The sequence below is a fragment of the Lygodium microphyllum genome, chromosome 21 (genome assembly GCF_053477565.2).
Source record: "Lygodium microphyllum isolate KBCC chromosome 21, Lygodium_microphyllum_v1.1.10, whole genome shotgun sequence".
Taxonomy (NCBI): domain Eukaryota; kingdom Viridiplantae; phylum Streptophyta; class Polypodiopsida; order Schizaeales; family Lygodiaceae; genus Lygodium; species Lygodium microphyllum.
The window spans coordinates 20275522-20347610 of NC_141155.1; the positions used below are offsets into that span (position 1 = coordinate 20275522).

Below are 72089 nucleotides of genomic sequence, written 5' to 3' on the forward strand. Positions count from 1 at the left end.
GTTAAAAGACATCATGGTAAACAGTATGGATTACTAATGCCTTTGTCTATTCCATCTAAACCTTGGGAACATATTTCTATGGATTTCATTACTGGTTTACCCAATACTAAATCTAACCATGACATGATTTGGACAGTTGTAGATAGATTTAGTAAGCAAGCTTATTTCATTCCATGTAAGAAAACTTTAACAGCATCACAGGCAGTACAGTTATTTTTGAAAACTGTTTTTACTAACCATGGATTGCCAAAAGTGATTATTTCAGATCGTGACTCTAGATTTTGTAACAATTTTTGGATTATCCTGTTTGCTAATCTAGGCACAAAGATTGATTTCTCATCTGCATTTCATCCAGAAACAAATGAACAAACAGAAGCCACAAATAGCACCATTCTAGATCTTTTACGTGCATATACTATTTCTAAACCTCAGACATGGGATACTCATTTACATTTATTACAGTTTGCATATAACAATATACCGCACACATCTACAAAGAAAGCACCGTTTGAAGTCATTTATGGATATAGATTATCTACACATGTTGCATCTTTGTCTAATAGAATTCAGAGTGCTGATGATATTGCTAGTATGCATAACAGTATTTTTTATGAGGTTGAGCATATGATTGCTAAAGCCCAACAATCATATACCAAACAAGCCAACAAGAAAAGACAAGCCATGAATTTCAAAGTTGATGATTATGTTTGGCTGAGAATAGAAAAACGTAGACTGCAAAGTGTAGATAGACATCCAGTTGTCAAATTAGCTCCTAGATTCTATGGACCATTTAGAATCATTCATAAAATTAATGATAATGCATTCAAGTTAGAATTACCATCTCATTGGAAAATTCACAATACATTTCACATTAGTTTATTGAGACCATTTAGAGACCAATTACCTATCCACCCTGTTTATGAAAACCCACCTTTATTAGAGGAAGAGACTGAAATACTTGAACCAGAAGTCATCATAAACACTGACTATATGACCACTAGAACTGGCCGAAGGTATTCTACATATCTAGAAAAATTTAAGAACCATCCTGTAGAGGAAGCACAATGGATGCACACTAGAGACTTAAATGCTTTCCCCACTCTGTTAGCTCCACATTGAGCTAATAGCAATTGAGGTCAATTGCTATCCCACCCCGGGGGTATAATGCCAGGAGGCATATTCCACGGTGGATTCCATGAGGTTTTACGGTGGATTCCGTAAACTTAGATGATCGGGGCTCATACACAAAGAGGATTCTTTATGCGAGAAGTTGATGGGGACGCCTGTCCTTTTCGGGTGTTTCATTAATTTAGTGTGTACATGGGTGATTCCATAGCGGGTGATTCCGCAAAATGCATATTAAATTAATAAACATTTATGAGTTTAGAGTGCGCACTCATAATAAATTAAGGTTAGGATTTATTTCCAACCAGTTGATTTATTTATGTAGTTGAAGACTGCTAGGTATTCACTTTTGTCGGTTTAATTGTATTATTTTACTAACGATTGTGAATGCTTCAGTTGATGTGTAGAGATAGCAGCAGTGGCGGAGGAAAGCATTGGAGTCTAGCGAGTATTCAACCTATGGATTATATTTTGATAGGCGTCATGCCTATATTTTGTTATATCTATTGAGACATCAATTATTTATTATTGTTTTGTATGCGCCTATGCGCACGGATATGTTATTTATATTTGGACATTGAGATTGAGCGTGCCAGACTCCATGGGCACCGTCCATTAGCTTTATTTCCTATTTTTGTAAAAGGCAAACTCAAAAGCTAAAAGCTTGTCATATTTTTGTAAATTTGGCTATTATTGAGCATGAAGATGAAAATATTCATAAAATACATGCTTTGTGAAGCGCTCACACAAGGCATGGGGGGAGATTGAACCCAATTGGTCTCTTGCTCTTGTCGTTCATGCTTTTTACATTGTTTTTTGTGCAAAAAGGTAGAGTTCGTTGTTCTTGGGGACCTTCCGGGATTCACTACATGAGCATACTGCGACTAATCTACGCACCATTATGAGCTTTGGAACTACCAAAAAATGTCAAATCTCAAATATTTTGGCCAAAAAAGAGAGAAAATCCATGAAATTATCTCTACGATCTCCAAAGTAGAGAAAAGAATACTGTATTTTTGCATGCGTGGCAAACTCTCATTGGCTCTTTCCTTAATCCAATGATTAACAAGTTTCATTTTTGAAGTGTTTTGCCCTGATGAAGTATGTTGCAGATGGTTCCTTGGACAAGCATAAAGCTCAGCTTGTTGCCAAGGGTTTTGCACAAAGAGCAAGTTTGGACTATTTTGAGACTTTTGCACCTATGGCTCATATGTCTACTATTCTGGCTATTTTGGCTCTTGCAACCCACCACCACTCACATGTTTATCAGATGGACATCAAGTCTACCTTCTTGAATGGCATCCTCGAGGAGATCTATGTCTCATAACCTCCAGGTTTTCTTGTGCAAGGCAAGGAGAACCATGTCTACAGATTGTGGAAATCCCTCAATGGCCTAAAGCACAATCCTAGAGCTTGGTACCGGAGGATTGATCTCTTCTTTGTGTAGAGTAGTTTCCATCACTCCATCATGACCCCAACTTGTAGTACAAGGATAAAGATGTCACATGTGTTTGGGTTATCTTGTATGTGGATGATCTCATCATTACATGAAGCAATACTCAAGAGGTTGATCGTACTTGAGACATTTTGAGTCAAGAGTTTGACATGATAGATCTTTGGATCCTACACTTCTTTCTTGGTTTGGAGATCTATCAAATGGCACATGACATTTCATTTCCCATCATAGGTACATCTCTGAGCTACTTTCAAAGTTTGGAATGGCCAAGTGTTAGCCTATTTCTTGCCCCGTGGACTCTTAAGTCCAAGCTTGTGGCAGCAGGACATCCCCTTCCATATGCTACCTGTTACAAGTTCCTTGTTGGCTCTCTTATCTAGCTCATTCACACTCGGCCAAATATTTCTTTTTATGGTGGCTTCATTGTCTTCTTTTATGTAGACTCCTACTACACATGATTATTAGAGGGCGGCCTTACATGTTCTTCGGTATTAACAAGGGAGTCAAACCTATGGGATCATCTATGGAGAGAGGGTTACTCTTTCTAGATGGAGTGACTCTAATTGGGTAGGTGATGTGAATGCAAGACGGTCCACTACAAGTTATGCCTTCTCCCTTGGATCAAGAGCTATCTCTTGGACCAACAAGTAGCCTACTATTGCTCTTTCTTCTACAGAGGTAGAGTATCATCCTTATATTTGACCGCTAAAGAGATAGTGCTCCTAAGATCTGAGAGGGGGTGTTAGCCTACCTATTTTAGTCATGTCAGTATGTCATCCCCTAGTTGTGAGCTCTTGTCAAAGTCTGACGAAGACATGGGAGCTTTGGAATTCTAGAATGCATTTCTTCTATCTTAGGCACATTTATTGTGCATATCCATGGTCTGTCAGTTGGTTGACACATCCTGCCACTGTCTTTTTGATCCATGAGTATCTAGAAGGAATTTTCATCACTTTCACATTTTTACTATGCAGTTGGACTGCATTTATTGCAGGCGTACCTTCATCTACTGCAAGCGACCAGATTTAGGACATACTCCTATATGCAATCGACCAGGTTTTTAGTGGAGGTGGCTATATATAACACACCTCCCATGCTTGGAAAATCACTCCCTTTTGTAGATTCAACACACTCCATCTCTCAAAGACTCTAATGTATTGGTGCTTCCATCATCTCAACCTAATTTGGTGCCCTCGTTCATGCCTTGGGCTACGTGCAAGGATTGATTAGCCTCATCATTGCATTTAACATTCATCTTCAATCAATGCAATATTTCTTTCTTCATCTTCTACTTTCTCTCTCTCTCTCTCTATGTTCATGTTCCTTCTTCCGTTGCGCACTCACACATAAATGGCTAGTTACAAATGCTCAACACTTTAAACAAGTGTTTTTCAACTCTCATTGAGGGAGCCATCAATGTTTTGAAGGATGATGTATGCAAACACACTATGGACCCATGGGAGAAATTTCTCATCACTATGCAACAATGTGCCCGCCATCAAGGCATCTTGCTCTATGAAGCAAAATGAAAGTAGATGCAATGGGCCAACACCACATTGAGTGCATGGCCAATGGGGCTAGAGCTAGGAAGTGAGTTCTTTAACAAAAAACACAATCTATTAAACAAGCCACCTTGGTGAAAGAATTTGAAAAACTAAGCCTATAATTTAATAAACATTTAATTGTGGATATGCACTACTCATCTACAAACTTCACTAGGAGCTTGGCCAAACAAATGCTTAAATGCAATCAAAATCCAAATAGTGCTACAAGAGGAAAAGTGCATGGACCATTAATGTTCGATGCACTAGAACAGGGGCACTTCTGACAACAAGAGTGCCAATCTAATTCTTCAATCAATCAATAAGGTGATCTCACAAGTAGACGATACATTCACCAACAATTTTTCTACATGTGAGCTAGAAGAGGACCTTAACAACTTGGGAATATGAGAAACTCATAGTATGATGACATAACAATTGAGACGATGATGCACATTTGGCCTAAAATCAAATACAACTTCATGGACTTTATGAATGAGTATTAGTCACAAGGAATATTGCCAAGCTACTAGAAAAGAAGCATAATTGCTTTAATTCCCAAGCAACAGCAATGTACCTAACTTGAGCACTAGAGGCCAATTTCCTTGATGAGAATTGCATGCAAGCTTTTTGCAAAAGCAATAATGAGGATAAGTCCATTATTGCAAAGATTCATCAACTCTAACCAATATGGCTTTATCAAAGCCTGGTACAGCAATGTACCTAACTTGAGCACTAGAGGCCAATTTCCTTGATGAGAATTGCATGCAAACTTTTTGCAAAAGCAATAACAAGGAGGATAAGTCCATTATTGCAAAGATTCATCAACTCTAATCAATATGGCTTTATCAAAGCCTGGTACAGAGATTTCCATCAATGTAATTATCATTTTTGAATGGGCTGCAAGCTCAAAGCAAAGCATGTTTTTTCTCCAAATCGACATTGAAAACGCATTTGATAAAATGAGTCAAGACTTCATTTACGAAACAATCCTAAGCTTGGGATTTGGTTGTAAGATTGCAAGCTTGCCCCCGTTTTTTGTTGGATGCTGTCACAGAAATTCATGCTATGTGATCTACATTGCTCAAAAGATTCTGAGAACAGCAAGCTCCTTGGTTTGAGATATGCTATTTGAGATCCTGTTCAGTGGCATTGGTAACACAGCGTGGAGTACATTCAAACATGACCATTTTAACACTAAGCAAGCTTTATAATGAAAGCAAACGGGCTAACTTCTAGCTTGATTAATTCTTGGAAGATAACCTTGTACAAGCAAAATTTTTAAGCAAGAATACAAAATTTCATAAATCCATCTGTGCAGTCTGGAGCTCAATAATTAGGCCACCATTGGCCACAACTCTCGGAAAATGTGGTTCTATTCTGGCTAAAAGAGGGATATTGGGATATTTAATGTGAAACACTGGCTCAACTCAGACAATCAAATCCTCTATACCAATCAAGGCTCAACAAGATGGGAGCTCTCCAATGCTTACAGATCACCTCGAATTTCATTGCTCATGCCTTGGGTATAGTTCTTGCACGTAATTTGTTGAGCAGGGATATGATCTCACCTCAGTTGGTAATCCAGAGTGTCAAGTTGGGCAAAAAGCTAAATACCAGGGATATCAAAACATTGATCCATCCATCTTTGGTGGAATCAAGGAAGATGGAAACCATTTGGGGTATCTCTGAATGTACATGCAAAAATTTTATCCAGACTAATTGAACACTTCTTCACCCACTCAGAGATAAGAGTGTTCCTTTGAAGGGTTTTGGTGGGAATTATTTTGTATTCAAGTAAACTTATGAGCAAAGGCTTCACAGATAGTTTGGCCAAATCTGCTTCCCAAGTTCAGCTTCAAGGTTCACAATCATGATAGTCTTTTAGTCTGTGGGCTTGGGTTCTATAGGGCTAGCAACAGGGTCAAAAAACTTGGCTTTCGTACCCTCAGATTCTTAGTATTACATGAGCTTTGGGAGTCCAGGAACTCTCACGTCTTCAATGGCTCTTATTCCAGCCTGTCAGACGCAATGGTATTGGAAAGTTGCCTATATGACTGAGAAGATCAAGGATGAAGACTTCTCTAGTTTGCTTCAACTTTTGAACAAGAGGTCATTTTGAATTCAAATCAGTTTTTTTTTAATTACATATTTCATACATTTTCAGGGGTAAACATAGTTTCTACTGATACCTTACAATAATCACCAAAATGCAAATGGAACTTCACGGAGGCCCAATACGGAGATGAGAATAGAAACGCCATGCACAAAGAGTGAGGTTACAGCACATAACTTAACGTCGTCATCTAAATGAAATGAGAGAAGGAGCAAGGACCATATTGATAAACTTTGTGCTTGAAATATATTACTTGGCATCATGAGTTTTGAACTATCATGAACATGCTCCAAAAGGTGCAGATGATAACCCCAGCAGAAGACACTACTGTTTCGTTTTGGCCCATGTCTTCAGAGCAAGAACCTCAGGAGTTTGGGAAACCATGATTCAATTGCAGGGCCCATTTCCTGCTGTTTCAGATGTCCCAACCATTTTTATGGGTCTGAACGTGAAATGGCACATCTACATTTTCTGGAGGCACACAAGATGGCCATTATGAAATACTGCTGCAGATAAAAATGCTCAGCACATTTTGCATATGGAAGCCAATCAACAGGACACTTATCTTCTCAAAAGCTTTCAAGATTTACAGGTGTCAATGACTTTGCATGCAAGTCACAATTGATGCACAAAACATGCTCTGTAGAATTCCATGCAGAGCCAGATAATGCATTAAATTAGAGCTTTCAGAACCCAGTACATCTCATTGACCAAGAGGTGCTTATTCAAAATAAATATCACTGAAGTACCAGCTTGCTTAATTCTTTTGCGAGCAGAAATGTGAAAACCTTTTACTGTCTTTCACGGCCATAATCCATAACAATTTCAACCTGCAATATAAAAGAAGACACAATAGCAGAACTAATCAGAACCCAAAATAGCAGAAATTTGGAGGACTGTTCATGAAGAATAGAAATTTGGGGCTTGAAGTAATACAAACCATGAAATAAAAAAACAGCACATTACAATTCTCGTAACACAAAAGCAAAATGTCTACTCTAAAGATAAAGACTTCTGCAAGCTTTACCCTTCTTTCCAACAAAGATGAGGAATGCTGCCTTGTAAATCTACATAAATGGACTACATTTAGCTGTAGGATGCTGATGTTGACTAGAACTGAGGACCCATCCTTAAAACTGAATATACTGTCTGATGTCCATTGGCTTGCTCAGACTGATCAACAGAGTTGAATTGGAGCCACATACAACGTCACTTATCAATGTACTTGATTTTAATAGTCTAAACTTGTCCGGTGAACCTTAAACTAGCTTGCTAGATTTGTTCGGACCAGCTGCACCTTAAATTTCAGATACTATATATTGTCAATAATACCTCCTCAAAAGTGCATTCGAGTGAATATTAGCAGAGTATCTTACAAGTTGCAAGATTCGCATGATACAAACTTACATGTCAAGAATAATGCTAAACATTCGAAGGTGTGATTAGTTTGAACACACAAAAAGAGAGGTCAAACTGTAGCCTCATAACAAAATGTGATTGCATATATACTATCATAGCAGCAAGAATAACTTTAGCTCCACAACCATCCAATTATGGACACTGCACAGAGAGAGTTAATATATTTGAACAGAAATTGTACCTCAGGCAATGGTGGATTCCTTGCCCATTTCGAACCTCCAGGAGCCCAAGGTACTGTTCCAAATTCCAAGATGAGTCTCTCTCTCTCTCTCTCTCTCTCTCTCTCTCTCTCTCTCTCTCTCTCTCTCTGTGAAGATAATTGAATTAAGTAGTAAATATTTACATCAGACCATCAGGTCAGCAATCTCTCTGTATCTCTTACTTTCTGTTACATCAGACCATCAGGTCATCCGAGAAAAACTCTCTCTCTCTCTCTCTCTCTCTCTCTCTCTCTCTCTCTCTATTTATTTGCTTGTTTGTTTGTTTGTGTGTTTCTTGTTTGTTTGTTCGTTTGTTTGTCTGTCTATTTTTGGACAAGCTGTGAAAAGGAAGTTGTAAGTTAAGAGAAAACACACAAACACACATAGACTTCAGAATAAGGGGAAGGGCTGAAAGACATTTATCTCTGTCCAAAAAATACATGATGCTAGGTCCATTTGGCAAGGTGAAGTGCCAACAATAGAAGGCCTGGACTAGGACATGAAGTAAACTAAGGACATTGTGTAGTAATAGACACTGACTGGGCTGGAATACTAAGCATACAAGTTGTGACTCAAAATATTTTGAAAGATACAAGCACAAGTTAATTGCATTGCAAAGCGCGATAAGTATACTTATGTAAGGATCAGGATGCTCCAATTTTGCAAGTCGCTGTTCTCCTTCTACAATCAGTCTGTCAATCTTTTCAATATCAGCCTGCTCATAGAAAGGGAGGGGCAGTGAGAGGAGAGGAAAACAAGGTTAGGATCTCAGCTGAAGATTAAGCCCCAGTATTTAAAAACACATGGAGCAAACTCTGATTATTAGGAGCACCTATATCAGTTTTACGTTCCAAATATATCACCTCATTTTTGTGAGCTTCAAACTCTTCTCGTCTCTTGTCTGCCTGTACAATTTTCAAACAAATCATCTATGAGCAACCAGGTAATGCAACAGAGCAGGTATGCAGAAATACCAGGCTTCAGCAGCAAGATTTTAACTAAGCAACTTGTTGACATTGATACATGCTGCAGAGCACTGTTATCTGTAGCTGAAATTACCAAACCAGTAAACCAAGAGATAAATTATCACAAATTTTAAAAACAACACGAGCAATGTAAATCAGGAAATCAGCTTGTTACTCTAGTAGAAATGATAGAAACAGGTTCAATGGAAACGTTCTAAACAGCCCACAAAGAAATGCAAATTGGAAATTTAGCTTTGTTCTACTTATGAAACAGTTAAAACAAAAATTGGCTCTGGCTCAAGTTTATTGCATGAATGAAATATTTTCCAGTGCGAGCATGAAACACAGGATTTCGTGCAACTGCAATAGCACTCTTAACTATCAGAAAGAATGGGTGTAGGACCCTCCAATGGTAAATGTAGATCAGCCAACAATCTGCGCAACCATACACATTCCACTGTTGCCGTTAAGGCTGCCATGTACTCAACCTCACAAGAGGAGGTAGCCACTGTAGGCTGTTTCTTGCTTAGCCATGAAATGCATGAACGGCCTAGAAAGAAACACTGTCCACTAGTAAACTACCTAGTGTCTGCATCACCAGTCCAATCTGAATCACTGTAAGCCTGCAAGTGCAAGTCTTCCCCCCTAGGAAATAATAATGCATGTGGCTGAGTACCTTGCAAATATCTAAAGATCTGCTTAATAGCTTGCCAATGTATGATCCATAGGCTATGCATATACCTGCTCACCTAAGATACTGTATACTAAATGTCAAGGCGTGTGTTGCAAAGATCAATAAGATAGCCAATAGCCTAGCTGTAAATTGCAACATCAAGCATCTCTTCACCATCATGCATAAACAAGTTTAAGCCTGGCTCCATAGGAGTGCGCACAGGTTTGCAATCTTGCATACTAAACCTATGTAACAGCTTATCCACATATTGTGACTGTGACATGATGATACCATGCTGATTTTGGGTGAATTGAATCCCCAAATAATAGTGTAGGCAGCCCATATTTGACATAGCAAATGCATGTTTTAATCCAGTCTTAAAATCTGTAATTTTTTCTTCTGTAGGTCCAATGAGCAACATGTCATTTACATAAAGAATGATATTCAGCAAGTCCCCCCCCCCCCCCTCATTCCTAATGTATAGAGTGGGAGCAATTGGACTATTTTTTAACCCTTTGCTAGCCGAATAAGCATCAATTTTGGAGTACCATGCACGAGGAGCCTGTTTGAGACCATAAAGAGCTTTATGCTGCTTGCATACCATGTGCACTTACAAACCTTGGAGGTTGTGACACATAAACATCCTCATGCAAATCCCCATTCAAGAATGTTGTTTTAATGTCCAACTGATGTACTTTCCAGCCATCATTTGCAGCCATAGCAATCACACATCTCACCGTACTCATACGGGATGTAGGAGCAAAAGTTTCTTCATAATCTATGCCCTTCTTCTGTGCATAGCCTTTTGCTACCAACCGTGCTTTGTACCTCTCAATTGTACCATTAGCCTTGCGTTTGAGTTTAAAAACCCATTTTGTGCCAATGGTCTTCTTGCTAGGTGGTAAATCCACAAGATCCCATGTAGAGTTAGTGGCAATAGAGCCTAACTCATCCTGCATGGTCTACATCCAATGTACATCTTGCTGAGCTTTGTCCAAGGAAATAGGCTCCTCATCATCCAATAGTGAGCTCATAAACACATGTTCATTACAATCATCTACTTCCGTAAAATCAATCAAATGTGCCCCCCTGCATCATTTGCTGCATTTCTGGCAGCCCTTCTAGTGCATTGAGGTATAGGAGCATCCATTTTACTCTCCTGGAGAGTCTGTAACAACCATCTTGGGACTGTTTTGGCTGCATTTACAGCAGCCCTTTCATGCTGTACTGCTTCTTCCACTACATGTGGCAAACCATCATCAATACCCTGTTGTTCGAGAGCATATGGTTCAGCAACAGCTTGATGTGTTAAGTCTGTCTTGCCATTTACAGCAGGCACAGACTCCAAAGTAAGAGACAAAAGATCCTAAAAGACATCACCAATGTCATGGGTGGCTGGCATTTGAAATTGATCATGTGAAAATGCAGCATTTTCAACAAACGGAGCATCCCTATTGACAAAGACTTTCTTTGTGCGTGGGTCATACAAGCGATAGCCCTTGCTCTCCAAACGGTAGCCAATAACTATGCATTTTACAGCCTTTTCATCAAGCTTCCCACGAAACTCTTTCAGAAGATGTGCATAGGCCATGCAACCAAACACCCGAAAGTAGTCTACTTTGGGTTTCTTGCCATGCCAAGCTTCGAACGGTGTGATAGTCTTTAGTGCCTTAGTGGGTGCATGATTCAACACATGATTTGCACACTGAAGGCCTTCTAGCCAAAATTTATGGGGTAGCCCCTTGCTTTTTAGCATACAACGAGTCATCTCCATAAGAGTCCGATTCTTCCTTTCAGCAACCATTTTGTTGAGGAGTCATTCTAACAATGGCTTGATGCGTAATGCCATGATCAAGCAAATATGTCTCAAAAGCACAAGACATGTACTCCCCCCCTCTATTTGTGCGAACTGTCTGCACTTTGAAGTCAGTTTCACCTTCAACTTTGCAACAAGATGTTTGAAATCCATGAACACATCAGATTTTGCCTTCAGCCCATACACCCATGTATACCGAGAGTAGTGATCAATAAATGTATCAAAGTACAGATGACCTCCAAGTGTACGTGTCCTCATGGAACCACAAACATAATAGTGAATAAGCTACATTTTTCGGACAGCACGCATTGCACCATCCTTTTTTAAGGTAAACCTATGCATCTTGCCCAAAATACATCCCTCATATGCATGAGGAGGTGGAGTCTCCACTGGAGGCAATGCATCTACCATATGGCACCTCTGAAGGGTCATCAAACTCCCAAAGCTCATGTGTCCATAGCGGGCATGCCATAGCTCCGCATTTTGCATAGCGGTCGAAAGAGTAGTGACTACTGAAGCATCATGAGACTGTCTATCATATGTATCCAACAAAAATAGACCCTTATGCAAGGTGCCGGACAGCCTAAGTGCACAATCCATCTCTCTGTCTCTAACAATGCATTTGTCATCCTCAAAGATGACCTGAAACTCATGCTTATTAAAAGCAGAGATAGACAACAAGTTCTTTGTAATGCCAGGTACAAACAAGACATCTAGAAGCATGAAATCACAACGATCTACAGCAGTAATATTGACTGTCCCAATGCCACATACATCATACTATTGTTGTTCGCACATGTAACATGATTCCCAGCAGGGGCTGAATGCAAAGAGATAAACAAACACTTCCTGGAAGTGATGTGCTTTGATGCCCCACTGTCAAAATACGGTGTTTGCTGCATTTCAACAGCATTAAATGCCGAATCAGCCATTGAAGAATCATAACTACATGTGAGAAATGCATAGTCCTCCTCTACAAAGTTGCTTGAAGTATCATCATCAGTAGATTTGTTGGCTGATGTTTCTTGGACAGCCAAACCGGAGTTCTTTTTCTTCTCTTTGGCCAATCTCTTTTTGCATTCATCGATATAGTGACCCAGGCTTCTTGCAATAATGGCATTTCCCCTTCTTTTTAGTCTTTTCTATGTATTGGACAACCTTATTTGATGGCTGTCTAGCATCACCCTTTTGCTGATTTTTTACATTTTGCTCGACTTTCCCTTTGCCTTTAAACTTGGAAAGCATAACCACATCACCTGAACGCAATGTCACATTCTTCGGAGTCTGTTCCACTTGCAACAAGAGACCTTCCAACTCCACAAATGTAAGGGCCTGCTGCCCCCCCCCAAGACAATATCAAAGAGATGTGAAAACCAAGATATGACTTTGGAAGAGAGTTCAGTGTGATGTTTACCAATTTAGCATCCTGAATGACCTCATCAACATTGAGTAGCTACTCACGCAAATCCTTTATGTGAGTAAGGTGCTCTATCATGCTATCACCTTCATCCATGGTCACATTGGCCAACTCTCTACGGAGATAGGATATCTTGGTCTCATTGTGTGCTGCAAACATACGCTCAAGTACATCCCATGTTGATTTTGAGGTCTTACAAGACCGAATACGCAGAATAATTGTCATTTTCATTGACAAGGCAATCAAAGAAAGTGCATGTGCATCTTTTGAGTCCCATTTCCTCTGATCCTCCCCGGTAGGAGAGAGAGGAGGGGCAGCAGCAATAGCAACACCAGCAACCTGTCCTCAAGCATTACGCTAAGGTGTCTGAGATGCAAGACCTCCTAGTCACTGCAAATCACCTGTAAGATAGTCCCACAAGTCCTTTACCACAAGAAGGTTGCGGACCATAAAACTCCACAGTGGGTAGTTTGAGTCATCAAGTTTGTCCTCCCGAGTGAGGACACAAAGGATGTTGCTCTAATCATTATTCCCCTGGCGTGCCATGCTGTCAATGATAGACAAAAATCTACAGCCAAATACTTTAATGCTGAAGAATAGAGTATACTCCTCAGAGTACCAAAATCCCCCACGAGATTAAGAAACAAACACCAAACTGACACAAATACCGAAGCGTGCACAATGCCACCCAAATCAACACTCAGCCAATAAATTACAGCACTATACTGTTGTACCACACCCACCTCAAAATGTGTGACCACAAAAGTACAAAATATAGCAACTTGATGCTGATTCTTATCAAAATTTATTGAATTTTTCCAAAATTCTCTGTCCAATCTGACTGTATCAGCAATTAAATGCTACTATACTGCTTGTTGCTTGCCTTGGAGTGCGTGTTGAGCAAAAACCCCAAATTTCTTTCTAAAATTTCAAAGAAATTTGAAGAAATTTGTACCTTATAGCTGGAATTTCTGCATAAATGTTACCTCGAGATACGTATCAACAGTGAACAGTAGCTGAAATCTGCCTCGTGATGCGTGTCGGATCCAAAAAAACTGAAAAGCTCCAAATTTTATTGACCCAATGTGAAAGAAATTGTGCTACAACTCCTCCACTTCAGCAACAACTCACAGTAGCTGAAAACTCTTCCTCGAGCTGAGAACCAAACTGGCGACAGTAGGACCTTGGGCGGGATGGCAGCAATTGACGGTGTCTGAACAGAATCCACACGTATGAGCTGCTCTGATACCAAATGTTGAAAAATGGCAGCCAACTACGGAGAGAGAGAGAAAGAGAGAGAGAGAGAGAGGAGAGACAATGATAGCAAGAGAGTGAGCTGAAGCAAAAAGAGTAGAAGAGTATACTTGCCAGAATGAAAGATAGAGTGAAAGTACAACTTATGTTTAGGTCAACTTGACCTAAACAGCCTTCCACCAACTAACTAGAGTTAGGTTTATTTTGAGCCTAATGTCACTACTTTAAGTTTCTAAGACACTAGGTGTACACACCTTACATTGACACTTTAATAAGTGTCCACACCACACAAATTACATTGGGCACTGCCCATATAATCGGCAAATTCTAACAAGCAAATAGATGCACAGGATAAAATAGGACAGCAAGAAGAACATGCTGAAAACAGATTACAGCAGCAAGAAAATGCTGAAAATCAGCCACCTAGTCATGGTGTGCACATTCCTCAGGATATAGGCCCACTACCTAATAATACAGATCATTGGGTAAGAAGGTCTACACGTGTCAAAAAGCAACCACAAAGGTTTCAGCCATCTTTGAATTACATTTTGCTGACTAATGAGGGTGAGCCTCTGACATTTAAAGAGGCACAATCGTGTGAAAACAAGAGAAAGTGGGAGCTTGCTATGCAAGAAGAGATGAAGTCTCTATATGCAAATAACACATGGGAGCTTGTACCTTTGCCCAAGGATAGGAAAGCTATTCCTAATAAATGGGTTTACAAAGTGTGATGTATTGATGGGAAGCCCAAGTACAAGGCACGGCTGGTTGCTAAGGGCTATACACAGAAGGAAGGCATAGACTTCCAAGAGGTCTTTTCACTAGTGGTGAAGATGACTATGCTCCGCATTTTGTTTGCTCTCATTGCATCCTTGGATTTAGAGTTGGATTAGATGGATGTAAAGACTACTTTTCTTCATGGTGACTTGGATGAAGAGTTATACATGAAACAGTGTGAAGAATTTATTATTCCAAGAAAAGAGCATTTGGTTTGTAAGCTAAAATGCAGCTTATATGGGCTGAAACAAGCCCCTAGACAATGGTACGAAAATCTTGATACCTTTATGCTCAGTCATGGATTTAAACGCACTCAAGCAGATCACTGCTTATACACTAAAAAGGTTGATGATGAAAGCCTTATTGTGCTGGTTTTATATGTGGATGACTTGTTTGTTGGACAACATAAGAGTACTTTGAATGCTCTTAAAAGACAGCTGAACACATCTTGGGCATGCGCATTAAAAGAGACAAAAAACAGCGTTTGTTGTTTCTCTCATAGGACAAGTACATCAACAAAGTACTTGACAGGTTTAATATGGCTGATGCTAAGCCTCTTGGTGTGCCTTTACCACCACATACAAAGCTTAGCAAAGCTAATTGCCCTAAGGATGATGCAGCTACTAGTGCCATGAAGAGTATACCTTATATATCAACTTGTGGATCTTTGATGTATGCCATGGTTGCAATTGCTCATGCAGTAGAAGTTGTTAGTAGATTCATGTCTAACCCTCGCAAGCCATATTGGAAAGCAATGAAATGTATCATGGCAGGAGATCTTGATACTAGAAAATCTACCAGGGGGTATGTTTTTACTTTGGCTAGTGGAGCTATCTCTTGGTGTTCAAGATTGCAGAAAATTGTGGCACAGAAAATTGTGGCACTGAGTACTACAGAGGCTTAATATATTTCAGCCACAGAAGCTTCTAAGGAAGCTATTTGGCTTGGCCGTTTCGTCAAGGATTTTGGTCTTTCTTCACGTACTCCAGTACTTGGTTGTGATAGCCAGAGTGCAGTATGTTTGGCTAAGAATGCCATGTTCCATGCACGTACCAAACACATAGATGTTCAGTATCACTTTATTCGACAGGTCCTGGATGATGGTCTTGTCACACTAAGGTCAAAACCCAAGATAACCTTACAGATATTCTCACTGAGTGTCTTGCAAAGGCTCAAGATGAGCATTGCATTCGTTTAGTGGGAGTCGGTTAGCTTAAAGGTACCACTACAGGCCTTTAAGTGGGAGGTTGTTGGGTGTAAAGTCCCTTTGTCTCCGTGTAAATAGTCTTACGGGTGTAAACACACCCTTATTGCATCTTGTACCCTAACATATAAATACATTCTTTTATTCTTTGTGTATCATCACGAATTGGTACACCTATCTCTGCGTTCACTCCCTCTAACTCTCAGCTCTGCTTTGCAACTCATGCCTTGATCTTGCACTCCATTGCGCACTCTCCCCTTCAATTCTAACAATGGGCCTAATGCATAATGCCACAATCCAACAAATATGTCTCAAATGCACAAGGCATTTCCATGAGAGTACAAGTCTTCCTTTCAACAACTCCATCTTGCTAAGGAGTCACTCTAACAATGGGCTTGATGTGTAATGCCACAATCCAACAAATATGTCTAAAATGCATGAGGCATGTACTCCCCCCCCTCTATCTATGCGAAGTATTTGCACTTTTAAACCAATTTCAACCTATTTAAAACGCATGAATACATCAAATTTAGCCTTCACCCCATACACCCAAGCATACCTTGAGTAGTCATCAATAAATGTAGCAAAGCAAAGATGACCCCCAAGTGCACGTGTCCTCTTTGGACCACAAACATCAGAGTAAATAAGCTGCATTTTTTAGACAGCACGCACTACACTATCCTTTTTGAAGGTAAACATGTGCATGTTTTCCAAAATACATCCCTCACATGCATGAGGAGGTGGAGTCTCCACTAGAGACAATGCATCTACCATATGAAACCACTAAAGGGTCATCAAACTCTCAAAGCTCATATGTTCATAACGGGCATGCCAAAGCTCCGCAATCTACATAGTGGATGCAAGACTAATGACTTCCGAAGCATCATGATACTATCTATCATAAAAGTCTAACAAGAATAACCCCTTGTACAGGGTGTCGGACAGCCTAAGCACATGGTCCATCTCTCTATCTCTAACAATACATTTGTCACCCTCAAAGAAGACCTAAAATCCATGCTTATTAAAGGCAGAAATAGACAACAAGCTCTTTGTAATGCAAAGCACAAACAATACATCGAGAAGCATGAAGTCAGAACCATATGCAACGGTAATAGTGACTATCCCAATGCCACATACCATCATAACTGTTGCTATTTCCACATATGACATGCTTCCCAACAAGGGCTGAATGCAAAGAAGTAAACAAGCACTTCCAAGAAGTGATGTGCTTTCATGCACCACTATCAAAATACCATGTTTGCCGCATTTCAACAACATTAAATACTGAATCAGCCATAGAAAAATCATAACTACATGTGAGAAATCCATAATCCTCCTCTACCAAGTTGACTGAAGTATCACTATCTACTAATTTGATGGCCGATGTCTCTTAGACAACGAAACCAAAGTCTTTCTTCTCCTCCTTGACCAATCTCTTTCAACACTTACCACTCATCAATATAGTGACCGGGCTTCTTATAATAATGGCATTTTTGCTTCTTTTTAGACTTATTAGAATCTTGGGCAACCTTGTTTGATGGCTGTCTAACATCACCCTTTTGCTTATTTTTTGCATTTTGCCTAGCTTTACCTTGCCTTTAAAAGTAGAAAGCATAGCCACATCACCTGAACGCAATGCAACATTCTTCTAAGTCTGCTCCTTTTGCAACAAGAGACCTTCCAACTCCACAAATGTAAGAGGTTGTTGCCCCCACCCCCCCAAAATGACAATGTCAAAGAGGTGTAGAAACTAAGATATGACTCTGGAAGAGAATTTAGTGTGATGTTCACCAACTCAGCATCCTAAATAATCTTATCAACATTGAACAGTTGCTTCTGTCATGCTATCACCCTCATCCATGTTACATTTGCCAACTCTTTGCGAAGATAGGAGATCCTGACCTCAATACAAGCAGCAAAAATATGCTCAAGTATGTCCCATGCTGATTTTGAGGTCTTGCAAGACTGAATGTATGGAATTATGGCTCTTTTTATTGACAATGCTATCAAAGAAAGTACTTGAGCATCCTTTGAATTCCATCGTCTCTAATCCTTAGTGGGAGAGGAAGGAGGGGGAGGAGGGGGAAGCACCAACCCACCAACCTGTCCTCGAGCGTGACGCTCAGATGTCTAAGGTGCAAGACCTCATGGTCGCTACAAGTAACATGTAGCATAGTCCCACAATTCCTTCACAACGAGAAGGTTACGCATCATAGAACTGCTTTATACTGTTGTAATACACCTACCTCATAATGCATGCCCACAAAAGTACAAATCCCAGCAAATTAATGCCGATTCTCACCAAAATATCTGAATTGCCTGAAAATTTCTTGGTCAATCTAATTGTAACAGCAATTAAATACTTCTATACCACTGATTTCCTACCTTGGAGTGTGCGCCATGGCAAAAGCCCCAAATTTCTTCCTTAAATTTCAAACAAAGTGAAGAAATTTTACCTTACAACTCAATTTTTTTCAGAATGTTACCTCTATTGCGCTAAGAAATGCACTTAGCCACTTAAACTGCCGCAAAACATGCTTATTTTAGGCTTATTTTAGCCAAAACCCTAAAACGGGGAGCGGATCGAGAAAGTTAAGTGGGAGAGGATCTAGAAACCTAATTTTCTATAAATTGGCAGCCAACCCTCCACTCTTTTTCAATCTCGTTTTTGCAGGTTTCACGTGTTACCAGCTTGCTGCCCACACCCCGGTCACTGAGGACATCTCAGCCCTTGCTGTCCATCACTGTTCCCTACAGTCTAACGCCTGTTTCCAGCCCTCCACGCGCTGATTGCTGCTGTTTCTGTTTGGTGACTAACTATTGTTCATCTGCATTGCTGTCGTACAGCCTGCCACGCCAACAAACTGCTGCGTTTGTAGGCTCCAGCTGCCGCTCCGATAGCTTTCTCTTTCCTGTCTGCAATCGCTGCAATCTCTCTCTCCTACAAGCTGTCCTGCCTGCGTTTTCAGTCTTTCTCTCTCCTATAGGCTCCGTTTTCAGTCTTTCTCTCTCCTGCAAGGTGTCCTGCCTGCGTTTTCAGTCTTTCTCTCTCCGGCATGCTCCGTTTTTAGTATTTCTCTCTCCTGCAGGCTGTCTTGCCTGCGTTTTTAGTCTCTCTACTGCAGGCTCCGTTTTTTGTCTTTCTCTCTCCTCACTACTGTCTACATCAGATCCAACTTCTCACTACTGCGTTTGCTAGTGTTCGACATCTGGAGGCTGCCTTGCTGCGATTCGAAATCTGTTCAAAGTACAACACACTCTCCTGCTCATTACCCCTGCCTTGATCCTTGAGATACATGAGTTCGAGGTTCAGGTTTTCATTCACTACATAGTGTGTTTGCTGCATGAGCATCGTATTATTAGTGTCATCATCATCTCATTTATTAACTGTGTTCATTGTCTCTAAGTTACCCTAACCCTAACCCTAACTGTGTTCTTTTATCAGTCTGTGTTTTGTCGTACAATTTCTCTTTATGCTTCTGTGTTAGGGTATTTTCTTTATAACCTCAAGATATGTGCCAACAGGGAGCGGTAGCTGAAATCTACTTTGGGATACATGTCAGAGCTTCTTCGCCAAAAAGCCCCAAATTTGTTGCACAAATCTAGTAGAAATTGTGCAATGTCAACTTTCTCGGTGTCGATTCGTGCACAAGAGACCAATTTGGTCAAAAGCCCCAAATGTTGGGTATCTTGGGATGCATACACAGAACTTAGGATCTTCGAGTTAAACCTGACGGCAAGTAGCAAGGTGGCTACACAGGCAACAGGAACTCGAGCAGTGCAAGCAGCGATGATGGCAGCAAAGGAGGCAGTGAAGACTATAGACAACAAACTGCCACAAAAACGCCACTGCACAGGCGGCACTGCCATAGAGTAGGAAGATACCACTAGTGGTACTGCACAATGGCAGCAAGGGTTCTAGGAGGAGCAACTTGGCGGTGGAAGAAACGCACTGGTGGCAAGGACCACAAGGCAGAGGTGGCAATAGGTCACTAGAGTGGCAGCCACAAAGCGTTGACGCCTTAGATTGCAACTAGCGGGAACTACTAACAAGCAGTGGCAAGCAGAGGGCCAATGCGTGCAAGGGCCAGGCAGTAGTGGTTGCGTGACAATAAGGAGGGCGTCGCATGTGAGACAGCAGCTCTGGCCTGGTGAAGAGCAGTGCAACTATCGAGTGGTCTGTCAGATACTAGCGGCGCAGGCTAGTGTAGAAAAACCTACAGGCAAATAAGAGGAGTAGTTGGGCAGGTGAACTTAGAGATGTGCTAAATACAATATGGCAGACAGCAGCCAGGCAACAAGCAGAGCTGAGTTCAAACTAAGTGCTCAACTGGCAACTCTTTCATGTGGAACAACTGCCCGATGGCGAACTATGTACTATTGGACAATTGTGGCAATTGTTCTCCTCCTCATACAAACTAATGAAGCTGGTGGTAGGACCTCAAGCAAAGTGGCATTGACAACAGTGGTTGTTTGAAACCCGCACGGGGGCTACTCTAATACCAACCATAAGAAAGCAAAACCAGCAATAGAGAGAAACGAGACAATGACAGTGAGTGAGCTACAACAAGAGAGTAGAGTGTACTTGCTTAAGTGAAAAGATAGAATGAAAGTACAACCTAGTTTAGGTCATGAGTTGACCTAACCAACCTTCCACCAACAACTAGAGTTAGGCTAATTTACTCTAGCTCCTAGTGTCACTACTTTAATGTCTAGAGACACTAGGTACACATGCTACATTGACACTTGAATAAGTGTCCACACCACACAAAATACATAGGCACTGCCCAGAATTACCAAATTCTAACATAATCAGACTTTGTCCATAAAATAATTGTCTAGCAACCTTCTTTGTAATAGGTTTGACCTATTAAAATATTTGCACAATCAAATGGCACCAAAGAAGTAACCGATAATCTTTAGTAATGCCAATTGTCACAATTCTATTGTACTCATCATATTCCTCTTGAACAGTAACCCATGAGATGTTTACTCTACTAACACTTAAAACATCCAAAAAAAGTAATTAAAAGAGGATTACCAAAAATAAGACGCTCTATGTTGGGAATAAAGGCCCCGTGCCTTTTAATGTGCTCGGGTGTGAACACACCCTTAGCACTTGTACTTACATATATATATATATATATATATATATATATATATCTATCTAAAAACCTAAAGAGGTACACTCGTCATTGTACCCACAAATCGTACACACTCTCTACTCTGCTCTCTCTCACTCTTTGTCAATCCGTGCGTAACGAACACCGATTGTCTCGACCTTCATGCCTCCCAATCACTACAAACTGGTATTAGAGCTACAACCGAGGCATTTGTACTTCTCGAAGTTCGCGCAAGTCAATAGGTCCAGTTTCTGTTAGGCAACAGTTCCAAGGTGCAGGCGCAAGTTAAAAACGTCATCTCTAGACAGACGACATGTCGTCTCGTGACCTGGCAAGCAGGCATGAACCAGGCGACACCAAGCGACAACTTTCAAGCACGTGACAGGTCAGCGACTGACTAGCGGCAGCTTCCGACAACAGGCAGCCGGCAAGGGACAGCTCCTGTGGCATCAGGCGGCACTTTTTCTGCAAGGCGATAGGTCACGACATTTGTGTCTGGTCAACAAGAGCAAATTCGTCATTTTTCTTTGCAAAATTTTTAATTTTTTTCAAAGGTTCCCTACAAACAAGCCCTTTGCCCACTGACGACGTTTATGCTCGTAGGTACAATCAGGATTTTGGGTAGAGTTAGGCCCAAAAATTTGGGGCTTTTTCCAAATTTGGGGATCTTAACGCAAAACTGGACAATCTGACTCAAAAATTGCAAAGTCAGTTAACATTTGCCTGGGAATTTTGGGGCTTTTCACATTTTAGTGAAATTCTTTCAATTTCACTGAAATTGGTACACACAAGACTTGGAAAATTTGGGGATTTATCCAGATTTGGTGCGAGCAAGATAGAACAGTGATATTTGTCTCAAAAATTGCAAGAATTTGTGACATTTCCCGACATTTGGAGCTTTTTAAGTACATGCAAAATTGGGCTGAAATTTACCCAATTTCTCGACATTGATACACATTGGACCCAATGCAACTTGGGGCTTTTGCAGTTTGGGTAAAATTTGTGCACCTTTTGGTCATTTTATGTACATGCACGCTCAATTCCATGCAATTTGGACATCCATGCAAATTTGCTGAAATTGCTCTATTTTGGCAAAATTGGCATGTTCTATGCATGAAAGAGAAAATGCAAATGTGTAGTTGACGCTTAGAGCATAAAAATTTTGGGGCTTTTGATCGTGCGTGTCAAATTTAATGCCCACGGGTACATGTACAACAGAAATTGCAGCTAAAATTAAGGGATTTCTCAAGTAATGTGGTGTATATGCCCTTGGAACAGCTGTAATCAGTTGTGGAATGCTGTAGCACATGGTTTGGTGCTTCTGAAAATTTGATTACAGATCTGAAATCTCTGCTTCTACATGGTCATTTATTGCTGGTCGGTACTTGTTTGTACCTTGGTCACCTATGTGACAGTTTAGGCCTGCATTTGCTGATTTTTTTGTCACATTTGGGCTGAAAATCATGGCTAGCAGTAGTGACAGCAGTAATCTCATGCACATAAAGAAGCTTGAAGAAGCACATAACTTTGCAGTTTAGCAAAGACAGTGCTACAATATCCTGTTGCAAAAGCAGCAGGCAAAGTTGATTAAAACCAAAGGGGCAAAGCCCGCAGACATGGAACAGGAAGATTGGGATGAGTTAAATAAGCTTGCGCGCTCAACCATTGAACTATCGATTTTTTATGCCTTGTTGTTTAACATTGAAGGTTTGGATTCTACATATGCTATATGGACTCGATTGGAAGAACTGTATGCACAGAAGAGTGTTGTAAGCAAAGTGTATTGGCTGAAAAAGCTTATGGATTTGCGTATGAAAGAGGGTACAACAATGTCTACTCACTTGAGTGAGTTTAACTCCATTTTCAACCAATTGGTTGCCTTGAATTCCTAATTGATGAAGAATTTAAGGCTACATTCTTGCTTTGCACTCTTCCAAAGAGTTGGGATACATTTAGGACTGCTATGAGCAATTCCAATGCGATTCTTTTGTATGCTGATGTAGAGAGTGCTCTTCTCATGGAAGAAATGAATCGGCAGAACAATGCATCCAGTAAGTCCTCTAGTGCTTTGCATACTAGGGGCAGATCAAAGCAGAAAGGCAAATCCAATAGCAAGGGACGCAGTAAATCACGTGGCAAAGATGTTGAATGCCACCATTGTGGTAAGAAGGGTCACTTTAAACGTGATTGCTACAAATGGAAGAAAGAGAAAGGAAAGGGCAAGAAGACAAATGATAGCAAGGAAGAGAAGAAAGAGGGTCAACCCAAGAAGAGCAGTGTCAAAATTGAAGAGGTGAATGTAGTCACTCATGACAGTGAGGATAGTGGGAATGACGTACTTTTGGTCTCTTCACACTTTGGTGCACATGCTTTACTTGCAAATACAGATGAGGACATGCATACCTGGATTCTCGATTCAGGTGCTTCATTTCATGTCACCACTCATCGAGGGTGGTTTTCTGCCTATACAGGGGGTCAAAACGGTATTGTCCATCTTGGCGACAACTATGCATGTGACATTGCAAGTATTCACAATATACAATTGCAGTTTCAGCATGGCTCTGTCTTCACATTTCAGCATGTACGACATGGCATGTACCTCAACTCAATAAGAGCTTGATTAGCACAAGGCAACTAGATGATAATGGTTTTCATACCACCTTTGGTGATGGAAAATGGAAGATCTGTAAGGGATCTAGAGTGATTGCCAGAGATTGTAAATGTGATACTTTGTATCCTCTCCATGTATCTAATGTGAGTAATCATGTTGTTGCTGTGATCGAGCAGCCAAGCGTTTCTTTGTGGCATGGCCTGTTGGGACACGAGTCAAACAAGAATGAAAGTGCTTCCTCGTTTGGGTTACTTGCCTTGTCTTCGTTATGCTGATTTTGAGCATTGTGATCATTGTATTTATAGTAAACATACACACACGTCTCACAAAAAGTCTCTTTCTTTGAAATATTCTCCTCTAGAGTTAGTACATTCAAATGTATATCAAATGCCAAGATTATCTTTAGGGGAAAATAAATATTTTGTCACCTTTGTCGATGATGCTACACGAGAGCCTCAGAAAGATATGGGTTTATACTATTCGTAGCAAGGATAAACTACTTTTTAAAAAATTATTGGCATTGGTTGAAAATCAAAATAATAAGACGCTTAAGTGTCTTTGCTCTGATAATGGTGGAAAATATGTGTCCAAGGCCTTTCAGCCATTTTGTGATAGCAAAGGGATAAATCCACCCCACAATAGAGTTGCAGAGTGTGTGAATCGGACCATACAAGATAAGGTCCGTGCGATGCTGTCTCGTGCTGCATTACCCATGGTTTTTGGGCAGAGGCTATTATGACAGCCATACACTTGATTAATCAATCACCAAACAAGTCTGGGGGAGGGAGAGTTCCCCAAGAAGCGTGGCCGGGCAAGCCACCTTCATATGCTCACCTGAAAGTGTTTGGCTGCGAGGCTTTTGTACACATTCGTAAAGAAAAGCGCAACAAACTTGAGCCAAAGTCTTGTAAATGCATTTCCCTAGGATATGGTGACAAGGGTGAAATGGGGTATAGATTATAGGATCCCAAGAAAAGAAAAGTAGTACACAACAATGATGTTATCTTCCGAGAAGATTGAATGCATAAACAACGTGAAAAGACTGTATTCCGGGAAGAAATACCTTTTGGACAGCAAAATGTGCCCGCTGTACAGCGACAAATACCTGCTGTAAATGAACCTGTAAATGTAAAAAATAATGCTGGAAAGCTGTAAATGAACCTGTAAATGCAAAAAATAATGCTGAAAATGATCAGCCAGCTATTGCCCATGATAATGAGCCACTACATGTGCAGGAACAGCCAGGACAGCAAGCTGTTAATGCTGATTTGCAGGCTGAAATGCCAAGACAGCATGCTGAAAATGGAAATTTGCAGGAACAACCAACAAAAAATGATTATTGGATTAGGAGATCATCTAGGGCTACTAGACAACATGATAGATTTGTTCCTGGTGCAAACAATGTGGCTGATTATGTCATGTTGACAGACTGTGGTGAACCAACTTGCTTCAAGGAAACAATGGATAAATAGGACAGCAAGAAATGGTATAAAGCCATGTTGTCTCTTGAGAAAAATGGCACTTGGGACTTCGCGCAGTTGCCTAAAGGGCAAAAAACACTTCGTGCAAATGGGTTTACAAGATGAAGGCCACTTTTGGTTCCTCACCAAAGTACAAAGCAAGATTGGTTGCAAAGGGATGCAAGCAAGAGCATGAAATTGACTTTGATGAGATTTTCTCTCCTGTAGTCAAGATGACTACATTGAGAACCATTTTGGGCTTGGTTGCAGCTAAAGATATGGAGCTCATACAGATGGATGTAAAGACTGCATTCTTACATGGGTGATCTGCATGAAGACATATATATACAGTAACCTGAAGGGTTTATTGAAAAAGGGAAAGAAAAAATGGTCAAAAGGAGTTTGTATGGGCTGAAACAAGCACCAAGAGAATGGTATCATAAATTTAATACATTTATGCAATCTCAAGGTTTCTATAGAAGTCAAGTAGATTATTACTTGTACACTAAGAAGGTAGCAAATGGCAGCCTGCTTATCTTGGTTTTGTATGTTAATGACATGCCAATTACTGGCAGGGATACTCATGCCTTGGACTCACTGAAGCAAAGTCTTCATGGCAGTTTTTACATGAAGGATCTTGGTGATACAAATCACATTCTTGGCATGCGAATACTCAGAGATAGGTCAAAAGGATTGCTCTATCTATCTCAGCAGGAGTATATCTCCAAGGTTTTGCAACGTTTCAATATGGAGGGGAAAAAAAACAATTGGGGTTCCATTGCCTCCATATGTGAAATTCAATGCAGAGGACACACCTAAATCTGATGATTTGAAGGCTGAAATGGCCAAGATACTATATGCTTCAGCTGTTGGCAATTTAATGTATGCTATGGTTGCTATGCGTCCTGACATTACCTTTGCAATGGGAGTGGTTAGCAAACACATGGCAAACCTTGGTAAAAAGCAATGGGAAGAAGTGAAAGGTATTATGAGATACCTCAAAGGCACAAAGGATTTGTGCATCTACTTTGAAAAGCAAAAGGCAGCTGTCTTTTGCTTTACGGATGCGGACTATGCTAGTCATGCGGATTGCAGAAAGTCCACTTCTAGATATGTGTTTACTTTCAAAAGAGAAGCAGTCTCTTGGATATCCAAGCTACAAAAGTGTGTTGCATTGTCTACTATAGAGGCAGAGTATGGGGCTACCACTGAGGCATGTAAGGAGGCTTTATGGCTTTCACATCTGGAGCAAGAGCTTGGTATCACAAAGTTACCTATTCTCCATTGTGATAGTCAGAGTGCTATCATGCTAGCACGAAATCTCGTCTGTCATGCAAAGACGAAGCACATACATGTGAAGTACCACTTCATTAGAGATGTACTTGATAGCAAGAGCATTGAGCTTGTCAAAGTACATACAGATGATAATCCTGCAGACCTTCTCATGAAGGGTCTTCCAGCAAAGCGGTTTGCTCATTGCCGACAGATGATGGAAGTTGGATAGATATATGTATTTCAGCTTTGTACATACCTAGAGTTAGCTGATTCTTTTCTCCTCTTAAGGCACATTGCCTTTAGGTGGAAGGTTGTTGGGAATAAAGACTCCATGCCTTTTAATGTGCTCGAGTGTGAACACACCCTTAGCATTTGTACTTACATATATATATATATATATATATATATATATATATATATATATATATATATATATATATATATATCTAAAAACCTAAAGAGGTACACTCATCATTGTACCTACAAATCGTACACACTCTCTACTCTACTCTCTCTCACTCTCTCTGTCTCTCCACACGTAACAAACACTGATTGTCTCGATCTTTGTGCCTCCCGATCACTACACTCTATTTATTAACGATAGGTCAAATGCCCAAAAATCCTCTATAAATAGACTGCATTGTAGGCATTCGACTTTATCCATGATCAGTCTAACCAGCCATCCATCTCTACAAGTTGCCCACACCCCAATCATTGCCAGCCTATCAAAGGTCTATTCCAACCTTTGCTCAACCTACCCAACCTTCATCTATAGTAGCCAAGCATCTCAAAGGTCATATTAGCTGTTGCCACTAGTTTTCAAGTTTCACCCAATTGATTGGAGCAGAGCTAGCTCTCAGCAAAATGAGAAATCAACTTAATGACTTAATAACACTTCACCAAAATATACAATCAAAATGAACTCTAATTCTAGTTCCTCTAGGTCTTGGCACGTTAACCATTGCAGTTGCAATGAAGGATTTGACACCATGCATGCAGTGGATGAGTATACAAGCTATGTGGTACAAGGATAGGGCAAAAGGAACAAGTGCAATGTGAAACTGTCATTAAATTGCAAGTTCGCACCTTAATAAAGCATTAACGCAATTAGAAGGACGTGTTGCTATTTGCAGCCCTTTTTCTCCTTGCTAACAGCCCACATCCTCATCCTTGACTGTCGGGATCAAGTTGTTGCAATTCTTGTGAAAGTGCAGCAAATGTAGAAGCGTATGACCGGAGTGAAAGAAATATGTGAACACAGAGAAAGGAGAGAAAAAGAGACTAGAGAATGATCAAGACTGCAAAGAATGAATGCCAAATACTGAAGGCGGATATGTACAATGAGTTGTGCGAGTATAACCAGCCAAAGACCTCTCTCAACCTGCACAAAAACAAAGTGACTCTGACCAAAGGGCAAGTGTACCTAAATTGGCAGAAAATAACAAACTAATATGAACATGTCGGCCAATGAAATCTGGCCGACTGCTGCTGAATATGGTCAATTGAATAAACACAATAAAATAACAATCAATTACTGCAAAAATTCAGCCTGCCGCATGGCAACTCTGTCTGCCCTGTCCAGCCTGCCCAACCTGCCCAGAATCCTGCCCAAACTGCTAGTGACTACATAACTACTACCCAACTTGCTCTTGAAGATGGTACAACTGCTTTATCTACCCTTATGAATGCAGCATAAGGCAAAGAGATTTGGAAAGCTGACGAAGTACGGCCTAAACAAGTGACTTGGTGAACAAATCTACAGGATTGTCCTCAATCTTACCATACTCCACACACAAGTGTCAAAGATCTTCTCCCAAAGGTAGTGATACTAGATCTCTATGTGCTTCATCCGAGCATGGAATATGGAATCCCGTGCCAAGGATATGCAACTCTCATTGTCACATAGAAGCGTAGTAGCTCATGTCTGTGAACAGCAAAGCTCCTCCAACAACCTCCAAATCCAAATGGTCTCACAAGTGGTAGCAACAAGGTTGTCACGTACCAAACGTACAATACAATACGGTATGATGAAAGACGATTGCATTTTGAATGTGATATGGACATTATCAATTTTTCGTCCTACCTTTTAGATTGACAATGCTCCAACTTTTCAATAGATAATGAATTACTTATTTTTTATGTATCTTAAAAAGTGAGTAGTCGTTTTCCTCATCGACATCCTTATTTATAGTAAGTCACTGGAGAAACATATCGTCATCTAGCTGCCCTATGCTAATCAAGCTCTTCTTGAGCTAAGGTACATGCCGTACATGCTGAAGTGTGAAGACAAAACCATGCTAAAACTGAAACTGCAATTGCACACTGACAATACCTGCAATGTCACATGCATAGTTGTCCCCAAGATGAACAACACCATGTCGACCCCCTGTATAGTCAAAAAACCACTCACGATGAGGGGACATGAAAGGAAGCACCTGAATCTGGAATCCAAGTATGCCTGTCATCATTCGTATCTGCAAGTAAAGCATATGTACTAAAGTGTGAAGAGACCAAGAGTACGTCATTCCACTGTCACTGACATGAGTAACTACATTCACCTCTTCAATTTTGGCACTGCTCTTCTTAGGTTGACTCTCTTTCTTCTCTTCCTTGCTATCATCTGTCTTCTTGCCCTTTCCTTTTCCTTTTTTCCATTTGTAGCAGTCACGTTTAAAGTGACTCTTCTTGCCACAATGATGACATTCAACATCCTTGCCACGTGATTTACAACGTCCCTTGCTATCAGATTTGCCTTTCTGCTGTGATCTGCCTCTAGTATGCAAAGCACTAGAAGACTTACTGGATGCATTGTTCTGCCGATTCATTTCTTCCATGAGTAGAGCACTCTCTACATCAACATACAAAAGAATCGCATTAGAATTGCTCATAGCAGTCCTGAATGTATCCCAACTCTCTAGCAGAGTGCAAAGCCAAAATGTAGCCTTAAATTCTTCATCAATCAAGAACTTCAAGGCAACCAGCTGGCTGAAAATGGAGTTAAACTCACTCAAGTGAGTAGACATTGCTGTACCCTCTTTCATACGCAAATCCGTAAGCTTTTTCAGTCAGTACACTTTGCTTGCGGCACTCTTCTGTGCATACAGTTCGTCCAATCGAGTCCAAATAGCATATGCAGAATCCAAACCTTCAATGTTAAACAACAAAGCATCAAAAATCGATAGCTCGATGGTTGAGCGTGCAAGCTCATTTAACTCATCCCAATCTTCCTATTCCATATCTGCAAGCTTTGCCCCTTTGGTCTTAATCGGCTTTGCCTGCTTCTTCTACAACAGGATATTGTAGCATTGTTTTTGCCAAACTAAAAGACTCCTGCAACACCTGCCATTTGCTTCGTCTCGAGAAGCGTGTACTCCTTGCCGCTCTAATACCAATTTGTTGAGCTTCGAGGCACAAGGATCAAGACACCCAGTACTCGCTAGCAGCAGAGAGAGAGAGAGAGAGACACACACACACACACACACAGAGCAAAGCGGAGTAGAGAGTAGTGAGGAGAGTGAGCACGACTTGTGGGTACAATCATGAGTGTACCTCTTTAGGTTTTTAGATAGATATATATATGAATGTACAAGTGTGCTAAGGGTGTGTTTACACCCAAGCACATATAAAAGGCACGAGGGCCCTTTATTCCCAACAACAACTATGAAAAACCACGAGTTTGCTAGTCTCTTTGTCAAACAACTGTATAGACTATGGTTTGCTCGATGAAATAGTCAGTGACCAAGATCCTAAGTTTACTAGCCATTTCTAGCAAATAGGTTTTTTAAAAATTGAAAACTCGATTATCCGTGCCGTCCTTGAAACATCTTGAAATCAATGGACAGAGCAAACAAACAAATCAAACCACAGAGAATATGCTACGTGCGTATGTCTTCCATGGGCAATCTAATTGGGAGCTTTATCTTCCTCAAATTGAGTTTGCTTATAACAATGCTAAGCATTCAACTATTGGTTATAGCTCGTTTATGCTTATATATGGTTATGAGCCGAAACCACTAATTGCCACAAAGCTCGAAGGGATGAAATTACAATTCATAGTTGACTTTCTATATGATATGCAAGAGATGTTAACAATTCCTAGGGAAAGCATTAAAACAACCTAGGATCGTGCCACTGTTTATATTAACCAGCACCGTACTCCTGGAGAACTCCAAGAGGGAATGTCGGTTTACCTTAAAGTCCCAAAGGACTCTGACTCAATGATTGCTAGCAAGTGCTAAAAATTATCTTTGAGATATTGTGATCCTTTCCAAATTACCAAGAAGATAAATAGCATATCCTATGAGTTGGACTTACCTTCAGAAATCCGAGTTCATCCTGTGTTCCATGATACTACTTGTTATATTCCACTTGAATCCAAATCGGTTCTTGGCCTTAGGACTAAACGATCCCATCAGATCATTTATCCTGAGTATTTGGTCGAGTGAAAAACCGTGCGGAGACGAAGGCTACTTGGAATTAATATGTTCCTTCAAGAGTCGTTTTCCTCACCTCGTCCCTAAAGATATTACTGAGAACAACAATCATTCATGAGAGGGGAAGTGTTACATCCCTGGACATCCAAATGGGCATTAGAGACATTGGTCACAGTGCTTAAGAAGTGACTTAGTACAAATATACTGAGGATACTTCGGGCTTGGGGCAGCCGAGTCCTATTTATAGGACTCAAGTCCCTATTGCGCACATTCATTGTGCAATCACCACTCTTGGACTCTTAGCCCTTTCACCCATCCATCTGTACACCAAGATGGTGTGGGCATGTGGTATGGAATACCAACCCTTGGGATGTGGTTATGACCCACAATGCTACTAGCTCCCAGGCTCAGAGGTGAGCCCGTTTGACTCTATGGCTAAGAGATGAGTCTGATGTCCAGTTCCTTTTATTTGTGGATATGGCTTGTGTCATGTCTAGTGTATAGGTTGGATCCTAGGGAAACATTTCGCTCAGATTGCAAAACTATTGCCTCACCTACTCTTGAACATGGTACAACTACATAATTTGCCCTAATCTTCCCTATATATGTCTATGCTCATCTTAGAGGTGACCAAATCTCTCTCTCTCTCTCTCTCTCTCTCTCTCTCTCTCTCTCTCTCTCTCTCTCTCTCTCTCTCTCTCTCTCTCTCTCTCTCTCTCTCTCTCAGCTATCCAAAATGCAAGTACACATTTGTGGAGGTCAAAGCAATAGCCTTTGTTCTTCTCTCAACTTGGAAAATCAAATAGGCAACTCCATGACTACATTATTAGGAGATATTGTTACTGTTTTTTTACCCCAATTTCATCAAAACAAGTTATTGCAACATAGCAGTATGAGATTCTCTCTTATCCTCCAAGATCTCAAGACTCATACACTTTCAAGGAAACTCTGTCATGAAAAAAGTCATTTTCTCACAATTTCATCAAAGAAATACCTCTGTTTGTAAGAGAAACAATGTGGGATTCCATAGAAACTATAAAAAACAATTGTTAAGGCAAATATTACATGAAATTGGGTTCAAGTATTGGCTATCATTTAGGGTTTGGTAGACCGAAGTATTCATGTGCATTTTTAAACACTCTATAGTTGGTTGAAGGCCAACATTAAGGTGACAAGGTCATTGTGCACATATGTATCAATTGTGCAGTGAGAAAGGGCTGCAAATACAGCCACTTGTAAGTGATTTGAGCTGATCTTAGTAATCTTAAGAAATACCAAAAGAAGAGCCAAGTTTTGGGGCCAAGAAGTGTCATGCTTGGTGCAGGAGCACTAAAGCTCTAGTTATGTGTTGATTTTTATTACTAAATTTACACTTATGCTAAATTAAGTATTTGCTAAAACTGCATTTTACTGCCCCTTGGATTCTGGAAGGATGCTTTAATGGTTCCACTACTGAGACATCACCATCTTTCTAAAGGAGGTGAATTGTGGTCATCTTGAGGAGCAAACACATGTATTTTGGATTGTTGTCATTAAATTACAGCAAGGTTTTTACAAGCTTAAAACATTGTTCGGCAAGGGGCAAATGACCATACTTGAGATGGCCCGTTTGACGTTGGAGCATCAAGGTCTTTCTTGTTCACTTTTGGGTGAGGTGGTTGCTACTGTGAGGCGCAACATGCAAGCCCAATGGGATAGTTTAGTCTATGTGAACTACGCCCTTATGTCCCAGATTCTTCGATTGTAGGCCTACTATAGTTGATGAAGCTCTTGCATAGGATATTTGTGTTGTACAAGAGGAGATCAATTCTATTGATGAAAACTAGACCTAGGAGTTGGTTCCGCATCTAAAGAAGCGAAAGGTAATTGGTGTAAGTGGGTCTATAAGACCAAGTATCTTGCAGATGGATCCTTGGACAAGCATAAGGCATGGCTTGTTGCCAAGTGATATTTAATAAATGCCTAGAAAATGCCAAATGGCCACCAAAAAATCCGATTGGCAAGGACAATGTTCAGCAAATGTGGATAGCTTGGGAAATGCAAAAACTGCTCATGGAAAACACACTGGGACCCAGCAAACAAAAGAAATCCGCCTAGATGGCCACTCTAGAATGAGTAACCTCCCCCATCAAAACATGGGACAAACCTGTCAAAGCTCCAAAAGTCCTGGTCTGACTCATATTGAGGCTCACAAATAGAAGATGACGAGGCATGACAAACATGACTACTAACATTAGAATGGATCCTACAAAAGTAGTGGCAATACACAACTAGTCTTATCTGAGAACCTTGCATCATGTACACAACTTTTTGGGGTCGTTTTTGTAATGTAAAAAATTCATACACTACTTTGCTAACATTGTTTCACGCCTATATGCATTGCAAAAGCAGGGAGTTCCATTCAAATGGGCAAGTAAGGAAATTACAGCATTTATAAGCTGAAAGAAAAACTTAACTTGGATCCAAAGTTAAGCTTGCCAGATCCCCAAAAAGCTTTCATTGCTCAATGTGAGGCCTCTCACAACAACCTACAAGAAGTGGAGCCCAATAGTGGCCCTATCCTTAGGCTAGTTGTCTATTAGTGAACTTAGGCTCATTGTGCAATGTGAGACCTCTCACAACAACCTACAAGAAGTGGAGCCCAACGGTGGTCCTATCCTTAGGCTAATTGTCTATTAGTGAACTTAGGCTCATTAGTATAGTCATTTAATAGGATCCTTATCTAGCCAAGCTAGAATCCTTATGTTACTTAACTAGTTGAAACCCTAGACACGCCAAGTAGAATCTTTAGCACATTCTTAGATTTATGTCTTGCACTAAAAGCATCCCAATCTAAAGCATTGATATGCAAATTATCAAACAATTCCTTAGGTAGAATCTCAAAGGTGAATGTTTCGATGCTAATACGTCCTACTATGACCTTGACACCATGTTACAATCACTATAACTGCAACTTTTAGTTGTCAATTTTTCAAGTAAGTGGTCTAGGAGGTCCTCCTTCGAAACAACAGCATTTTATCACTCTGCAATCATGATGTAGGTTGTAATGCAGAACAAGCAATTTCTCATGAAATCATATTTTACTTATATGAAGCAAGATTCCACATGATAGTTTTCGTGGATACATTGTGATTCTATGGTGGTTGCTCATTGTATTGCTTTTCATCAACAAACATAACATAGTTGGTGCTCCACATGATACACATTGTCATTGCACAATATGGAAACTTTATGATCAAATGGATAAGCCCGAAGCATTACTAATGTCATCTTCTAGTTGCACTTGAACTATGATAAATTCCAGAGAGTGAATCAGCCCATAACATCCTTCCTCTCATTTAAACATCAACGCACATCCCTTCTATATCTACAATGCACATTGAATTACAAAATCACCATCTGCTTTGAGTGTAAGTAAAGACCACGTATTCCTTACAGCCATCTAAATAGATACAGGCAGGGTTGTCTACGTCTCCCTAAGTCCTTCCCATTAAAGACTGCCCAACCAAAACAACCACACCTCGTGTCCTCCCGATAAGAAACGTTAGTCCTTTCTGGTCAAACCATTTAGCTGATGTGTGTGAGGCATAAAATGCTACTGTACTCCTGTTTCCATTTTTGATACAGGCAGGGTTGTCTACGTCACCCTAAGTCCTTCCCATTAAAGACTGCCCAACCAAAACAACCACACCTCGTGTCCTCCCGATAAGAAACGTTAGTCCTTTCTGGTCAAACCATTTAGCTGATGTGTGTGAGGCATAAAATGCTACTGTACTCCTGTTTCCATTTTTGAAGGCTGATCATCCTGAGCAAATCTACTCTTTACAGAAATGAAGAGCAATGCAATGCGAGAGAGAAAAGATGGAGGGATGTGAGAGAGTAACCTCCAGATAGAAGAGTTCACGGTTGATGGCAAGATCCAGGGTGAGTCTAAGAGCTCGCCTGTACAACAATCTGACGCGCTGCCGTTGCTGCGCGCGATACGCAGCGAGGGCAGTGAAGGAGGCACTCATTCTGTCGACCAGTTATGGCTGTCATGAAACCACGAAGGAGATTCAGAGATGGAGAGGAATCCGCTTTCTGTGCCAAACCAACAGATGCAGGGAAGAGAATTCTGCTTCATCTGCAGATTTACCTCCTCGTCCTCGTCGAGTCCTCTCGCGATTCCTGCCAAGGTTCCTCTCCCTTCTCCGCGCGTCGTTAAGTAGGTTTCCACCAAACAGGATGACTAACAAGAGTTTTGGTCCAGTTTCAGCATGTCTAGAAGGACAACGTGAATGACTTCTACTAGGGTCTACCACCTACGCTCCATTGTGTGGTGTCATGAAAACGGAGTGCACTTCGTGGTTCAGGCTGGTTACACACCAAGAAATTCCCTCGTCATTAGTTCAAATATAGCCATTAATTTTTTGTTTGAGACAGTGCTACCACTTTATAGCCAAACGTGTGAAGCTTGTGCCATAAACACACTCATTGTTAATTTGCTCTCAACATATCAATGAAGCACCCCTGTATCATTTGGCTTTTTCCATAGCTTCAACCATAGTCTAAATCCACCCTTATATGCACATGTGTAAATGTGATTTCATTTGCAACAAATAATTTTATACATTTTAGGATCTTACAAGTATATTTGCCCTTAGGATTGAAAGGTGGAGCAGGAATGAAAGCAAGAGCGATGGAGGTTCAAGCAAGGGGAGCAAAATGATATGTGAAAACTCCAAGAGTCACAATGTGTGACTTGCCTTCTCTTATTCTATTATTGTATAAAGAGTAAAGAATAAAGTGACAATGGCAGACAACCACGACCTACTACAACATACATGTATGCGAGCATTAAGTATAAGTAAATGTAGGTGGCTAGGCACATACTACTTTTAAATCCCAACAACCTCCCATTTAAAGGTGAATGTGTCTAACTTTGAAGAAAACAATAAAAAAGTTACAAAGTGCAATGTATGCATATAATTACAACAAGATGAGGAATAGATGACATCTCATCTTACACCCATCATCTTCTTGAGGAAGACATAAGATTCCCTAAGAGACTTTTAGTGAGCAAATTTGCAAGAGTCTTATCAGTGGAAGCTCTATATGCTTGTCCTCAACCACCTCTCTAATGAAGTGATAATAGACTTGAAGATGCTTGGTCTTCACATGAAAAATTAAATTACATGCCAATTGAATGGTAATCATAGGCTCTGAATGTGATATAGGAGTCATAGTCATACCAATGTCTGGCACTAAACAACCTAACCATAAATTCTCCTCGCAAGCCTCAATGGCTGCAATGTATACTTCATCTCAGTAGTAAACAAGGGCGTGCATTTCTACACCCTGGACATCCAAGAAACAACACCTCCACAACAAAAGTAAAGACACAACCAAAGATGGGTTTCCTACTATCTACATGTTGCCAGGTGGCACCAACACGAGAGGATGAGTGTCTTCAATGGTTCTTCCTTGTGTGCACATTGATAGGATGAGTGCCTTAAATAGTTCTCTGTGTGCGGGGCACATTTCTAAATTAAGAACGAATTAGTTTTCATCTTGGGTGGAAGGTTAATGGGGATGCCTATATTTTTCGAGCTTGAGACTTGTAAGTATGAACGTGGGTGAAGCCGCATATGTGGGTGATACCACAATATTTATATCTCAAGTGCTAACGTCTACGTGATTTGATTATTTAATGGAATTCTAATTAGTATTTGCTATATTATAGCTAATTACATTTATTCAATTAATTATTTTTCAAAAATATTTTTTTTGAATTTTTGGCATAGCTAATGTGCAGAGCAAAATGAATTGGATACACATGGCAAGTATAATTTATTCCATAGACTTCTTCATCTTCATTAAATTATTTAAATAGACACACCACTGTTTATTCTAAGGCGTGTGTACATCCCCTTTGTAAATATTTATCAATACTTGAGATTCTAGGAGATATACTGAAGACATTTTAGAAACATTTTATGGCTATTAGCAGTTGTGAGTTATGCAACTGATTACAACTATCTATTCAGTGAACTCAAACTCTTTTACGAAAGGAGTGATTGTAATGGGTCTGTTTTTTGGCAAAGCAATATTCATTTTAATATTATAAATATGGCATGGAGGAGATGCCTACTCCATGTATGGGGAGAAATTGCACCTAATAGTATGTCACTCAATTTTTCTTTACTCTTCGTTGAGTCTATTTTGAGTTTTATGAGTCGTGCTTTCATTTTTATAAGAAAAAAGGAGTGAAGAAGAGCTTCTTTCACTCGCTAGGCGCAAGTCTTACATCTGATCTTCACAATCATGGTATTGTTGAGATATCGAGCTCCACTCGTGATATGCCAGGATGACCGTTGTGCATTTATGTCACCAACTTGTTGGTTGCAGATGTGGTTGGTACACCACACATGAATAATAGCTAGATGACAGCTATCCTTATCTACTCTAGTTCGTGGTTCAGTTAGTATGCCACCTTAGTTAGTTGAGTTTGGTTTGAGACCCATATATAGGGTTCTTCTATTTCTTTGTATACGAGTTCTTTTGGCTTACACAACTAAAAAGAGGAAAACTGTTTTCAGCCTCCACCTCTATGTGTGTTCCCCCATTGTGCAAGCAAGAAAGCTACAAGTGAGACTCCTTCCTTCTCTCCCACAATCTTGACATGGTATCAGAGCCTTGTTCGTGGTAAGGAGCTCAAGAAAGCAAGCCAAGTTCGCGGTGTTCTGGTAAGAAGACCAGTGTTGCTTTCATTTTTCTGGTGTGGAGAGCAAGTCTCTGCATGTAGCACAGCCGAAAAGTGCAGGAGTGCATTGTCTCAGGTTGAGACGCCCTTTGCGGTAAAGCAAGAGGGCAGTATATGCTACGGGAGAGGCTTTAGCCCTAGGTGACCCTATTTTTTTTATTTGAGGCCATTTCGGGGCCTGTTTTGGAGGCCGAAGTTTTCTGCACGCACTCAAGAAAAGGCCTTGTTTTATGCTGTGCGACCACTGTTCTACAGGTCGGTGAAAAGTTACCACAGAAATTGCATCGTATGCTTGTGTGCAGAGACATTGGGAGTTACAAAATCATCCTTGGTTCTTGTTCATGCAAAATCGTCACTAGAAAGTGACTGTGTGGTCAAATACCACTTTCGCCAGTTTTGCAGATTTGCCCTTGTGAGGGTGAAGCTGTGTTTTTTGTAGTGACAGAATTTTTTGCAGTGTTCTGTAATGGCGTCTGATTCTCTTTCACAGATTGTCACTGAAAAGCTTGACAAGAACAACGTCCAAGCATGGAAGTTTAGAATGACGAATTTCCTTATGGGAAAGGGATATTGGGAATTTGTTGCAGGAAATGAAGAAGAACCAATTCTTCCTGATATTCCCAATCAACAACAAATGCAGGCATTTAAAGCATGGTATGAGGGAGCCAGGAAAGTTATGTATTGGCTATCAATCAGCATTTCAAACTCTATGATTGTGCATATTGAGGATGCAAGTATGCCAAAGGAGGCATGGGATACTTTGTCAAAAATGTATAGCACAAATACGCAAGCCAGGAAAATACAGCTCAAGCAAGAGTTGCACAATGTGCAAAGAGAAAGTATGAGCATCAATGACTACCACATGAAGGTGAAGAAGATTACAGATGCACTTGCTTCCATTGGGTCGCCAGTGGAAGATGATGATTTAGTCTCAGTGACCTTGAATGGTCTAGGAAAGGATTATGCACAGTTCCGAACATCCATTTCCATCCATGAAAGATTTCCTGATTTTGAGGAGTTGATTGCTCTTCTAATTTCTGAGGAGCAGAGAAATGGTGGTGCATCTTCTTCAAGAGGAACTTCAAAAGAAGTTGTCTTCTACTCAAATGCTGGAAGAGGTAGAGGCAGAGGTAGAGAAGGCCGATTTGGAGGCCGTGGTAGAAATCAGAATATGCAGCAAACTCAAGAAAACCAGTCCTATGGAGGAGGACATGGTAACTCTAGAGGCAGGGGGAGCCAAAGAGGTCGTGGTGGATGGCAAAGAGGCCAAAATGCAAACAGTAATGTTGAATGCTACTACTGTGGTAAAATGGATCATATGGCTAAAGACTGCTATAAAAAGTAGAATGACATCATGAATGGAAAACTGCAACAAGGAAATTATGCATCTTCTAGTAGACAGGGTGATGACAGAAATGAGCATTTGTTTATGGTGCAACACATGAACAATTCTGTGATAAGTGTAGAAGAAAGCAACGAAGTGTGGTATGTTGACTCAGGTGCATCAAACCACATGACAGGTCATATAGAATGGATGGAAGATGCAAGGAAAATGAAAAAACCAGGATTTGTGGAGACTGGTGATGATACTGCACATCCTATTGTGCAGATTGGAAAAATTCCTTTGTCTATGCAGGATGGGAAAAAGAAATACATGTTCAATGTATTTCATGTCCCGAATATCACCAAGAATCTGGTTTCTATTGGTCAAATGGTTGAGCAGGGCTTGCAGGTCAGATTTAATCCTCATGGATGCTTTGTTGAGGATATGAAAAACAAAGGTCGCTTGATAGCAAAAGGAAAGAAGAATGGCAGAATGTTTACGTTGGATGCAGACATGCCTGAATTGAGTGTAGCAATGTTTGCACATGAAATTGGTGCTATTGTAGATATTGATATCTGGCATAAACGCATTGGTCATGTTAATGCATAGCGACTTCAATCAATGCATGCCCAAAATATTGTTGCAAGATTGCCTAAATTCAAGGTTGCAGAAATGCATAATGTATGTGAAGCCTGCCAATTTGGAAAACAGGCAAGGAAACCATTTCCTAGACATGTTCAAGAGAGTAAGAAGCCATTGGAATTAATCCACTCTGATGTGTGGACTACTAAAGCTGCATCTCTTGGAGGCTGTCATTATTTTGTCACTTTTATTGATGACTATAGCAGAAAAGTTTGGGTGTATTTTATGAAAAAGAAAAGTGAAGTTTTTGGGCATTTCAAAACTCTTAAAGCTATGGTTGAAAAAGAAACAGGCCTGCAAATAAAATGCCTAAGGTCAGATGGAGGGGGAAAGTACATCTCAAATGAGTTTGCAAGGTTCCTGCAGGAGCATGGCATAAAGCAGCAATATTCATGCAGTCATACCCCACAACAAAATGGAATTGCAGAAAGGAAAAACAGGCATATTGGAGAGGTATCTCGTGCCATGCTCAACGAAAAAGACTTGCGAGATTTTTACTCGGCTGAAGCAGTTGCTACAGCAGTCTACATAATGAACAGGACTCCCACTGCAGCAATACATGGGATGACTCCAGAGGAGAGGTATACTGGTAGGAAACCAGATATTTCTCATTTGAAAATTTTTGGTTGCATTGCCTATGTTCATGTGCCAGATGAGTTGAGATCCAAGTTGGATCCAAAAGCTGAGAAGTGAATCTTTATTGGTTACTCTTTGCAGCAGAAAGGGTATAGATGCTATAACCCTTCTACTCGTAAGTTTACAGTGAGCAAAGATGTTGTTTTTTATGAGATGAGTAGCTAGTATAAACCAGTAAATGTGATTGATGATGTAGATGCACAAAATGGTAATGCTGCACATAATTCACAGTAGCAGTCACAAAATATTAGTGGACCTGGAGAGTCCTCTAGCAATGGTTCACATTCTTCGCCATGGACAGGCAGATTGAGATCAGGAGAATCTTCTCAAAGCAATGTAGATAGTGGTATGCAGATATCACGAAAAGGAAAAGAGAAGGTAAATCAGCCCATGTTTGATGTGAATGCAGGTCACTCTTATGTGGATGGTGAATCCAGTGGCTCAGAACAGAGCATTGATGATGAGTTGGGTATTCCTTCTATAGTTACACCTGGAGTAAGGAAGACCAGGGATGCTTTGAGAGCACCTGGGAGTAAACCTACTTTGCGCAGGTCTACCAGAGCTAGGTATCCTATGGATAGGCTGAAATATGATGGATTTACAGCCATTCACTATGCCTATATGGTCGAAGTGATACATGAACTAGAACCCACTTCTTTTGAGCAAGCTATGGGAAAAGAAAAATGGGAGAAAGCCATGGATGAAGAAATGGATGCCTTGGAAGCAAATGCTACATGGGAATTGGTACCTTTGCCTAAAGGTAAGAATGCAATTGGCTGTAAGTGGGTTTATAAGGTGAAGCACAATGCAGATGGTTCTATGAACAGATACAAGGCAAGATTAGTAGTCAAGGGGTATGCACAAACATATGGCATTGATTATGAAGAAACATTCAGTCCGGTTGCAAGGATGGAAACCGTAAGAGCAGCCATTGCTATGGCTGCATCAAAGGGATGGTCTTTACATCAGATGGATGTAAAGAATACCTTCTTGCATGGTGATTTGCAAGAAGAGGTCTATATGGAGCAGCCACTAGGTTATGTGCATGCTGTTCATCTTGAGTTTGTTTGTAGGTTGAAGAAAGCCTTGTATGGCTTAAAGCAAGCACCTAGAGCATGGCCTAACAAGATAGGACAGTATCTTGTCACTATTGGCTTTCAGATTTCCAAGGCAGATTTGTCACTTTATGTGAGAAAAACAGAGAAAGGTATTATGCTACTTGTCATTTATGTTGATGATTTGATTATGACAGGTGACAGTGATGAAGATATCATTCATGTGAAAATGCTATTGAAACAGAAGTTTGAGATGAAGGATTTGGGAGAGCTGCATTATTTCTTGGGCATTGAGGTGATTAGATCACCAAGTGGGATACAGCTCTTGCAGAGGCAGTATGGATTGGACATGCTGTCCAAATATGGGATGATAGGCTATAAGCCTATTTCAGTTCCTTTGGAGCAGAATGTGAAGTTGAGCGCAGATACAGGTGAGCTTCTGGAAGACCCTACTATGTACAAACGCATAGTAGGAAGTTTGATTTATATAACTATTACCAGGCCAGATTTGAGCTATGATGTTGGATTGGTAAGTTAGTTTATGCAGGCTCCAAGAAAACCACATTTGGATGTGGCTAGCCGCATACTCAAATATGTGAAGTCCACATTGCAGTATGGACTATTTTATGAGACAAGCGTTCAAATACAATTGCATGGATATACTGATGCTGATTGGGCTGGTAGTATTTATGATAGACGATCTACCAGTGGATATGTGTTCTCTTTTGGGAGTGCTGCAGTCACTTGGAGCAGCAAGAAACAGCCTACAGTTGTCTTGTCGAGCACAGAGGCTGAGTACAGGGTGCAGTAATGGCTGCATGTGAGGTAGCTTGGTTGCATAAGCTACTTTATGATATGCATCAACCTACAAATGGGCCAGTTGTCATTTATTGTGACAACATGAGTAGTATACACTTGGCAAATAACCCAGTCTATCATGCTAGAACAAAGCACATTGAGGTGCATTATCACTATGTGTGGAAGAGGGTTTTACTAGGTCTTATTGATCTAGTTTATGTCAACATAAAGGATCAGGTAGTTGACATATTTACGAAGGCATTGGGCGCAGAGAAGCTGCGCAAGTTTAGAGACCTGCTTAGTGTGCAGGAATTGGGATTGAGCTCAAGGGGGAGTGTTGAGATATCAAGCTTCATTCGTGATATGCCAAGGTGACCGTTGTGCATTTATGTCACCGACTTGTTAGTTGCAGATGCAGTTGGTACACGGCGCATGAATAATAGCTAGATGACAACTATCCTTATCTACTCTAGTTCATGGCTCAGTTAGTATGCCACCTTAGTTAGTTGAGTTTGGTTTGAGACCCATATATAGGGTTCTTCTATTTCTTTGTATACGAGTTCTTTTGGCTTGCACAACTAAGAAGAGGAAAACTGTTTTCAGCCTCCACCTCTGTGTGTATTCCCCCATTGTGCAAGCAAGAAAGCTACAAGTGAGACTCCTTCCTTCTCTCCCACAATCTTGACAGGTATTACAGTTGAGCTTACATCTAGAACTTCCAATCACCTATCATCTTGCACGAAGGTGAGCTCTCTAGAGTAATCTGACTCTACAGTCTAAACTAACTTCACGACTAGATTCTCAGGGCTTCAAAACCCTAAACCCGTCTATCTCTGCTCAGAAATTTTACAGTTCGGCCCAACATTGAAAAATCCAATCCCCCTATCATGGCAACATCATTCTGTGAGTTGCAGGCCAAAAGAAGGTTTGTAGGAGCTTAATTAAGCTTTGAAATTAATCCTTGCTTAAGCTCTAAGAAGCTTAAAAGCTTTTTTTTTCAATTCATGGGGGACAAGGGCTGTTTTTTGGTCGTCACGATAAGATCGACACCATATTCTTGTCCTTTAAAGTCAAGTTTAAAAAAAAAAAACTTAAAGCCTTACTTAATCCTTGCCTACTTAATCAACATTAGCCTCTCCTAGACAAAGTCACGTGCTAACTTCTCTAATCATCCCAAATCACTATTGACTTTCAGTTTTTAAGAGGGGATTTCTACGCGGTCACTTTGGGATTGTGAAACTTCATCAACATACCATAAAAAATTCTAGTCTTTCTTGGCTATTCCATCTCATCATTTTGCTAAGAAATTGCTCTTTATTTTGGTGCTTACACGCCAATATTTTATAACCACGAATGAAGCGTATTTTAATTACAATGAGTTTTTATTATTCAAATATCTTTATCAAGCCATCTGCAATCATCATGTCTCATGAAGGACCTTCCAACACTGCAAATTTTGATTCTACATCATCGCTTCCTGAACCAACCATGGAGCAACACATGGATTTATTGGCCATGCATATAGAAGAAGAGTGCCAACGTCGAGCCCAAGAGCTACGATCTCTCAAGTGTTATTTATCCCAAATTTCCTCTAGCGATGACATTGTGATCCATACCATCAATGCCACCCTTGAAGCACAATCCATCCGCAAAAAGACGAAGGTAAGCAAATAGACCTTTAAATTTAATGCTTACAATGGTATTAAAGATGATAGTAAGGTTCGATCTGGGCTAAGTCAATTTGACTCATATTTTGACAATGAAAGTTATACTAAAAATAATAAAATCAAGTGTGCTTCACATTATTTTATCCACAAAGCTTCTTTATGGTGGGATGTTAGATGCAAGAACACTAATCGGCCTCTTATGTGGGAAGCATTCTATGAGAAGGTTCTCACTAATTTTCTTTCTACCCAATTCAAGCTTTGTGTTCAACAACAATGGGATGTCTTTATACAATGAGAGCCAGACCATTCCTCACTACACCAAAAGATTCTGGAATACTTTGATGCAACTACAAATGGTCGAGCTTGCCAAATCAAACTTTCAAAAGGAAGTATATGTTCGGCCTACTTCCGTTTTTCCAAGTTGAAGTCAACATGTTTAAACCCAACACATTGGACGAGGCTATCTCTTTGACACATGATGCTAAAAAGAAACAAACTAAAGATCGACAACAACTTCGAGCTTCCGCAAAAAATAATATGGATAACAACAACTCTTGTTTTAATTCTTTTCATGCTTCTAACTTTCAATTTGGAAAGAATCATCCTAATCATCAACCTTAAATGCAAATTTTTTATAATGTTGTAAGCTAACCTCCTTCAAATTCTAATTCCAAGATTTCTTATCCACCTTCTAATATCTGCCTGAGTCATTTGAACCTAAAAATGTTAATTCAAGAATCCCAAATACCAATTTCAAGAATGTAATTTGCTATAAGTGTAATTGCTCTATCTATATTACGAGTCATTGTCCTATGGGCAACACTCGTGATTGGAAAAAACCTATTGCACATTTAAATTATCTTGGAGTTGACAAAGCAACTCAAGACCTTGAAGCGATGCCTAATTTTGATGAAGCCACACTTATGGGAGAAAACTCTAATGACATTGATGAAATTGCTGGTAAAATTTCTATCCATGCTTTATTGAAAATGAGATGTACAATCCATAATAATGAAATGACTATTTTGTATGATGACGAAAGTACACAAGACTTTGTTTTAGAAAAAGTAGTCAAAAATTACAACTTAAAATTGTTTTGTCTACTTATAAAATTAAGGCTACATTTTTAGAATAGCGATATAATGGAACTAAAGAAGTACATAGATTAAAATTTTGCATTGGACATTATAAAGAAAAATGAAAATTTTTAGTAGCACCATTACAATGTAGCGATGTAATTTTAAGTATGGCTTGGTACTATCAATTTAATCATAATATTGATTATGATGCGTATTCAATGCATATTGAGCATAAAGGTAAAATCCTTTCTCTTAAAAGACTAGCAAACACTGAGTTCTATAAATTAATTATTCATACTTAGGTGAAGTGTACCATTTGAAAACAATCTAAAGCTTGTCTTGTATTAATTAATGAAGTCAAAGCTACTAAGTCTAACTCAATCATAAGAAATTAAAAAATTATTAATAAAATTATTAATTTTATTTTTACTTACCTCTTCAACTTCCTCCTCACGACCCAAGGATCGTCAAATTAACCTTCTACCTAGTAGTTAACCTCCCTGTAAAGCTCCTTATCATACTCAAGTAGAACAAAAAGAAATCCAAAAACAAGTTGAATAACTATTAAATAGAATGTTAATCTGACCTAGCTGTTTATCTTTTGGAACTCCTGTTCTTTTATTCAAGAAAAATAATCAAACCTATCGTATGTGCATAAACTATAGAGCTCTAAATAAAATTATTGTTAAAAACATGAATCCAATTCTTTGTGTAGATAATCTATTAGACAAATTGCAAGGTGCTATCGTGTTTAGCAAGATTGACCTTAAGTTTGATTATCATCAAGTACACATGGCTAAACCTCATATTTATAAAACTACTTTTAGGACCCAATTTGGCCATTACGAATTTCTAGTAATGCCCTTTGGTCTTACTAATGCACCTACCACTTTCTCTAGAATGATGAATCGAATATTTCTAAATTTTTAGCATTGTGTTATTGTCTTTTTTCGATGATATCCTTGTTTTTAGTAAAATTGAAAGAGAACATAAACATCATTTTATCGTTAGTTTTTAGTTTGCTAAAATAAAATCATCTTTTCGCTAACCTAAAAAAGAGTATTTTCTTTCAAACAGAAATTGAATATTTAGGTTATATCGTGTTTGCTAAAGGAATCCAAGTTGATCCACACAAATTTGAGATTATTAATATATGGCCTAGACCCAAAAATGTGTATGAAGTCCACTCATTTTTTGGACTAGCTAAATTTTATCGCAAATTTGTTAGAAACTTTTCATTACTTGCTTTGCCATTAACTTTGTTATTAAAGAAAGATTTCGTATTTTGTTGGGGCGACAACTAGTAGTGATCATTTGATTTACTAAAGCATGCATTAACTCATGCGTTTGTTTTATAACTCCCTGATCTCAGTAGACTATTCTTTCTAGTTGTTATTGACGCTAGTGGTTTTGGCATTGGTGCTGTATTGATGTAAGATGATCATCCAATTGTATACTTTAGTTGTAAATTGAAACCTTCTGAATTTAAGTATAGTACATATGACAAGAAACTTTTAGTTTTAGTACATACATTATGAATATGGAAACATTAATTTAATGGGCTCAGAATAACAAATCAACAAAGTATCAAACACCTTCTTTCTCAATCACAAATTTCTTATAGGCATATTGAATGGGCATCTTTCATTCAGTCTTTCCATCCTTTAATCTAGTATTAGCCCGGTAAAGAAAATGTTGTAACCGATGCATTAAGTTGTAGACCATCTGTAAATAATATTTATGTTCTTTCTATATCTTCATTAGATGCTATGAAAAATACTTATATGCATGACTTTAATTTTCATGATGCTTGGTTAAATTTGTCTCAAAACCAATGGATTCTTATGAATATTTTTTATGTCTCTAATGGATTTCTCTTTTATGAAAAATGTTTGTATGCTACTCAACCCTTTTGCCATTTTGTTCTCCAAGAAGTTCATGATCCGCCTTGTATGGGTCATCGTGGCATCATTTCTACTCTTCATAATTTGCAATAAGCTTTTTATTGGCCTCACATGAATCACTATGTTTTTGTCTTTGAATCTGAATGTCTTGTTTGCTAATGAATTAAAAGACATCATGGTAAGTAGTATGGTTTGTTAATACCTTTATCTATTCCTAATTCACCTTGGGAACAAATTCACTGGATTTTATTACTGGTTTACCAATGATTTCTTCGCAAAATAATATGCTTTGGACGATTATCGATAGATTTAGTAAGCAAGTATATTTTATTCCATGTAAAAAATTTATAACTGCTTCACAAGCTCCTAATGTTTTTCTTAAACATATCTTTGTACATTATGGTTTGCCACACATTATTCTATCTGATCATGATTCCTATTTTTGCAATAATTTATGGATAACTCTATATTATCTCTAACCTTGGTTCTAAAATTGATTTTAGTTCAGCCTTTCACCCTGAGACTTATGGCACAACTAAAGCTACTAATAGCACTATTCTTGATTTATTTCGTGATTATACTACCTCTTTACGCAGCACATTAGATCAACATTTACATCTTTTATAATTTATCTATAATAATATACCTCACTCTGCCACTAACAAAGCACCTATTGAAATTATCTATGCTTGTAAAATGCCAACACCAATATTTCATTTAAGTCACAAAGTGTCTTCTTCTGATGATTGCATCCATACTCATTCCATTATTTTTAAACAAGTTAAATAATTGATTGCTAAGGCCCAGCAATCCTCTGTTATGCAAGCTAATAATGATGACAAGCTATGTGTTTTACAGAAGGTGATTATGTATGGTTGCGCATTGAGAAATGTAGCTTGCATAGTGTTGAGAAGAATCCTAATGTTAAACTTGCACCTAGATTTTATGGCCCATTCAAAATTCTTCATTGTATCAATGCTAGTGCTTTTAAATTAGAATTACCTTCCCATTAGAAAATTCCTAATACCTTTTATATTAGTCTTTTATGTCCCTTTAAAGGGTCATTACTTATCCATCTCGTGTATGATTCTCCATCATTGCTTGAAGATAATCATGAGCTTTTAATTCCTAAATCTATTCTTTATACTAATTATATGACCACCCACACTGGTAATACTTATCCTAGCTATCTTCTAAAATTTCAAAATCATCCTATTGAGGAAGCTCAATGGATGATTACATGTGCTTTGCGTGGTTCTCCACATTTATTGATTCCACATCAAGCCAATAGCAATTGAGGATAATTGCTATCCCATCTTGGGGATATGTTGCTAGGTGGCACCTACATGAGAGGATGAGCACTTTCAATGGTTCTTCATTGTGTACACATTGATAAGACGAGTGCCTTGAATGGTTCTCTATTAGCATGGGGCACGTTCCTAAGAACGAATTAGTTTTCATCTTGGGCGGAGAGTTAATGGGGATGCCTATCCTTTTCGGGCGTGAGACTTGTAGGTGTGAATGCGGGTGAAGTGGTACGCAGATAATACCACAATATTTATACCTCAGTGCTAACATCTATGTGGTGGTTTGATTATTTAATGGAATTCTAATGATTATTTGCTTTAATATGGTTGGATGCATTTATTCAGTTAATTATTTTTCTAATATGATTTTTTGAATTTTTGGTAGAGCTAATGTGTAGAGCAAGATTAATTAGATACACACGACAAGCACAATTTATTCCATAGACTTCTTCATTAAATTATTTAAATAGATGCACTATTGTTTATTCTAAGGCATGTGTACGTCCCCTTTGTAAAAATATTTATTAATACTTGAGATTCTAGGAGATATATTGAAGATATTTTAGAAATATTTTATGGCTCCCAGCAATTGTGAGTTGTGTAATTGATTGCAACCATCTATTTAGTGAACTTGAAATCTTTTGCGAAATTAGTGATTGTAAAGGGCCTATTTTTGGGCAAAGTAAGATTCATTTTAATATTATAAATATGGCATGGAGGAGATGCTCACTCCATGTATAGGGAAAAATTTCACCCAATAATGTGTTGCTCAATTTTACTTTACTCTTCTTTAATTCTATTTTGAGTTTGATGAGTCGTGCTTTCATTTTTATAAGAAAAAGAGAGTGAGGAAGAGCTGCTTTTGCTTGCTACGCACAAGTCTCTCATCCGATTTGCGCAACACTACATGTCCTACATAATCAGAGTCTGTATAGCCCATGACTCATGACTACAATATCCTAACTACCATAATAAATGCACATATCTACAATTCCCTTAATAAGGTATCTCATGATACCCTTCACAGCATCCCAATGTCATCTACTAGGTGTTATCATATAAGGAGCCGTAACTCCTACTATAAATGCTATGTTAAGTCTAATGGGTATCATGGCATACATAAAGCTACCCACCATTGTGGATGCATATGGGATCTTAGCCATCTTAGCAATCTCATCATCTGACTGAGGACAATCTAAGTGAGGTGACCTTCACATGAGAAGGTAATGGACAAACAATAGGTCACTATCAGCAGCAACTACAACATGATATCTAATTGGGACTAGCTATACTGTCAAGAATCGCGTGGTGGAGGGGGTTGCTCAAGATGCTGCGCCAAACACACACAGAATGCACAAGGAGAAGCTCACTCAAGAGACAAGAAGAGAGATGGAGGCCAAAACGTTTTCTTGCTGATTTCTTCTTCTTCTTCCACACTCTTTACAATGTACACAAAGTATAGATAAGATACAACATAAAAGGAAAGTGGCCTACTAAGTCAAATAATGCATAACCGACTACACTAGTCGAATGGCGCTATAACTATGCCAGCTGTAAATAGGTGTAACAACCTGAATATAATAAGTAATGAGTTAGTGGCCATGTGAGAGTCATAATGACCACCGACGTGCTAAGTGTAGACGTGTGGACCCATCTAACCAGGCGGTCCATCATCCATGTCCACATGTGTTGAGCTTGCCATCTCAACACTCCCCCTCAAGCTCAACTGCATCTTTGCAACTCCAAGTAAGCTTCGAAACTTTTGAAGCTTCTCTGTACCCAATGCCTTCGTGAAGATATCAGCTATCTGATCCTGTGTGCTGACATACACCAAGTCAATCTCACCTGCTAGTACCTTCTCTCTCACAAAGTGGTAGTGTACCTCAATATGTTTTGTCCTGGCATGGAACACAGGGTTCCTAGCCAACTGTATACTGCTCATGTTGTCACAATAAATGACAACTGGACCTTCCACCTGTACATCCAAATCAGCCAGTAACTTTTGCAGCCATACTACCTCACATGCTGCAACAGCAGCACCTCTATACTCAGCCTCTGTACTCGACAAAGCAACTGTAGATTGCTTTTTGCTGCTCCATGCAACTGCTGCACTACCAAGAGAGAACATGTATCCGCTGGTAGATCTTCTATCAGACATACTACCAGCCCAATCTGCATCTGTGTATCCAAACACCTATACATCTGTACCTGCCTCATAGAAAAGCCCATAATGTAATGTGGACTTCACATATCTCAATATGCGTCTCACTGCATCCAAATGTGGCTTTCTAGGTACTTGCATAAATTGACTCACAAGACCAACAGCATAGCTCAAGTCTAGCCTTGTAATGGTCATGTAGATCAAACTCCCCACTATCCTCCTGAACATAGTAGGGTCTTCTATCTCATCCCCAACATCAGCACTCAGCTTTACATTCTACTCCAACGGGACTGAAAGTGGTTTGCATGCAGTCATACCATACTTGGACAACATATCCAAGCCATACTGTCTTTGGGACAGCCATATACCATCATCACATCTGATCACCTCAATGCCAAGGAAGTACCTTAGCTCACCTAGATCCTTCATCTCAAACTTCATCTTCAAACAGCCCTTGACTTCAGCAATCCCAGTATCACTATCACCTGTAATAATCAAGTCATCCACATAGATGACTATGATGACCAAACCTGCATCTCCTTTTCTCACATAAAGTGAGTGATCAGCATCAGAAACATAAAAACCAATATTGACAAGATACTCTCTAATCTTGTCAGACCATGCTCTAGGTGCTTGCTTGAGCCCATAGAGTGCCTTCTTCAATCTGCACACATACGTGGGATGCTCTAAATCTTCATAACCTGCTGGCTGATCCATATACACTTCTTCTTGCAAATCACCATGCAAGAAGGCATTCTTTACATCCATTTGCTGCAACCTCCAACCTTTGGTTGCTGCCAAAGCAATCACACATCTGACAGTTTCCATCCTAGCAACTGGACTGAAGGTTTCATCATAATCTATGCCATATGTCTGGGCATAGCCTTTTGCAACCAGCCTGGCTTTGTACCTGCTAATAGAACCATCTGCATTGTGCTTAATCTTATAAACCCACTTACATCCAATAGCTTTCTTTCCCTTCGGCAATGATACTAGATCCCAAGTCTTATTAGCCTCTAATGCAACCATCTCCTCATCCATTGCTACATCCCAATGAGCATGACCAACAGCCTCCTCAAAACATGTAGGCTCAACATCCTCAACTAGTTTCACCATATAAGCATAATGGTGAGCTGCATAACCTTCAAAACCAAATCTTTTAACAGGGTATCTCACCCTGCTAGACCTGCGTACCACTGGATCACTCAATGGAGTCTTTGCATTAACGCGTGCTCTCTGCACACCTGGAGTCCTCACTGAAGGAATGCCAAGCTCATCATCCAAGCTCTCTGAGCCACTGGAGTCTCCATCAAGAACTGCATCAATGCCTTCTGACACTTTACTCTTTCCTTTGTCTTTACCTGTAGTGCTACTAGATGCACCTGAAGATGTAGAGCTACTCCTTAGTCTCCTAGACCAAGGACTACTAGATGATGTCTCTGGTCCGCTAAGAGTTCGTGATTCTTGCTTTTCAGTCTGCACATGAGTGTCATGATCATCATCATCATCCAATGCATCACCACTAGATGCATACCAACTGCTCATTTCATCAAAGATGACATCCCTGCTCACTCTGAACTTACATGTGACAGGGTTGTAACAGCGATACCCTTTCTGCTCTAAAGAGTATCCAATAAAGACACACTTTTCAGCCTTTGGATCCAGTTTCTTCCGCAACTCATCTGGCACATGAACATACGCAATGCAGCCAAATACTTTCAAGTGTGAAACATCAGGCTTCTTACCTGTAAAACATTCTTCGGGGGTCATACCATGAACTGCAGCTGTGGGAGTTCTGTTCATAATATAAACAGCAGTATGAATAGCCTCAGACAAAAAATGCTTAGGCATATTCTTTTCAGCCATCAAGGCGCGTGCAACTTCTGCAATATGCCTGTTTTTCCTTTCTGCAACCCCATTTTGTTGTGGGGTATACCTGCATGTGAACTGTCTCTTTATCCCATGAGACCTCAGAAAATCACTGAACTCATTTGAGAGGTACTCTCCCCCTCCATCTGACCTCAGGCACTTTACTTTCAAGCCTGTTTCTCTTTCAACTGCAGCCTTGAAAGTTCTAAAGTGCTCAAAAGCTTCACTCTTTTCCTTCATAAAATATACCCACAGCTTTCTAGAGCAATCATCAATGAATGTGACAAAGTATGAACTGCCTCCAAGAGATACATTTTGTGTAGGCCCCCAAATGTCTGTATGCACAACATCAATGATATTTCCGCTTACATCTCTGTCATGTGAAAAGGGTTGTCTTGCCTGCTTACCAAACTGACATGCTTCACATACCTTCTGAAATTCTGCAACTTTAAATGTAGGCAAACCTGTAACCAACCCTTTGGACTGCATTAATTTCAGCCTTTGTACATTTGCATGTCCAATGCGTTTGTGCCAAATTTCAATGTCTGCAACAACACCTTTTCCTTTGGCATACATAGCCGCATTCATAGCAGGAATTCCAGCATCTAGAGTGAACATACGTCCAACTCTACTTCCCTTTGCTACCAACCTGCACTTGTCATTGAAGTCTTCTACAAAGCAGCCCTTTGCATTAAATCTAACTTGCAGCCCTTGCTCTACCATTTGACCGACTGACACCAAATTCTTTGTAATAGATGGCACATGTAATACATCTGAAAGACTCTTTGTCTTACCATCATGCAAGGACAAGGGAACTTTTCCAATGTGTGAAATTGGGTGGCATGAGTCATCACCCGTCTGCACATAACCTGCATTCTGCAAATCCTGCATCTCTCCAAACCATTCTGCATGGCTGGTCATATGATTGGATGCACCTGAATCAACATACCAAACATCTTCATGTGTTCCCTTTCCTGTAACATCATTCAGCATATGCTGCATAACGAACAAACGTTCATTTTTGTCTTCATTCTGTCGTGAAGACGATGCATAGTTTCCTTGCTGCAACTTACCATTGCGGATATCATCTCTCTTAGCATAACATTGGGCTGCAATATGACCTGTTTTGCCACAGTAGTGGCATACAATACCAGAGTTGTTAGAACCTCTGTTCTGCCATCCACCTCTTCCTCTAAAGCTCCCCCTGCCTCTAAAGTTACCACGACCTCCTGAAACCTGCATATCGCCAAATTGCTGATTCAATCTGTTTTGCTGGTTATCACTACCACGTCCTGTACCACGGCCTCTTGAAAAGAACCTGCCACGTCCCCTTCCAGAACTGGAGTAGAAAGCTTGGACCTGTTCACCACTTCTTTCAGATGTCTCACTCTGCATGTTGATCTCTTCAGTGATCATAAGAGAGACCAATTCATCGAAATCTGGAAATGGCTTTCTGACATATACGGAAGTTACAAAAGACTTCCAAGCCTTTTCATTGTTAAGTCCACCCAAGGTAGACGACACCAAATCATCATCATCGGGCATTGCATTAATCGCTGCCAATGCATCTGCAATGCTTCTTACCTTCAGTGCATACTCATTGATAGACATCTTCCCTTTCTTTAATGTATTCAACTCTTGCTTGAGTTGAATCTTTCGTGCCTTTGTATTTACAGAAAACATACTTTCAAGTATGGTCCAAGCTGCATATGCATTCTCTGCATTTCTAATGTGTCCCAGCATGTTATTGTCAATTACTGCAGACAACCAATACATGACCTTCTTGTCTTTTGCATTCCATTCCTTTCGTGCCTTTGTCTCTTCTGCAGTTGGAGGATCACTCACCTCCGGCTCCTTTTCTTCACCTGAAACGAACTCGTAGAGGCCTTTTCCAATAAGAAAGTTCGTGACACAGAACTTCCATGAAGGGTAGTTGTTCTTGTCGAGCTTCTCAATGATGGGGCTTCCACTATTCTCTGCCATTATCACAATAATAATACCAAACAGCAAGCAAATCTTCTGCAATCCTCGACCTGTAGTACACAGCAATTCACCAGACAGCCTTTTTCACTGTCTGCTCAACAATACATGCAATCCGCAACCAGTTTGCAGATAAACCTTGTGTTTACTCACTGGTAAACACCTTTGAACTTACAGATCTGAAATCTGTAACCTGCGCACCCACGTTCGGTCAATACAGTTGAAGTCACAGCGTACCCTGAAACTGCTGTCCGCAACCTTGCGGCTCTAAAACGGGCCCTGAAACGGCCTCAGATGCCCAAAATAACTGCGGGATAGCCCTAAAGGGATTATTTGCAGAATACACAGCGCTCTTCACGCACACCAAATCTCACTGCAATCTGAGATTTTTGCTCTTCCTTGCTTCCGGTGCCTCCACAGGCACTATCCAAGAGAAGGAGTGGAAGAATGGGAGAGATTCTTACCCGTAGCTTGCTTGCTCGAACCTTGCTTCTTCTCCTTTGCTTCAACCTTCGAAATCAGCCTCTCTCAATGGCGCGGCTCTGATACCATGTCAAGAATCGCGTGGTGGAGGGGGTTGCTCAAGATGCTGCGCCAAACACACACAGAATGCACAAGGAGAAGCTCACTCAAGAGACAAGAAGAGAGATGGAGGCCAAAACGTTTTCTTGCTGATTTCTTCTTCTTCTTCCACACTCTTTACAATGTACACAAAGTATAGATAAGATACAACATAAAAGGAAAGTGGCCTACTAAGTCAAACAATGCATAACCGACTACACTAGTCGAATGGCGCTATAACCATGCCAGCTGTAAATAGGTGTAACAACCTGAATATAATAAGTAATGAGTCAGTGGCCATGTGAGAGTCATAATGACCACCGACGTGCTAAGTGTAGACGTGTGGACCCATCTAACCAGGCGGTCCATCATCCATGTCCACATGTGTTGAGCTTGCCATCTCAACATATACTATAGCAAGAGGCTCCTCCTAAAAGATCATCGTGCATATCTCAACTACATGCTCTAGTCTCATGTGTATATTTTTCTCATGGAATATGACATCATGGCTATGGATAAACTTTCAAGCCTATGGATTCCAAATGCAATAGCCCATCTCACTTGCATTACCATAGCTAAGAAAGATGCATTTGATGGGCTTTTAATCCAGCTTATTACATTTGTCTTTCAGAGTATGGCAAAAAGCCTCACATCCCAAGATATGCAAGTGTGCATACGAGGAAGGTTTACCAAACCACATCTCCTCTACAACTCTCCCACCAAGAGCATTGCATGGGGATCTATTAATTAAATAAATTATAGTTATAACTATCTCAATCCAAAAGTATTGTATGGCAAACCCACCTGACTAAGCATATTGCAGACTCTTTTCTGAATAGTCATATTTATGCACTCTGCAACACCATTCTAGGGTGGGGTGTATGGGGTGGTCAATTGACGCTTAATACTCATCTCATCACAAAACTTCTCAAATACCTTAGGTTATTAACCATAGTAAGAAAGTCTTGAAATGTAGCTTACACATCTAATTTCTACTTCATAGGATAAACACTAACCTTATGCAAATAATCATCAATAAATATGATAAAATACTTAGCACCATATAATGATTGATAGGGCGTGGGATCACAAACATCTAAATGCACAAGAGCCAACAACTCATCCATGTGCATATAGCCAAAATTTTTATGAGAGTTATGAGTCTTCTTGCCATATAAACAATGATCACATGGATCAAAACATGAGTGGTCAAGAGGTGGAAAATTCTACAAATGAGCAAGTGCTTTCATTTCTTTAAGGGACATATGCCTAAGATAGTGATGCCAAAGAGATACATAAGGAAGATAAGTTATGGCCAAAATATGATCAACAAATCTAGATACAAGCAAAGGGTATAGGTTGCCAACCTTGGTACCTCTAACAAAAACAAGACTACCATGAGTAATTTTCCATGTAGAATCACCAAAAGAGATATGGTACTTGTCATCATCCAATTGTCTAGCAAAGATAAGACTTTTAGTCAAATTTGGGATATGATATATCTCATAAAGTAAAAATGGAACATCAATACCAAATTGCAATCTCATATCACCTATACAATGCAGTATCATCTCCTAGTCTAACCAAATCTATAATAGAACAATAGTATAAAATCAAGGACAAGGTGGAAAAACATGAAATGAAGCCTTCAAATCAAGAAGCCAACACTGAGAATAAGAAGACAAAGCATCGATTAACTAAGTAGCATCAAGTGATGAAGCAGTAAGTATATAATCATCTAAGCTATACTCCAAGGCATTTATCTCTTCTATCTTAACACTAGACATATGAATAATGCTACAATCATCAAAAGATTTAGCATTATTATACAATTTCCCTTTGCCCTTTTCAACCAAGTACATCCCTTGCCCTGAGGACGAGCGGGATTGGATGCACGTATTGGCAACCATTGACCTACAGTTCTCAGATGGGGAAGAGCTATATAGACAAGTTGCTAAATCCCCAAGCATGCCAGCAAGGGAGCCCATCGTGCCACTCTGCATGATGGCAGTAAGCTCATGTAACCTAGGAAAACTAGTCTCATTCCATAACCCCACCAACAAGCTCGAGCTTTAGGAAATCATAGAGTACCTAATCGATAAACTGAAGGGCAACATGACTGCCAATCTAAAACCCCTAAGTGATCTTTTGGCTAAGCCTGAGTGGAAATGGACCAAAATTCACTATCTGAACCTATTATACAATTGGTCTTTAGTCACTGACAAAAAGGAGATTGGAGAGGAAAGCTTGGGGGATGACAACAGTCAGAGGGGCAAGACTTTGATGATGAGGAGTACAAGGACTGGCTCTCTATTGGAGACGAGAGTGAAGAAGAGTTAGACATGATAGAATATGACACTGAAGGGAGAACGATCGAACAAATCAAGGCAGACTCTAGGCCTAGAAGGGAAAGGGTAGGCTGAAACGAAAGAGGAGTCATGCGGATGGACTACGATAGATCCTGGTTGGAGTTCATAGGAGCCATGGATTATGAGAAGGCGGAGTGGTGCAACCATTGGTAGTTTCAGTGCTTAAGACGGATACACCTACTGAATTATGACCTCCTGGCGAAACTCCTTCCTCAAGTGAGGGGTGTGAGTGTAACTCGGAGTTAGAAGTCAATACGAAGAGTGATCCCAAAATACCCCAACCCTCTAAGGTCAGACACACCAAAGGGGACTTGCCAATCCACCTAAGGCGCAGATGGCTAAGGAAGGAGGCCAGGAAGTGAACTAAGGACTCAGAAGCAGAGAGGCAAAAGAAGCCGCAGGATCTCCCCAAACGCTTTACAAAGTTTAAGAAGGGTGATAGAATGGTGATTTTGCTAGGAGCAAAGAGACAAGGGCAAACTAGTGAGCCAATTGAGGGACCCGCCAAGGTCAAGGAAGTAAACTTGGCAGGGGAAGTCGAGAAGCCTCGACCTGTGCTCATTGCTGACGACTTTACCAAGGATGAGGAGGCTAAACTTGTTGCTCTCCTACGAGAGTATGTCGACGTGTTTGCCTGGTCCTTGGAGGAACTTAAAGGAGTCAATCCTAGGGTTGTGACCCATAATATCCCAATGGTTCCAGATGCGGTGCCAACAAAGCAACGACCTTACCCTATGAATCCCAAACATGCCTATGCAGTGAAGGAGGAAATCGATAAGCTCCTGAAGGCGGGATTTATATATGAGATTGAGCACACGGATTGGGTATCACCTATAGTGATCATTATGAAAAAGAATGGTAAAATTTGAGTGTGTGTGAATTACAAGAAAGTTAATGCCGCTACGAAGAGGACAACTACCCCTTACCGTATACTGAGCACATGCTGGAGAGGGTAGCAGGCAAAGAAGCCTACAGCTTCCTGGATGGCTTCTCTGGCTATAATCAAGTGCAAGTGCACCCTGACGACAGTCACAAGATTTCCTTCACCACGGAATGGGGTGTATTTGCCTACATCGTTATGTCCTTTAGGCTAATGAATGCGCTTGCAACCTTTCAACGATTAATGTGCACCATCTTCAAGGATATGCTTAGACGCGAGCTAGAGGTGCTCGTAGATGACTTATGCGTACACTCTAGTTGGGACGAACACTTAGAAAAGTTGAGAGCTGTCTTTGAACGGTGTCGGTTATACAACCTCACATTGAACCCCTTAAAGTGCCAATTCTGGGTGAAGCACGGATGTATCCTTGGGCACGTAGTGTCAAGGAACGGCATTGCCACTGACTTCTCAAAAGTCAAGGTCATTGTCGACCTACCACCACCCATTAACTACAAGGGCGTTCAGTGTTTCTTAGGCCACACGGGATACTATCGACGCTTTGTACTGAATTACACATTGATTGCTAGACTATTGTACAAGTTACTGATCGTATTCGAGTGGATAGAGGAATGCCAATGTGCATATGAAGAGTTGAAGAAGGTTCTCACCACTGCACCAATCTTACGAGCCCCAGATTGGAGCATAACGTTTCATGTACACATAGATGCCTCTAAGTTTCATATTGGAGCTGTTCTATGCTAGCCTGGTGAGCATAACCTAGATTACCCCATGATTTTTCCAGCAGGTAGCTCACTGAATTGGAGATGAACTATTCCACTATAGAAAGGGAAGGGTTAGCCATGGTGTTTGCTATGAAGAAATTTAGGCATTATCTGTTGGCCAGCCCCTTCGTCTTTTTCATTAACCATCAAGCCTTGCTTTATCTCGTGAATAAGCCATGTGCTATAGGTTGCATAGCTAGATGGTTACTTCTATTGTTGGAATTCGATTTCTATGTGGTTGTACGTAAGGGAAAGCAACACTACATGGCTAATCACATGTCCCGCATACCCACAGGAGAAGCTGTTGGACAAGGCATACCTGATGACCTACCGGACACTCATCTCTTTGGCCTATCTAGCGAAAGAGACTTGTTTAGAGCCGATCTGATGCCATATTAGGCCGATGATGTAGTTCAAGTGCTAGAGAATGGTCTACTTGAGAGACCTATTGAGAAAGCTAGGCTAAGGAGACTTATCTTAAAGATCCAGCCATACCAACTAATCACCGGCCAACTCTATAGGCTAGGACAAGATAGTTTGTTGCATAGATGTATGTGTAAGCATGAGATGCATGATGTATTGAGAGAAGCGCATGGTGGAATAGTTGGAGGACACTTTAGTGGGGATACAACAGCACGTAAGGTGCTACAATCCCAACTATGGTGGCCCACCCTATTCCGTGATGCTGCTAAATTTGTAAAACACTGCGATCAGTGCCAGAAGACTAAGGTACCTGTGCGCAAGGATAAGAAGGAGTTGACCCCCATAATAGCACGACATCCCTTCGAAAAATGGAGCATTGACTTCATTCGACCTATCAATCTTGCGGCACAGTACTCCCAGGCACGCTATATCATTGTGGCAACTGATTACTTGACGAAGTGGGCAGAGGCAAGAGCCACTAGGAAGAACGACTCTAGAACCACTACAAAGTTCTTGTGGGAGCAAGTCCTTTCACGTTTTGGTTGTCCAATTTAACTAGTAAGTGATTAGGGCATGCACTTCATTAATGATGTAATATCCCACCTGCTCTCGACCTTCCTAATCATTCATAGAAGGTCCTCTCCCTACTACCCTCAAGTAAATGACCAAGCAGAATTCACGAATAAAATCCTAGTCAACGTGCTTACGAAAGTGGTATCCACATCACAAAGTGACTGGGATAACAAATTAATAGTGGCCTTGTGGGCCTATCGTACAGCTTATAAGATGGCTATAGGGCAAACGCTCTTTAGGCTGACTTATGGAATAGAGGATATTCTACCCTAAGAGTTATTTGTCCCTAGCTTAAGGATAGCAGTCCAGGAGTGTTGGGAGGGAAGAGAGCTTGGACCAACCGCTTAGTGGAGCTAGAGCGTCTCATGGAGACTCGACTCTTAACTGCCCACGCTCTGATTTGTGAGAAGGCACGAAGAAAGATGTGGTTTGACAAGCATGTCAAATAGCACAACTTTGATCAGGGGGACCTCGTTCTACTATACTCTGTGAAGGGTCACAACAGAAAATGAAATTTTGAGGACTAAGACCTTTCTGAGTACGTACAATTAGTAGAACATGCAATGTTGAATTGGAGACGCTCAAAGGTGAATTTTCAATGGCAATCGCATGAAAAAGTACTATCCTCCTTTCCATTCGTTTCACGAGCCACCTATGCTTGAAGCCCTTGTCAACGTTTGCATGCCACTATTACCGAACTGATAGATCAAGATGAAGAAGCAGTGGTACCCGCCTACCTACGAATCACGGTCACTGCAAAACAGATGTATTCTTTTGATGCCTTGATTGACGAAGGTGCTGACTATGATACCTTGACGTTTGACCATTGGACCACATTGGTCAACCTAAATTACAGCCCACAAACGCTAAACTCAGCCCATTTGGGGGCAACACTTACTCATTCTTAGGAAAATGCAAAGTGGTTGTCTCTATCGAGTTTGAAAGTATACCAGTCTTCTTTTATGTGTTGCCAAACACTAAAGGGGCCGGTAATAAGTCACTACTAGGTCGCACTTTTAAAAAGTGGACGAGCTGCAATGTGGACTATAACCTAGATTGCATCCATCTTGCTATAGGCAATGTGCGCATAGTGACTACTTTCAACAAGGGTTATCTTGATCCTTCTACAATTGCAAAGCCACCGATAGAGACTCCTATGACCATGCCTATGACCAAGCCTAGGGAGAAGGGCTGTGATATCTCACCCCACTCTCAAACTACTAGAACCAAGCCCACCAAGGCCATTCACAAGGCCAAGGAGTCCACGCTCATATGGGTGCCAAAACGACAAGGGCCACCTCCTTGTAAACCACAGAACGTGCTTCTAAACACAAAAACTATCAGTCATAGCCTAAGAGGCAGCTCAGACGCTATCAACATAGGTGCACGATCATACCACGATGGATCCCTAAGGATCTCTTGCGAGCACAAGGATACTATGAGGGCAACCCCTGGATATGGGTGCCTAAGAGTGGACATTCAAGAGGCTCAACTCTAAGCAACTTCACTCCAGCTAGAGAGGCTTGCACATATGGAGCCCAGGCTGCAAAGCAAGCTGGACCAGCACCGGTTGTGGTTAATGAATTCCAACACATTTATCGTCCAAAGCTAGATGCCCCAAAATTATCCAAGTCAAAGGAGTTGAGCACCCCCATGCCGGCTCAGATAGAATGCAGCACACCTCCTATGCCACTGGAGCCCCCTGCAGCATCTCAAAGTGCTTCTGAGTGCAAAGTCCCATCTGTGACGCCATCAATGGAGTCATGATTGTCCAACCCAATTGCACCATCACCACCAATAGGTCTTAGGCCTTCGTATGAAAGACGATCTTTCCTTTCAGTGGCCAAGGATCTTGCTGAGACCTCGGGAGATGATGTAGTGACATGCATCAAGGTGTTAGATAACACCTTCACCACATTCGCTAGGAGCTATGAGAGGCTTGACCTAGGACTTCTCGATGAACCCCTTGCTTTTGATGTTTGTGCGTTGCCATGCACTTGGGAAGACTATGAATTTATGACCGTTAAATTCCCCAAAATTGTCGCCGAATTAATCGCTTATGGAGAAATCTCAAAGGAGCAAGCCATTCTCAGAAGACTAATTACCTCTTACCGCAAGCCTGCTCGCTTTGCACCTGAACAAGAATTGGAGGAGCTCACGTAGCTTGCTAGCTCTGATTCTTCATTCTTACAACTGTGGTATGCCTTGCGACTCCAATGGGAAAAAAAGGCTGTCACATCATGACCAATGCCGAGCAAAGAAGGGCAATCAAAACAATTGAACACAACCTTACTTATGTGGCACCTCTTTCATTTAGGGTTTTGACCATTACAAGCAACATACACTTAGACGACCATGTGTTAGCCCACCCTTGCATTGACCAATTCCTTACAAAAGAGGAACTTCACGTTGCTAGCTGCGGGGACATCTTTCATGATGTCTTGACCTATATCACCCAAGCTTCCATACGACCATGTGAACGTGATCGTCATGCCCGGATATAACCCTAACCTCTATACTTGGCTATTGGCCAAGTAACTTGCTCCACAAAGTCCATGTGAGTTCTCCTTCTTTCCTTGCTAATCCTAGGAAGGATTCCTTTAAAACTTAAGGAAGGGGGGGGGGGGAGCAAAGTGAGAGCCAAGTGATGTAGCAAGGTGTAGTGATGGATGAAAATGATCAACTGAATTTAAATAGGAAAGAATGCAAGGAGGACATAGATGTTGCTTTTGAATTATTTCCAAGTTTCATACCTCTGAAGCAGCACGGCAAATTGTCACACACATTCTTTCTTGGGTTTTTGTTAGTGATGAGTCAATTCATAACGCTAATATTGGCATGGTGTAATGACAGGCACCTACCATGGCAGGACAAGAAAAGGGAGGTAAACTTTCATTCACTAAAGAGGAGCTGACAAAGTATGGGATCAGTGTTGAGACACGTGGATTTAGCCAGTTCACGTTCAAACATACCCTGAATTTAGACGATGCCATCCTGGAAGAGCCAGCAGTGAAGGAGTTGGTGGATAAATGTAACCTTCAAAAGTATGTGGAAAAGGTCGGACATGCTATAGATTATAACATGTGCACTGACTTTTTAAAGAGCTTTGATGAAGGTAGGAGCTATGGCACGGTCATAGTAAGGACTGATGACCAGGAAAGAAGGGTGCAAGTGCCCCTTAATGCAACTATCATCGAGAAAGCCCTAGGACTTGTGTCCAAGAAGGAGAGGTGCCCAAGAAGAGATGTATATACCATGATGGGAGTCAAAAAAGATGGCGTGCACATAGTGGATGGAATCAATTTGGCTGATATTCCAGATCCCGCAATAAAGATGCAAGCTAAAATGGTCCATGCCCTTTTCTCAGGACAGAGATACAACTCTTTAATGAACAGAATCGGGGTGCCATTACTAGGGAGCATCGTTGTAGGAGTTCCAGAGGAGGTGGATTGGAACGGTTTTGTGCCAAAAACTATCAAGAGTTCAGCCACGCTCCTAGCTCCAGCCATAACACTAGCTCTGATGGGGAGTCTCCTGCTTTTATGCACGATCCACAAGGAAAAAGCTTGCCTCAAAAGCCTCCACAATCAGATATGGCGGTGTTCTGATGGCAATCATCCATGAGGCTATCAAGGATGCTAGTGTAGGTGAAGAGCAAGCTGTGCATCAAAGCTCACCTCACCATGAGGAAGAAGGCTCGAGTGAAAGGACAATGTGTGACAAAGGAGAGGTGGAGGTACCACCTACTGAAGCGGCTAAACCATGAGAGCAAAAGAAGAGTGACAAGAGCCAGAAGGAGAAGAAAGAAAGATTGAGCAAAGAAGAGCGAGCCGAGATGAAGAGGGCTCAAAGAGAGTCAAGAAGGGTGGAGGAGGAATGAAGGAAAAAAGAAGAGGAAGACCTCGAAAAAATTAGAGAAGAATCAAAGAGGGTAGAAGAAGAGAGGCAAAGAAGGGTAGAGGAGGAAGCCAAAGAAATAAGAATGAAAGAACTTGATGAGTTGGCAGAGGCCACTCATAGACCTATTGAAGAAACCCATGGGGGAGGAGAGATCAATCCTTTGAGTCGTCCCCGCCATGAAGCTGAAGCAAGTGGCAGTGTGGAAACAGCCCCAGTAGTTGTAGGCAAGGGCAAGTCCCTGCTGCACCCCCTGCCTTCCTCCTTTGTGCCAGTACCAACCGACACCACAACCACAACCACCCCGCAACCCATGCCCTCTCTAGACACGGCCCAATTGATGAACATGATGCAACTACTTGTTAGTAAAGTGGCTGAAATTGTACCAAAAGCTGGAGCAAAAAGGCTCACTGTCCGCAGATGCCGAGTCTAGGCAAGATCCATAACTACAGAAGCTAGAGGCATCAACCACTACAGCCCCTACTCCCGTGCCATCTGGTGCCGACTATATGATGCTTATGTGGCTGAGCTTCTAGCACAATTGGACAAGGCAAAAGAAGAAAATAAGATAGCCCTGGTGGAGTTAGAGAAAGAAAAGGAAACTTCGGCAGCCTTAAGGCTAGAAGTTTCAAAGCAAGGAGTGGACCGAAGAAGGGAAGTGAAAACTCTACAAGATCAGCTGCTGGAAGCAAAGACCAAGGAAGCCTAGGACAATGAGAGTCGTCTAAGGCAAAGGTTGGAAAATGAAGAGCAAAACCTGGTGGCAGAACAACGAAGCTTGAAGTTACTAGTGCAGCAATATGCTGACTTGCAACAGAGAATTGCCGAACTGGAAAGGTACAGACAGATAGAAGCTCAGGAGGGCAAGCCAAGTGAGCAACAAGAAGATGCCATAGCTTTTCGGCTATGGTATGAACTTGAAGAACAAGACAGATTGGAGAGGGAAATAGAGTTCCTAGAGTAAGAAAGGCCAGGAGTTCCCACAATAGAAGTACAAAGGCTGCAGAATGAGGCACAACGACTACAAGATGCATTGGAGATTACCAAGGGAGACATAGAGGCCCTCATGGCCATGGCCTTCACCCAAAAGATTGCACTTCGCAGAGATCCAAAGTCACAAGCAGCTTGTGCAAGAAAAGTCAATGCTATTTGCTGAGGTAGAAAAAAGATTCAGCATTGCAAATCAGGCAAAAGAAATTGTTGATTAATAGCTGGCTCGAAAATCTAGGGAAAGAAACTAACTCTGGTTCTTAACGAATGAGCAGCAGCAGGGTTGTGACAACCTTGGCAAGTGAGCTGGAGGAGGGAAGAAAGAAGATGGACGAGAGAGCCAGTGAGTGGGAAAGAAACAATTTTGAAAGAGTTAGGGATTTAACAGAACGCTTGGCGGTGGCTGAGTACGAGAGAGTGCGTGCGGAGTCCAAGGCAGAAGCTACTGATGTATGTGCCAACACACAAAGGCAAGCCTTCCTCAGCACAATACTAGACGTCACCCAGGCGGAGGGCAATGATTCAGTGGAGAAGGTAAGAAGGAAGCTAGAACTGACCATCGGAGCACTAAAGTATGGCCTTCAAGAATGGGAGCTTCCAACAAGCATAGGAATCACAAAAGAGCAGCAATTTCACTACCTACACCGTGCTGGCGTCTCCACTGTTGAGCTTAAGGAACTTAGGTTTGAAGAGAATGAGCAGCCACCACCACCACCACAAGTAGTTCCATTAGTTGTCGAGCATAATGTCGAAGAGGGTCCAGGCTTTGAGCAGGATACTGAAGAAGAGAAACAAAGAATGCCCAGTCCGCCTCTACCAGACCTCCCGCATGAAGAGCCCAAAGATGTCCATATGCCCATATGCCCGAGCGCATTGTGGCAACCAGAAGAAGAAGACAATAACTAGCAGAGGAAGCCCAACGTAGAGCATGATCATTGCCAAGACAATTCCCTGAATTGCCTGTGCTACTACGAGGGGATCCCCATCCTATCAATTGGCCTTAGGAATTGGTCATATGACGTCAACAGGAGTTCCAGACGAGGCGGTTTGAACTTTCATTTGCTTATCCACACTCTCTGGACTGTGCTTTGCCTCTAGGTATTCTAGCCAAGATCAAGCATCTGGCTAATGATCTTGCAAATAGGTGGATAGAGGAAAGAAGCCTCATAATAACTAGATGGAGACAAGAGCCTGAAGACTACTAGCAAGACAAGGTAAACAAGGTCCCCAAAACCATCCAAGGCTACGAGGCATAGCCGAAGTGGTGGAGGAGGATTTGGGATACCAATTTTGACACCTAGACCACCTTCTACAGCTCGCTTCCTGAAGAACGCAATGACCCCATCTACATGCGCTACCCCCGTAGGCATGGAGTTGACTATGATCAAAATATTCATGGGGATTTTGACTTTCCCAAATATAAAATGTTAATGCCCAGAGCCCCGAGGAATGCCTAGTCTTTAGGTTAGAGGATCTCCTCCCATCTATCAATCGCTTCCTCGTCGCATATTTTTCTTTTTGCCCAGATCCAACCTTCTTAACTACCTGTAATTATCTTAGGCTTATCAAGTTCCTACTAATGTAGAGACCCACAGCAGAGGAAGCCCACCTCCCTCCACTCTTTTTTGACATCAACCTAGGGATAGATAGTAGAGCCATGACTAGACTAACGATGAGGGCAACCCTGCTTCCCTCCTTTTGCCTAGAAATATTAGAGGATATGAGTGATACCTGCTTCACGAGGTGTAATCATCCTTTCTTGTCATCCACACCTCTGAAGGCTCGGACCGGTATTAAAGAATATCTACAAAGTCGTGCATTCCTATCCCAATGCTTGCAACCACCTCGTAATCTAGCTGAAGGTGATAGGAATTAGCTAGGACATCTTCCTTGTATGCAATTCTTCAAAAAAAAAAGAGAGAAGAAAAAAAAAAAGAGAAAAGAAAAAAGCACCAGGGCTCACTTCACTTACTACACCTAGGGTTTACACTAGCCCCTCCCCCACTTCACGCTTAGGGCACATCAATGGCAGGACTTCCAGACCTGTCACCTTAAGTTTTGCACTGCACCTCCAACAACACATGAACTGGGTCCTCAAGTGTGGGACATTACCAAGGGCTTACCCAAGGTTAGACCCATCTCCCAGTTCCACTACACATGCACTTACACCATACTGTGAGACAGACACACCCCTTAGGGAGTGCATAACTTTCTCTTGCAGGCTATGATCGTGACTCAGTGAATGGCTACCCAGCTAAAGAAGACCATCCACGACATCCACTAATGACTAGGAATTTTTCCATGAGTCGGATAGGACACCACTATAGCAGCTTCAAGAGCTTTTGCATACTCCAATGGTTGGATGGACCAACATGCTTGATGTAGCCGACCATCTGCTAATGATGACTGCCATGACTGAACCAAATCAAGCAAAAGGAAAACTCAATGATGGACCCACCATTGGCATAGATTTTGGAACCTCATATTCTCCAAATGTATGTTCAAACTGTTAACCCCAAGCCGAGGAGGCGGAAGGACGAATGAAAAAGTAGAAAGAAGATGGAAAAGGAGCAAGGACATGCAGGCGGTCTCCAAAGCTAAGCCGGGGCCAAAAGCGTATCTTTAAATAAAAGGCGTCTCAAAAACTCCAAAAACTCTTGTAAAAGAGTGCCAGGCTCCCTCCTGTGCCACATGTAAAAGAATAGTCGAATATAGGCCTAGGGCATGAAGAAAAAAGAGGGAATTAGAAAAAGGGACCTTGCCACAATGGCCGGTCATGTAAAAAAGGATGGGTGCCCATGGGGTTTTAGGGTTTGTATATATAAAGTTCAAAAAGTGAATGGAAGCTCATTCTTTGGTGTGTGCCCAACAAGAGCTCTTCTCTTCTTCTCTTCTTCTCCTCTCCTTGCTTGTGTGTGCTGTTGAGAGAGGGAGTGATTGTGAGTGTGAGGGAGTGAGTGAGTGGGAGTGAGGGATCAAGGGGGTGAAGCTCTTCACCATCTCCTTTTCTCTTCTCTTCTCTTTCCTTCTCTTGTGTGCGCAGCTATGGCGGTTGGAGCTTGGAGATGAAGGAGGCTTGAGCATGCTTGAGCTAGCATCTAGGATCATGGAGCTACCAGAGTGTGAAAGAGAGGAGGCAACTCATATTGACATCAAGGTAAGCTCACTACACTCGTAGGATCGAGGGCACATCGGCTATGTGAGAGGTAGCCATTAGAGCTAGCTTGGAACGCTTGAAACAATAAGTGGTCCGTGGGTCTTGGCGGTTGAGCGAAAGCTTCCACATTTTGGTTCCATTGCTGAGACACGGATTCAAGCTTGCGCGCCCCATATCAAGCATCGAAGTAAGGGATTCTCCCTCGAAATGGAGCTTGAGGTAGGTAGGAAGGTTGGGTGTTTTGATCTTTGAAACAAATAAGTATTTTGGGTTAGTTAGTTAGTTTGATGATTGGAAAATAGGGAGAAATCATGTTAGTTTGTTGCTTTCGATTCTCATTGCATTTAGTGTAGGATAGCATTAGGAAATCGAACCGGGAAAGGGTAGGGTTTAATGTTGCAAACATGGCATAAAACATGCAAAAAATGGCAAAAAGCTAGCATGGGATGCTTAATGTCGGCAAGTGAGTGATTGAGAGTATCAAAGCCCTGCCCGGGAAGGGGTTTAAGGGCCAAGAGGCCAAGGAGAGCTTATTTGCAACCATTGCAGTGTGAGAGAGAGAGAGAGAGAGAGAGAGAGAGAGAGAGAGAGAGAGAGAGAGAGAGAGAGAGAGAGAGAGAGAGAGAGAGAGAGAGAGAGAGAGAGAGAGAGAGAGAGAGAGAGAGAGAGAGAGAGAGAGAGAGAGAGAGAGAGAGAGAGAGAGAGAGAGAGAGAGAGAGAGATGATTTGATCGCATTGTTGGAGAGCCTACCACTCATCCCAAGTATACCAATCACTTCCCTTCGTGCCTTAGCCAGGATCTAGAAGTTTATGTAGGGGATGATTGCCTCAGTAGGGAGATTCGATTGAAATCGTCATTGTGCGATATTCGTCGTGCCGCGTTCCGCTCGTCCGAACTGCCCTTGTTAGGCCGAGTCCCAGACTCAGCCCTCGGACCCACCCATTCGGACCTCAACCTGAAAACCCAAACCGACACTCAGCTCGAAGCCCACTCAGCCCTTTGATGGCCCTTTGACAAAAAATCGACACTTGGCCCAAAGCCCACTCGGCCCTTTGACCAAACTGACACTTGGCCCGAAACCCACTCGACCTAGGATCCGACTCAGCCCTCAGCCCATCATCTGGCTCGGCTTGTTCGAGTCACTCCACTTGGACCTCGGCCTACTAAAAAAACTTTTTGCACTTGGATAGTCGCAATTCGGCCAGTCCGAGTCACTCGCTCGGCCCCTCCAATTTGGACCAGTTGCGCCGAGTGTGTGCCTAACTCAGTCTCGGAGATTTGACTTGGTCCAATTGGAGCTCAGCAGTAGCAGCACAACCTGTCGTGAGCCCTCTTGACAATTAGAGCCTGATTTTGGCGCACCGAGTAGACAAAATCAAAAGGCATGGCCGCTTAACAATTTGAGTGGGATGTTGTGATACCTTATTCCAGAGACCTAGAAGGTGACCCATCGAGCCATAAAACCTCGATTGAGCCCAAAAAATGGCAAGGCAACGTAGGCGAAAAGCCCTAAATCTCACCTAGACGGCCAGAGAATTGATCTACAAAGCCTATCAGGCCCGAGGGAGCATGAGACGCTCAGAGGTTGTTTGTCGCACACACCTTGAATTTCCGCATTTGAAGTGCACTTAAGAAAAACTGAAAGCCTGATTGAACACACGTGCACCAGAAATAACACACACACGGAGTGGAGATAACTTGAGGACTGCATTTAATAAGTCAAGGAACTCACTCAGATAAGCTACTCAAGGAACCCACGAATAGGAGAGAACCCATGGACGGAAACAAACCATTAACACACAAAGTAGGATTAAGCAAGCGGCACAAACAAAGGGGATTCGACAAACCCACTCAATTTGATCGATAGCTTGGAGAAGCACGAGAACTCGACTATGGCGGAGGAAAGCTCGGACCGCAGGTCCAATGAGGAAGTTGACTTGGGCGTCTTCCCAGAGGCTATTCAGCAATTGGTCAGCAGCTATGATCCGCATGCCCGATATGAGCATCGCGGTCGGACAACAGATGCTATCATCGCATACTTAGAAGAAGAGAGGAAGCTAGCACATAAGGCATTGCAAGGCATAGCCGCGTATAATAGAGACCAGCAGGTCAGGAGTCAAAGGCAAAGCACAAAGTTGCGTGAGGTGCAACGAGTGCTAAACTTAGACGGCAAAAACCGAATGGATCACGAGAGAGTCCTAGAAGGAGAATTAACACTGAGCGAACTTCTTATGAAGCGATTGTTAGACAACACCGCATCACAGCAAAGTGCTGCAGCATTAGCGACTCACTGCTAGCAGGGTTAGGAGCAACCCAAGGCTCTAAGAGCCAGTCTAAAATCCCAATAGTTGCAAAGTAGCTCGACAAGTACCAACCCCATGACCACCCATACAGCTTTGTAGAGCAGTTCGAGCAAGTCTGCGAAGCCAACGGCCTCAACGACCTGACTCAGCATTCTCAAGCGCTCGGACTCTACTTAAGTGACAAGGGCAGGACCTAGTATACAAGCTTAAACGTTGCAGATCGGGCAAACTTCAATAGCCTCAAGGATCTCTTCATTAAGAGATTTGTTGAGCCTGGATACTCCGACAATCTGTTGGTGAGACTAGTGAATGTCAAGCATAAAGAGAAGGATGACATTTGCAATTACATAACCCACGTAAGGAGCCTCTTCAAGAGAATCCCTACAGGTGAACGATGGACTGAAAGAGCAGTTTCAACTGTGTTCATCAGCGGAATTCGAAACGAGGAACTGTATAAGGCTTTGGTATCCAACTCGAGCTTATAGCGAGACACGCTAGCTAGGGTTTTTGAGGCTATCAGAGTTGATGATTAGCTGAAAAAGAGGAGCTCTAGGAACTCCAACTCAGAAGAAACCATCTCGCGAGGTTTGGAAAGAGCACCAACCTCTGGTGAGCGACCAGCACCATCATCCCAAGATAAGGGGAAGGCCACCGAGACAAACCACAACTTGGCTGATGTCAAGATGGAGATAGTCAAGTTGCAAGACCTGTGGAGACGACCAATGCGGCCACACATCCAATGTGTGTACTGTGGCAAAAATCATTTGCCAGCCGAGTGTCAAGACCCTCGGTCGAGACCTTGTGCTAAGTACGGCAGGTTTGATCACGACACTATGCACTGCAGATTGCCCAGGAGACTTCCGTACTCCCAACCATATGGTCAGCCTTACCTAGCAAACAGACCATAGCCACTTTTTAGAAGGGGAGCCCCATTGGCCCTTCTTGCGCCTAACAACATGAAGCGAGGTGTCCCCGGGATGGACATAAACCCTACAGGTATATCTAGGCCGCCCGGTCCTTATGTGACCCATCCACTGAGTGACGCTCCAGTCCACTACGTGCAAGAGCCAAATGAGGAAGATACTTACTTATATCCTTATGTCTCTCATGATGAAGAGGGCAATACCGTTCTCATGGACTATCGTCTAGCACCAGTGATGGCATTAGGGAGAGGACAAGGTAGAGGCCTAAGGGGGAAGATGTAGGATCCAATCATCTATTAGACCTGTGGACACCCAGACCTTTTTTCATCATGTTGCCCCGAGAGGGAGCAGCAGAACAGAGAAAAAGCTGACCTGAGGTGTGTAGAGTGTGGAATCACCCATCTCTTCGTCGATTGCCCAAATCAGAAACCTTTTGCAAATTTAGCCGAAGTACCATCTGTCCCATTGGGACTGTTCAGCTTCGAGAACTTTGATGGGGAGGCCACACCCATCCCGTTGTGGGTTATGACCCGTACCCAGACAAAGTAGGCCGTCATATCACTACCAGGGCCCATCAACTTCGATGCAGCCTCGACATGAAAAAAGAGCTGCAGGTGAAGGAAGAGCAGGTTGGAGACTAAGATTGCACTGAAAGCTAAGAGTGCTACAACTCTACCTATTGGAAATAAAGTTGAGGACACAGAAATGAAAACTTCAGCCCCCAAGACAGCCGAAAAGGGAAGTGCCAAGGTAGGGGAATACTCGCATTCGAAGAGCCAACTCGAGGCCATAGAGAAGGTGAGGGACTGGGTAAAAGAGGCACAAGAGCACTTAAGAGACGCTGAGCCCATCCTAGAGGACGAGAGAGAGGATCTCATCAGCATGAGCACGACAGACTCACCCCCTTAACCAAAGTCAAGAAGGGCAACCGCACCACAAACAGCACCCCTTAGGGCAAACCTTGATGCTGCAGGTCTGCAAATCAGTCACGGCCATTGGCCAGGACAATTCAGCACAGGAGAGGGACGAGCACCCGTGATAGCCTCCTCACCACACTAGTGACCACCCTAGTAACGTTAAGCTTAGGAGACATGCTTAAGCAACACCCCACCTTATGGCGAAACCTCAAGCAGTGGGTCAAGGAATCACGAGAACAGGTGTCGGATTTGCAAGATCAGGACGCAGAAACACAAATATCGAG

At 41.3% G+C, this 72089-nt stretch overlaps 1 protein-coding gene across 3 annotated transcripts; it reads right to left on the reverse strand.

Annotated features, from left to right (window-relative positions):
• Positions 1 to 6446: 6446 nt before the first annotated feature.
• CIB22 (LYR family of Fe/S cluster biogenesis protein) lies at positions 6447 to 35159 on the reverse strand. 3 transcript variants are annotated; one of them, XM_087662168.1, is made up of 7 exons: positions 35001 to 35159; positions 34750 to 34896; positions 8721 to 8762; positions 8491 to 8572; positions 7839 to 7891; positions 6988 to 7068; positions 6447 to 6709 (listed from the first exon to the last, which is right to left on the reverse strand). In XM_087662168.1, the coding sequence occupies exons 2-6, from the start codon at positions 34876 to 34878 to the stop codon at positions 7030 to 7032; spliced, it is 345 nt and encodes a 114-aa protein (XP_087518294.1). In that variant the 5' UTR covers positions 34879 to 34896; positions 35001 to 35159; the 3' UTR covers positions 6447 to 6709; positions 6988 to 7029. The 3 variants fall into 3 exon arrangements, with proteins under 3 accessions (XP_087518294.1, XP_087518293.1, XP_087518292.1); XM_087662167.1 differs by lacking the exon at positions 6447 to 6709 and adding an exon at positions 6776 to 6878; XM_087662166.1 differs by lacking the exon at positions 6447 to 6709 and having other exon boundaries at positions 6776 to 7068.
• Positions 35160 to 72089: the final 36930 nt, after the last annotated feature.

What these genes read in the sequence shown, in the direction of transcription:
- CIB22 (XM_087662168.1), bottom strand. Translation starts at nt 34,878, where the DNA reads ATGAGTGCCTCCTTCACTGCCCTCGCTGCGTATCGCGCGCAGCAACGG. An exon ending in GTGAACTCTTCTATCTGGAG is followed by an intron (nt 8,763 to 34,749) that starts GTTACTCTCTCA and finishes AAAATTGTACAG; the next exon opens with GCAGACAAGAGACGAGAAGA. An exon ending in GGAATCCACCATTGCCTGAG is followed by an intron (nt 7,069 to 7,838) that starts GTACAATTTCTG and finishes TTTATATTGCAG; the next exon opens with GTTGAAATTGTTATGGATTA.